Source organism: Ptychodera flava, chromosome 3 (assembly GCF_041260155.1).
Source record: "Ptychodera flava strain L36383 chromosome 3, AS_Pfla_20210202, whole genome shotgun sequence".
Classification (NCBI taxonomy): Eukaryota; Metazoa; Hemichordata; class Enteropneusta; family Ptychoderidae; genus Ptychodera; species Ptychodera flava.
Genome location: NC_091930.1, coordinates 44,680,165 through 44,752,253, shown reverse-complemented (window position 1 = coordinate 44,752,253; position 72,089 = coordinate 44,680,165). Strand labels below are relative to the sequence as shown.

Sequence of the window (72,089 nt, the reverse complement as noted above, 5' to 3'; positions counted from 1 at the left end):
TTGCCTTAGACAAATCCTTGTTTGCTCCTTCAGAACACATTGGTAAAGAACGGTGCATTCAAGGAAGATCATGGTAACTGTTTTAAGACTATCAACATTTTATAGGCTTTTATAAGCATTTTCTATATTGCACGATTTGAATCATATTGTCAAATGTAACATGTGGAAAGTGTTGGTAAACTGTGATCAATATGCCATTACGAAATATAGCTGGTACATACCCTTAAATTAAAACAGTTATTTTTAAAAGCAATCGATTACAGTCGTGTCTAAGAGAAGAGGAGCATCTCAAGCTTGATTATCTATTATAGTAACAAAAACTTCTGTTTGGCCCTATATCCATGAACACTTTGGGAACTGCTTGAAATATATACGCTCACTATATTAAGTACGTATATTGAGTATATGGAACATAAATTAGTGGTATACTTTACATCTTTCTACATGGAACATATCAATGCGGTGACATATGTAGCGGGAATCTATGCAAAACAAGAGTACACGTGATGCAGAACTTTGCAAACCAAGTATAAACATTACAAGATTCAACATGATATTTCTGAATGTAGCAACCTGAAATATTCGTGTTCCTTCACATTTTTGCGTCGGCGACATCGCTTTGCAGGCAGAGAGCGGCAGCCTTTTTTTTGTTTATATTTTTACCATAAAATTACAAAAACAGTTTGGGAACACATCAAAACCGATGACGTTAATCATGCATAGCTCAACGTTTACCGTTAAAATTTTACGGCTGATGTTTACGGTAAACATCACTAGGATGAAGCGATATGGGTATGGGTATATAATAAAGGCAATACCTTTTGGTAATAGTCGCGCTAGCGGCTTACTGACTTCGCATGCGCAGATTCATAATATACCATGCGAGTAACCGGAAGTGTTCCTACTTATTGGCGCCGCCATGTTTTTTGAGTACTAGAAAATAAACAAATATGAAACGTGCACATTATTATTTTATAACATGCCATTTATAATATGTATATTTTATTAGCCAGTTAGTTTTATTATCCACCTTGTCGCTGATATAAAATATCGTTAATATCACGGATAAAAAATAGAAAATGGGAGAAAACTGTCGTGCTTATGAACGGAGGCATACGCAAGTAATGCTGGGATTGAATTGTAGAAAAGCGCCCCCTGTGTCAATAACTAGATTCAAAAATAGCCAGTTTTTAGATGAAACGCTCTAGTTTTTAGCTTGCAAGTGGAAGGTTGGTAGAGCGGTTACCATTGCAATGGTTATGATGGCATAATACGTTCCTTGTTTAACACAATAGTCTGTTATCAGGGTAAAAATTGCCAATTTTGGTCAAACATTTTTAAACATTACAGAAAATCTACACCTGCACTGCCGCAGGGCTTGACGTCGTGTACGTACTTACGTGAACTGCTTTCATAAGAGGGAAATTTGGCATAGATGTCATACAAACGTATATGAAGTAACATTTAGTTCTATTTTATCATGAATCAATACAAATAACATTGCCAATCTTAACCCCTGGCGCGACATCAAGGGCTGAGCCCTTTATAATATTACAGTATGTATTATTTGGTTTTCATGTATGGTAAAGGTAGTTGAGCTCTCCTTTGTTGATCATAAGCCATCGGGTAAGTCTCTTTTCGTCAACCTTGCAGCCCTGTGTCAATTTACTATGATACTAGACAATGGTTGAGGTCTTCTGGGAGCCAGACTTTGGTCTGTTTCTCAAAGGCACAGTTGCCCTCATGAATTTTGAGAGTAGATGGTAGCCCAGTCTCTGTCAGGAAGACAGAAAGCTGAGTTTCGGCCAAGCAATTTCCTCGAAATACCACATAGTTCCCGCAAAAAGCATTTTTGGTTATTGCGCGGTCACCCAGGTTTCCATAATCCTTCTTAAGACTGCAAGTGAGACCATCATTGTCCCCGAGACTACTCGTTCGCCCAGTTTAAGCGATGTATTCATTGCTTCGCTTCGATAAAGTTTGTGTGTGCGATGTGTGATAGTGAGCTTACGTGCGTGAGTGCTTCACGAACTCTACAACGTGTGGAGCGGTCGCAGTCAGAAAAATGTAACAACTTAGCCGGCTATTGAACCACTCTTTTTGAGAGTGGGGATTTAGCCGAGCGGTTCTGTCTGTTGCCTCTCCGCTAGGCGACTAATGCCGTATGTTGTGAGTTCGAACCCGATTGAAAACTAGCCGTATTTTCTACCCTGGGTTGATAGTTCTGCTGGTGGACAGAATTGTCCCCGAGACTACTCGTTCGCCCAGTTATAGCGTTGTATTCATTGCTTCGCTTCGATAAAGTTTGTGTGTGCGATGTGTGATAGTGAGCATACGTGCGTGAGTGCTTCACGAACTCTACAACGTGTGGAGCGGTCGCAGTCAGAAAAATGTAACAACTTAGCCGGCTATTGAACCACTCTTTTTGAGAGTGGGGATTTAGCCGTGCGGTTCTGTCTGCTGCCTCTCCGCTAGGCGACTGATGCCGTATGTTGTGGGTTCGAACCCGATTGAAAACTAGCCGTATTGAGTATGAACTGGTCGACTTTAAATCATCTATTATCACAACCTCCGAATAGCCAGTCTGCTAACTGCTTACCCTGGGTAGCTTCTCAGATTGCATGTCACATTTCGCCTTCGTTGACGTTGACCTCTCTGCTTTGAGGAAAGTGCAGTTGTTTAGACCAGGCATGACCGTTGTGGTAGATGAGCTCTATCAGGCAATGGTTGCCATTTCCACCGTCACCATATTTCCAACTGTTGTAAATGTCCGCGCCAAAGATGTACCACAGAATGATCAGCCTCTTGAGGATATTTTTCCAGTCTAGTACTCTAGCTATGAGTGGTGCCAGTCATATCAACTCTCTCCTCAAATACTGTATGTTCCGGTACTGTCGGGATGTGTGCTCCTGGCCCCTCAGTGCGCCTTCAATGTGCCCCATAACTCACTGGGCCACACAGTGGAAGTCACTCTGTCTTAGTTGGGCAAGAACTGGCAGCATCTTGGTCTCCGAGGGGGTAGAGCCACTACATGACTGCAATGGCCAGATAGTCATGCTGATAGTACACTTTCTCGATCCAAGTCAATACACAGGTTTTGTAACCTTAGTCATAACAACGATAGTGTGCCCATTTCTCTTAACACAGACTGGGTCAAAATTGTCTTCGACAGACTATTTGCCCTGGTTTACCTCACGCCAGAACTTGATTTTCAGAATGACTTATCATCTGAATAAGTGGCAAGCACCTCTGCTGCCCTTTAGTCTGTCATGCTAACATTCAGTCCCACCATTGCATCAACATACCTTCCATCTTCACCATCCTGGTCCCTTTATCCAGCAACCAGATAGGGAAGACCACAGTGAAACCATTGACCTCAAACTCGGCTTTTGCATTGTCGAAGACCACAACCAATTCGTATTCAGCTTAGAGCCCCACTGGATTGGGGTCAGGCTATGCAGGTCGAATTGCCTGTCTTCAGCCATCTTGTCCGCTGGGGTCCTCACCTAGAGATGGATCTGCTCTACCAGAAGCAGCCAAGGGAGGCGTCTTTCAGTGCATCGGACGTAGTCCTTATTTGCAAATCCGCCTTCCGCACCAGAAGTACTTAGTCTTTCTGTTTCATAAGGAAGGACAGAAACATATATACTGGCCACAGTGATTGGTGATAGTGGTCCTATAAGGTCCGCTTAAAGCTCATTGATTGGCTGGACCCGTTCTCGTAGGTAGCATTATTATGGAGTGATCATCTCAAGGCTGAGTAATTGGTGCCTTGAGTCCTTGTGTAAGCCTCGTTTCGTAGTGTTAGCCTCGTAATGTAGTGGCCTATGTACTTCCTGGATATCATGTTAGAAACAAGTCATTCCCGGTGTCACCTCTGGTTCGGCAACGACGGGAAGAGAGAGACCAAACCTCGAATCATAAAAGACACATGAAGCCATTCAATTTGGTGGTTTTATTTTACACTGCACGTTTGATGTTAAGTTATTCCACCTTTTAATTGTAATATGTTGATGTGATCAATAGCAGGCATACTGCATGCGTTTCCTTGCTTAAATCTGGAAACGTATGTCCCTGTTATGAAATCTTGTACAATACATGCAATGTTGAAATATATCTGGTGCGAAACGCTTGCATAACTGTAATAATGCTTACAGTGTACAGACACCTTAATCATGACTTTAATGATCACCATTTCAAGATTATATAATATTTATATATACCAGTGGTCAATGCTACAAGCATAACATTGTAAATGATAACACAAATTACTTCAAAGATAAAAGTAAATTTAAAAATAGTTTCATGTGTCCTGAAATCATCAGACAGACAGTCAGAGCTTAGCGCCTGTCTAAAGATACAGGATACATTATATGTACGTAATAGATATGATTACCTTATTGAAACTTTGTATGTGCGCGAAAGTGTATTCAGAAGACCCCGGTGAACACGGTTAACATACGAACACGTATGAACGAGGCCTACAGCATACGGTTACTTTTTTCCCAACATTTATACATTTGTTTCCTATATGTGCACTGACCGGCTACAAATTTGTGACTCGTTTTCGTATCATTCCGTAATTCAAGGTCAAACAAAATAGTTAATACACAAAAGCATAGTGTTTCATAACAAAAGCTTGACATCTTCACATCTTTCTAGGCAAAATGGATACCATTGGCTTAATGTTCATTGTTCGAGCTTCGACACTACTGCACACGCTATGTGTGAGGAAGTCGGTACGTAAGAAAATATTTAATTTGCATTTTATCACGGTCTACGATTTCTGACAGGTTCCTATGTTTCATAAGCACCTTTAATTGCACGGATGCCGTAAGACCACCCTTTTATGATGCTATTTACTTACATTTTAGACTATTGTCAAATTTTGCACCTTTGCACCTTTGGTGAATTACTAAATACTTGCGAGTAGTTGGAATATCAACGTTTCCTAAATAACACTTATTTTATCCTGTTGTTTTGAGAATTGTTTTCTCGATATCATTTCCGTTTTAGAAACTAGAAAAAGGAATGGTATTTGAGGAAAATATCGCTGATCTAGTAATTGTTAATTTTGTTCTTGTATAGATATCACCAAGTGCGTCTTCGAAAAAATGACAGTCCGCTGTGATAAAATTTGTGAACATGACCTCGGTCACTTGATTTGTAAGTGCGATGGATTTAAAGCTTCGGATGCCTGTGCTTGTAAGTACTGTGCGTTACTTTCAAAAGGAATCAAACGAAATAAATCCCGTGTGGCTGCACCTAATTTAATTCCAGTATTTCCTTTCCATTGCAAATCATGAATCCGCGACTTGTGACGTCAAATGTATAATAAGACGTCTCGTTTCAATCACTGTACACGTTAAAGCAAAGCTGAATTTTGAGAGCGGTTTTGTTTTTACGATTTGCTAAATATTTAAAAAAATGGACCTATTAGACTTTTCCAGAGTGCCTTAAATTATCTGTCAGAAACTGTTGTATAATACATACGAGTATTGTATGTCATTTGTCTATATTTTGTAACAGATATTTCTGACTGTGCCTTTGAAGAAGTAAACTGTGACAAGATTTGTCTTAATGACTCACTGGTATTTGACTGCCAAAAGTGTGATCGAAAACCGGGTGATATAGGATGTGTTGGTAAGATGTTGTTTAGAGTTAAAATGCTTACATATTTCTGCTCACTGCAACATGTTAACGCGGATAAGCTAGCGTTTTTCCTAGTCCGAATATACATCTATGGCTAGTTCACTGCATTCGAATGGCTTAGGATCAATTTTTCTTCATACTCTTTAGGTCTGCCTGAGGATTATTTATTGTTTCAGAAATTAACCAACCCGTCAAACAAATTTTTATGTCGGTTACCTTACTTTGGTGCATAGTGTACGAAATAACGAGTCATAAATTAAGTTAAACGATTTTAACCATACTATCGTCACGTTCATGTTTCATTGCGAAAAGTTTGCTTGTACCTCTTATCTAAACCTCCTTATCATAGCAGATACCAACAGCGACAGTTTCATCTATGCTTGCGAAAAGTTTTCAGCAATGGTATTCTCGTGAATTGTAAGGCATTTATTTTTGTCTTCCTGAAATGTCATCAACATATTATGAAGACTCCGATTATGATATTGGCATATAATATGAATGACTGACCTAATAAATAGATATTCTTGCAAATGTTTGTATATTTCTAGTTTACTCAGATAATTGCCACTATGTTGCTATTGGCATGGTTCTTGATTCATCAGACATGGGTTTAATAACGTTAAATTCTAAAGCTACTGTACATATTGCTTGTTGGTGGACCGTCACAGTATCTCAAGGTATGTCAGCTTATTAGTGATTTACTTTTCTTTGAACAAACACATTTTTGAACCAATCCTTATGGAAGGAGGATGCGGCACGGTACGCTTACGCATTCCTGACACATGATACAATCACTAACAATTAATGCTTCATGATGGTCTTACTCACAACTTTGTAAATCACAAACTCCCATTGACCTAGTAATTTAGAACCTTGAATTCAATTGATTCATTTGGCAGGTTTAATGCTATATTGGAAAGACAATAGTGATACGTATTTATAAACGGAAACCAAAAACATCATTCTTTTCAACAAAATCAATTGTAATGGACTTCACAATCACAAAAATATAAAATTTGATGGTTGATTTGATAAAATTTGATATTTTATCGATAGTGTACCTACCTACTTACTTACCTCTCCACACAAATGCATACATACTCGTGCTGTATATTTCTACAAGTCTTGAATATTTGTACATTTTACTATGTTACAACCACAGGCTACACTGTTGATGTAATTATCCAATACTTCGTGTTAGTTGGGGACTGCGTCGGCCCTAACTGTGTCGTTGAGGCATTAAAAATCTATGATGTCACAAGAAATGTCAATGATCTACTTTTGGTTGTGTGTGGCGATGATGGAAGACCTCCGGAGGTAATTTTTGTATTTTATAGGAAATTTCGTTTAAAGTAATTGTAATGTGATAACAGATACGAACATCAGCAGTCAATTTTAGCCGACCTGTTAGATCCGTGACATCGTTCTTTTCCTGTGCACATCATTTCTCTTTGCCAATATGTGTGCTTTTCAGTACATCAAAAGGGTTGCAACGAATGTCCCTGACATTTCATATCGGAAACTTTTGCATAATTAATCGTTAGGGAACGACTGCGTTAACTTGCATGGTACCTGAAACGCGGGTCCTTGCCTGACCAACTCGGGTGACAAACAGAAGACTTTTAATCCCCTCAGGGTGCGAATGTTCCATTGTTATGTTTATCTTATCCAGCTGGTGCCATTGTAGAAAAGGTAGGTCTGTGAAATTGATCCTCTGATAACTAAGTAGGGAAGTAGGGTATTCCTAAGTTAATGGAGCTTTCCCGTTATGTAATTTTTATCAAATATAATACTTCAAACTAGGGGTGACATGATTTTAACAATATAGCGAATATTTTGCAAAAATAACACGATGGTTATTAGCTTATAATTAGGATGCATTTACTGATTTGGAAACTAGATACAAGCAGCAAAAAGACCTACTAGACAGTTTTCAGAAATTAAATACCAGAAGTGCAGTTCCACTTTATCGTTTTAAACAGCTCGATGAATGTGATATTCAATAATATTGTTTCGTATCTCTGGAAAAGTACATCGAAAATTTTAAATTTATTTCTCATCTTCTAGGTGAGATCACGCGACAACGAAAAGTCAGAAAGATCTGACTCTCTAGTTTTGCAAAAATCTTTTAGCTGCAGAGGCCGTTCCAATTGAAGATCAAAATATTTTGCTTCATCATCACCGTCCATAAGTTGCTGACAAATTTACTCAATTAACCTGATGAACCCATCAGTCTTGATGAGTACACCCATGCACTCAAGAACCTTTAAAGTGATGTGTGAAAAGCTTGGTGTTGATTGCATACCGTATGAATCATATAAACATTCTGGTTCATTCTACGGAATGATTTTCTCCATGTTTTTCAACAATCTGTTTCCGATGGCCATCTTCCAGCTTCCCGTCGCAGAGCAGTTATCATACTCCTTCTGACTATTCTTCAGAAAAAAACGGAGACCTGTCAATTTGCATTTGTCTGACTTTAAATCTTTATCTGTTTATTTAGAACGAGTTTTGAAGATATTATTCCTCTAGATAAAGGTTAAACCATTCCTTGTCGACCGATATTACATAATGTTCATGAAATCAGATATTCCATTCATTTATAATTTAATTGATCTTCCTCTTGGTATCTTCTCTTCATAAAGGGATTGACCGGCACAAACTAAGTATCTAGGTTGATCCCCTGAACGCGGAAAATTTCGGCGTTACCAAATTTATAGCTTGCAACGTACCAAGAGAGTAAAAAAATAAACTACGATCAAGTAGAACAAAAGATCACAATGTTTGTTAAACTGACACCACCCGACGTCTCTGACATGACTTACAGTTGAAGTTGAGGTCAAATCGAAGACATGATTGACATCTGATGCCTGATGAACATATGTCACTATTTCACTAGCCACTAGGCGTTTTAGGTCTATAAAAAACTAGTAAATGAATAATTTGATCTGTGTCTCCGATATTGTATCACTTCTTTTACTATGTGCTTCGCTCTCTGATTGTTTACTTCGGCTGGACATGCATATGTTCTCACCAAACTACCAGAAGTCGGAAGGATCTCAAGTCTACGGGCTTTGATACGCAATCACGCCAGCTACACGGTCGCACAAATCTTACTGTATTACAAAAATGCAGGCCCTTACTTTAGGTGATCCATGTTCCATTCCTACGGCCGGCATTACCGCTGCCGCTGAATCAGAGTGAACGCTTTGATGTAGCTGCATGCACCGACCATGTACCACCGACCATGTACCACCGGATGTGACTACTAATATGACGGGGCAAGCGTTCCTCATGCTCGGTGAAAATATTAAAGCTCGTTCAACCAAAGCGAGAACCACGGATCCAATATTTACGAAAGGAAAAGAAATATAAGATTTCATTTTACCAAAGCTAGTACTAAATACGTTTCTTAGGAGACGTAGCAGACTTAAGCCGTACTAGAATCTGAAATTTTGAACATAACTGTACATTATAGATATTCCATCGAACAAGTCTTATATTGGTCACCAATGCCATGGAGCTACCAAAAGACCGGTACGCTACTATGGCATGGGCTAGTCACACCTGTGGTTTTCACATATTTTTTTTTAATTTTAGAAGATTTTTTTAATTTGCAGTCTTTTCGAGTTGACATGTTCAGTATCCTGTAGTGTGTACGGAGCTGTAAAATGTCATGTCAACGGGCGGGCGGACGGACGCGACGTAGGGTTTGAGCACAGAGACTAGCTTTTAGCTAGCTATAGCTTAGAGGATATTTTAAATAAATAATAATGTCAACTTATTGACTACAACAAAGAATGGAATCAATGTCAATCTATAATGAGTCAAACATTTTAAAAGCCTTTTGTGCCCAACTTTCGGGAAATGCACTGCATGAAAACCCAATAATACGAACAGTATTTGCATGGCTTATTGACAATATTTTAGCTGAAGGGTGCATATACAGATGAATACAGTCTAGAATCCATTGCTTGTATTCAGCAAGCCTACATTCATTTGGATTCAAATGAATTCAATTGTATTATTCTATAACACAGTCAACTTATTAGTGTGAATTTTTCTGTATTATTGTGTTTTGATGTAGTGATGAACTTCGTCACATTGTCTTGTCAGGGATCGCTTTACCATTCATGCATAAAGTTGGAGGACTGAAACTTCTCCTCTCATTTGCCAATACGTATGGAACCCAAAAATTACCTCAAGAATAAACTGTGATTGACATGTCAGTTCACACCCAAAGTAAGGTATCTTTTCATAGGGAAATTATTTCGAAACTACAGCATTTGTGCCAGGGAATCTTGGCATGTTTGGCCAGGGAAATTATTTTGATCGTGTCTATCATCATTATCTTTTACAAATGTTCCATCCCGTAGGTTTGTTCAGAAAAAACGCAACATTTTATCAACCCCCTGTGTAAGCAGCTCGATTTTAGTATTTAAGATTCACTTGTAAAATCTTCGTCTTCTTCTGTCAATATTATTATCATGATCATTATCATGATTTTTCATTCGTTTCATTAACTGTAAGTCTTTTATTAACAATTGACTACGTAACTTCAACTACAATTTGCATGTTGTTTCTCCAGATTGTTTATGGACTTCGAAATATTATTAACATTGAATTCATTGATAGCAGTGAAGTCTTCCTCAACAATCGTTTCCAACTCGTATTGATGCCTAGAGGTATGTTCTGTGAAAAACTCATTCTTAAGGAAGTATATTTCGAATCAAGAGTAACCAATACTTCTAAAAGGTTATTCAATGTAATTGATAATTTTAAGGTACCATAAGGAGTTATCCATTGGATGACGTGGTCCCACTTTTACTTGCTATGATATGCTAACAGTACACAAATAATGGGCAACGCCCTGACCATTAAGGTTTTCTATTGGCAAGGGCGAAAGGAAAGCAAAAATTAACGGGCGATGTTTGCAGAGCCCGTTAATTTTTGCTTTCCACTCCCCACGCCCATGAATAAACGTTAATGGTCAGGGTGAAGTATTTTATTTCCATTATATTATTAAGGACCCCTGAAAACCGTCAAAATTTACGAAAATATAAAAGACAACGAAACCCAAGAAGTTGTTTTGCACAAAAACAGGTCGTACTTCTGCGCTGTATGCGAGTAGTGCTATACGCGACGAACTGTCACGCGCACTGTACAAAAATCCAGAGATTTGTTCGATTAAAAGAGTCTTTACTTGGCCCAAAGCTGCTTCATTTTATTTTGTGATTGATTATGATCTTTGTACGAAACACAACTAATATTGTGGCTGTAAAGATATGATGTTTACGATACTGTGCGTCGATAATATTTATTATTTATATTCCCAGGCATGTCAACAATCCATTATTGTGTATTATATTACAATGCCCTGCCCGTCGCATTTTGATAGGTCGAGCTGAACCACGTGACTGACCACAAATACACAGTATTGGTTTGTTTACATGCCCTTGAATATGAATAATAACATTTAACAACTAAAAGTATCGTAACTTTACCGCTCAAACGTAAATCATAAAAAATTACAAAATACAATGGAGCACTTGTAGGTCAAGTTGAGATACTTTTGTCTGAAAGCATCTCCTGATTTGCCAATTTTCTACAGCGCGCGTGACAGTGCGTCGCGTATTGCTCAGTTTCTGGGGCCCAGTTGTCGTTCGCTCCTGAAATTTTCGGAAATTTTGACGGTTTTCTTGGGTTCGCTGATAATATAATGGAAATAACACAGACTCTGTAACCTCCACAAATGTAATAATCTCCACAAATGTAATATCAACCACAATTGTAATAAAATGCACCCATAAATGTAATATCGCCCATAAATGTAACAAAAATCAACCATAAATGTAATAAAAACACCAACCACAAATGTAATAAATGGTAACCATAAATGTAATAACAAAATCACCCATAAATGTAATACTTGTCAACCATAAATGTAATAAATCTATTTTGTCGTCGCAATTGAGGAATTAGCCCTTAAATATTGATCTATGTAATAAGGAAAGCAACTCCACACATTATTCATTTCTTAATTGTTTGCGTTTAGTGGTGTTTGCATATTTGAAAGTGTGTTTTACGTTTCCCTGTTTTGTGTACAGAACTGATTGGCCATGGCTAGACACAGCTGTAATCTGAACGTCAGTGCAGTCTCTACTCCAGAGTGGGGAAGACTGTATAACACTACGATCCTTTAACGCCGTTTTTTCGAAAATTGCCATACTTTCTTAATCAATCGCCTCAAATTCGTCTTCAGTGGATAAATTGTGTGGAATAATCGATAGATTTTCTGTATTCCTATGTTGTCCCACTTGAAGTTTGTTCCTTCACTAGGGATGCCAGGATGTCTAATTTTGTTCTACTGTGTTCAAGGTAGTGTTCGTATTGTTTTTTTACTAGATTGAAATATATGTTCTCGTCAACATGTTTTGTGTTGTAAGTTTCTGTTATAAGTTTTATATTTCTCTGTTATTTGTTCTGAGTCATCTGTCATAAACTTTGTGTGGTATCACTGGTTGATGAGTTATTTTGACGCTTCCTTTTTATGTAATTATCAGTGTCTAGAGCTGCTTTTCCACTTCCATTATCTAACGGTTTGATCAGTACCTCGCCGTTTTCTATTCTGTGTTTCGAAAAGGAAACCTAGTTTCAGGAAAGTATGTAATAACATTACACTAGTCTTATTAAAGTTATTATTTACTCAGGGCATTGATAAACAAATGATCACATATGCAAGTTCAAGTTTATTACATTTATGGTGAGTTTTATTACATTTATGGTTAATTTGTTTATTACATTTGTGGTTGCGGGTTGTTACATTAATGGTTGACTATTTTATTACATTTGTGGTTGATTTTATTACAATTGTGGTTGATATTACATTTGTGGAGATTATTACATTTGTGGAGGTTACACTCCGCTCTGACGATTAACGTTTATTTGTAGGCGCTGGCTCGAGGAAAGCCAAATTAACGAGCTCGGCAAGCCTCGCCCGTTAATTTTTGGCTTTCCTCTCGCCCTTGCCCACAAATAAACGTTAATGGTCAGCGCGTCGCTCGTTATTTCTATATTTGCAGTTAGCCATAGGCCATGTGGTCCAACTCGACCAATTGAAATGAGACAGTTAGGGCATGGTGATATACTGCATGTATGGTTGCTCCTTTGTCTCAATGAATTTAATATCCTAGACTCAATGTTTTTCCACAGATATATTTAAGTGTCCGAAAAGAATTGGAGCGCGCAACTCTTATGATGGTAGGTCCGTAGAGCGTGCTGGCCCTGTTATTTACATCGACACTTTTTTAAGGCTTCCCTGTACTGGTTACATCAAGGAATGGCAACTTTACCTGGAACAAACAGAGGGAGATTTGCATTTAAGTCCTGGAGTTTACCGCCGCCAACCTTCTTGGCCACACAAGTTTTTATTAGTTGGACAAAATACGTTTACACTCATAAATGCTACAGCCGGAAACAAGAGCTTTCTTGTGCCTGACGAAGAAAGAATTGCTTTTCGGCCGGGCGATTTCATCGGTAAGATATCAAGTTAACAATTTCAAAGAACAATCCTGGAATCAAAATTCGTCACTCTTCTTGCACTTGGAAAATGGTTAAAAGCCTTATGTAACATGAACAGGTTGTGTCGATAAAAGGGTAAATACACAACTGCTATCTCCTTATCTAAAAACACAGTTTTTGTATACCAACATCATGTAATAGTGCACATGTAACTTTGCGATTTTATGTTAATTGTGACTTTATCGAAATGTCAACGAGTTTTGCACTTCACCTATGAAGGCATACGTATGTACTTTGACAACAGGCCCATTGGAAATTAATAACTTAAAAAACGATATTTTTTCATAATTATTAAAAATAATAAATCATAATTATGAAATATTGATATGTCTTAAATATATTTTTTCAAAATTATTACAGGTAATTAATCGTAATTATGAAATATTGATATCACATAACCGAGTTCGTATTTCAGCCGGGTTGACAATAGCGCTTCCTTTATGAAGAGAACTCGTTAAAAATGCTGTGGAGTGTGTTGAGTTGTCTACGACATCAGCGGCCGGCCAGCGCGCATGCCCGGCAAGGCCGTTCTATATACTAGGAGTACATAAAAAGGGAAGGTGGCCAGCTTTTACAGCAAATCCTCTCTACACGGCTTGTTTCTCAAAGGCAAGGTCCCTTTTCATAGCAACGTCAGTCAAACATACTCACAGACCTCCCGACCAATTAGCGCTTACCAACCGCTGACTGATGACCTTAACGGCTGTATACTGAGGTCAACCTGCAAGCGGACTCAATAGGTCTGTTGCGCTTTCAATCTCAGGGAGTATTTCCAAACTACTGGTTTATGCTTAAACTGTGAAATTCCTGAGGACACACGTTTGTTTACACCGGATCTATCGAGTCCGTTTGCAGGTTGACCTCAGCATACAGCCTTATAGGTCATCAGTCAGAGCCGGGTTGGTAAGCGCTCATTGGTGAGGAGGTTTGTGATGGCAGCCTTTATGATTTATGCTGATAAGTCAACCGCTACCGACTCCAGGTGAGTTTTACTGATGTTGCCGTGAACAGGGAACAGAGAAACTCCATTTTCGGACTTTTCACAACACTTAGGGAGCAATAGTTTCACAAAGCGACAATTACGAATGGCCAAACAAGGCGGATTTTATGGCCAGCTTATCAACCATTGGCAATGCAGAGTAGATACAGCGATTTAAACGGCAGGAGCGAGTAAAATGGACAATTTTCAAAGCCGTGTAGAGAAGAATTGCAGCTGGCCACCTTCCCTTTTTATATACTCCTTGTATATAGGACGGCCTGGCTGGGCATGCGCGGGGCATGTTCAGAACAGTAGTAGTATTCTTTGAAGCAAAACGTGTTATGATGATTGATTTAAGCGACAGTTTATGATAAAATTAACATTGATATTATTCGGATCTAGCCTTGCGTATGATATGCTCGGAATTACGCGCAACATCAACGTAACTGAAGTAGAATCATCAATACAGATTATTTTTTTTATAAATCAGGAACGTAGTTCTCATCCATTTCTCGTACCTATTTCAGGGTTGTTTTGCAATTCGTATTGCTATTTGCTAAGCGTTGAAGACAATTGCTCCAACTGTTCTAAATGTTCTACACGCAATATTTTGAAAAACTCAAGAACTGGCTACCCGCATGTTAGCAGTGTAATCAGTTTTGAATTTGAAGCAGTTGCTATGAAGTTGCCAATTAGTGCAGTATTACAAGAGGGTGAGTCGCAATTAATTCGACATTTGTCTGTATGAAGCCTGTATCCACAAGTTAATTACACCCACTTGTCATTTTTAAACACAGCTTGTATTAGTTATCAAAGGTTTCAAAAGATTCAAACTGTGAAATGGTTGTTGCTTTAAGTAAAATTGACGATAATAACTCCCTAAATGTTCTTCGGATCGTGCGTTGCACAGGACGATACCCGCCTAGTCACGTTTAAATCACAAACCACATACATTTAACTAAATCAACGGGTGATGTCACCGCATCCTAATAAATGAAACCATCCATGGCCATACAGTCTACAAAACAGTGGATACTGAATATTGCTGCTTTCTATTTTAAGGAAAAGATGTATCCTTCAGCTTGTCAACTTTCATACATGAGCAGTGCATGTGATCATTTGAAAGAAAGTAGCGTCAATACCAATGAAAGGGTCTATCATTATCCAAAATTCAACTTGATATTTATTTTGTTTAACAGTGCGTGACGGTGAAGAATGCGTTGGAGTTTCCAAGAACCGTGATCTAAGTGCACGCTATGGCTCTTTTCAAATTGTGAACTACGGAGGATTTCAAGATCACACGTATGCTTACTGTAAATGGACTATCATTGCTGCAGAGCACGAGTATATTCAGCTCAAATTTACGGATTTTGATGTGCCGAAGCACCCGAAAGACAACATTTGTTCAAATTTTGTCGCTTTGTATATCAGTTCTGTCATCGATGAAAGTTACCTTTACAAAAAGATTTGCGGATCGAATGAAAAATATGCTCTTTTTTCACCATTATCAAATAAGCTGACAATCGTATTCAAGGAAACTACTGACATTGATTGGGGAGGTTTCAGTGCTTCGTACGAAATGGTGGGTAAGTGTTAAAGTATAAATCAGTATGACTTACTTTGTTTGTCAAAACGTGTTCAAATACTAATTCGATTTTTACAATCTACCTAGGTAGCAAATGACCATCCAAGAGTTATTTTTTGCCAGGTTTGTTTGTAATAATATGTCAAATTATATAGTGACATATGATTTGTTTTTGCCAAAAGTCATATCATCATGTAGGTTTCGAATAATAGATGTATGGTGCGTGGCATTGGCGCACGGAAATAGTTTTCACACTTAAATACACTTTACAGGTGTATAGTGAAAAAGACAAGGGTTTAGTATGCAAACATCCAAAGAACAAAACGGGTGTACACGTATCATGCACGTAGCCATTTCAAATAAATGTGCTTTACATGGAAACTTGCATATACGTTCATACACATATACAAGAGGGCGCTACGGATTAGTGAACACGCGTTTTAAATACTCTCTTGCTGCTCAGGGTTTTTTCACAGTATTATTCTTTATAATTTTTCGAGCTTTGAAGTGTAACTTCTACGGTCAAACAGAGAAACTGTTAAGAGGACTGGAAAATTATTTGCATGAGTGCACGTCAGCAAGAAATACTAGCTCGACATCGTTCCGACGACAACGGGGCCAGCATGGACGACATTCGATGCGTAGAATCTTGGAAAGTAAAATTGATGTATTGAAGAGGGACCTGTTATCAACTTTTTAATCCAAACTGAATGACGTAAAAGATGACTACCCCTTTGCACCCTGACCCCTTGGTACTCTATGCCGTCATCGGACATTTATGTCCGAGTCGGGTTCAGAGGGCTTGACTTGGAAAGAGCCCGACTTGAAAGGAAAGTGAACGAGGTAGAAATCCGCCTACATAACATGGACGTAATAAATCACAGAGGAAAATGAATTTTATTTGTAACAAGGAAGTCGGCCGATGAGTGTAATAAATATATTACTTTTCATTAATTATCTCTTTTCTGACAATATCGAAGATTTGCATTAGCCTGGTTGAGGAAGTTCGGCCTCAGTTTACTTTAGTCATATAGGGACGCATGTTCCTTTCGATACATCATAGTAGTCTTAAGTAAAGTGATTAAGTGATAATAACACGATTGGAACTAATTTGGGATAATTGGATTTTCATATTTTTCAAATTTCTCAAAAGTGTTAGCTGCCGTACAGCTGAATGTTGTAATATTGCAAATTACTTATAAAAACAAGTGTGTAATATAAAAAAAACCCAGATGAGATTACATTTATAGACTAAATCGACATTACTTCAGCATCCAATTATCCCAAATTAGTTCCAATCGTGTTTCATGTAAAAAAATGCATCGAGATTTACCCTTCTCCCGACGCTTTTGCTTTGTTTATACCATATGTCGATACTATGCCAAGCCGGCTTCAAGAGGTCATCAAGCGAAGGGGTGGACATACCCATTATTGACAGATTGTATGAACGTTCGATTGACCTCATTAATATTCACGAATGATTTGGCGTTGGAATCAAACGATTTCAAACTCTGCGATACGACTCTTTTCATGCCGTGATTTTCTTGCCTGGAGTTATGCTAAGATCGAAGATTTTAATGTTTTTGTCTTTTGTTTGTCACCTATTTACAAACTATAGTTTATTTTTTCCTGAAAACCTTGCAGTGTGTGCTATTTATTACTTTTGAAACATTTTCACTGCTGATGCTATGTGCGTAATCGTCGAATTTCTCGAATATCTGGTTGTTTACGATAACGTCAAACAGAGAAAAGTTCATAGGATTATATAGTCCGTGGGCTGGAGGGGTCCACCGTGCATCCCCCCCCCCCATAAACCTACTACATGGGTATTTTTTGTTCTTTGGGATCTGCTCAACTAGAAAAAAGATGTTTACATTGGATATTTTGGGATGCACTACCTGTCTGCACTGGTTTTTGATTTGTATGTACCGCAAAAAATGGCGAAAAATGAGTAGGGGTAGGGGGTACTATATCCTCCCCTAAATTGAGTAAACTAGCATGAAATAGCACAAACCTTACATTTTTGGAAAGCTAAGATACTGCTCTTTCTGAGGAATACCAACTTTAGCAAAATTGATTTGTGTATATAGAATAGGACGACTTTAAAATGGATTTTTTTGACAATTTTGAAATTTTTTACCCAAAATACCATGTAACAATTGTGATTTACTTTTTATTAAGCAAAATTTTCACAAATTTTTGTGTTTAAATTATTTATTCCAACATATTAAACAAGAAAAAAAGTGTTAACATCAGATATTTAACTCTACACTACTTCTCTGGAGTCAATTTTGAATTGCGTGTATCTGTATGGGATGTGCAAAAGCTAGGGGTAGGGGTACAACATTCTTTCCTTGATGAAGTAAACTGGCTTGAAATGCCATATACCTTATAGTTTTAGAAAGCTGAGATACTGGTCTTTCAAAAATGCATAAGCTTTTAGTAAAAAATATGACGTCATAGAATTGGATAACTTTAAATCGATTTTTTCTGTTAATTAAGTATTTTTAACCGGAAGAAAATACGATAACTATTATTTCCTCCCAATGAAGCAAATCAGATTTGTGGATGTTATTTACTAATTGCAATGTGATGAAGAAGAAAATAATTGTCAAAATTGGGTATTTACAATGCATTATTGTCTCTACTCACTAAAATTGCAAGTTTTGCTACATTGGTATATCGTGAATGGGCATTTTATTGTTATGCTATGAACTAATGCACAGCCTTAAAAAGAAGACTTTAAAACAAGCACACATAGTCATATTGCCATTTTCTCCTTAAAGTAAATAGGTTGTTGATGACTATCTATTTTTATAATTTACTTTTTAAATATTTTTTTATAAAATAATTGTGATAAGACGTATTTGGAAAATTGTCTATGCCTCCTTGTCTTACTTATACAGCAAGCATTACCAACAATCTATTAGGCCGTGAGCTAGAGGGGGCATCTACGTGCACCTCCCCCAACCCCACAGGAAAACAAACCTTTATTTTTCAGAAGCCTTGGGATCCCTAAAATAAGAAATATGATTTGAACAGACAAAATATTGGGACTGAATAGCTGTCACGGTCATGTTTTGAAGGGTACCGCAAAATCACGATTTTTGTGACCCACATGGATTTCTGTCGAACCTGTCTTCATGTACGTCATCTGCTGAGCTTACTGTTTAACATGACTTGGCTTATGGGGTATCATTAGAAATGTGATATATTCCTCTTGAAATTGGTATATAGTAATATGCAATATCTTCTATAGTTTTCATGAAATAGGGCCATAATTTACCCAATACCCCAAAGTTTATGTCGCAAATTACTGTCAAAACTAATCTAAATGCTACCAATTATTTACCTAGACATAATACAAAGGGTAATGCTGTGTATTAATTTTCTGTTATTTGCTACAAGTACATGTTAGAAACCTGAAACAAACTTTTGACAGAAAAAATATTGGGATCCTGTAGCTGTAACAGTCATATTTTTAAGGGTCCCGCAAAATCACAGTATTACTGAATCACATTCGTTTTTGTTATACCTGTCTTCTTGTAAGTCTTCTGCTGAGCTTATTTTGAACATAACGAGGCATATGCGGTATCATTAGAAAGTTAATTTACTTTTCTTTAAAATGATATATTGCAATATGCAATATCTTCTATAGTTGTCATGAAATGAGACCAAAACTTACCCCATACCCCAAAGTTTATGTCGCAAGTTACAGTCAAAACCAATCCCAAATTCTACCAATTATTTTCCTAGACACTTTACAAAAGGTATGCTTTGTATAAAATATATTTGATTTGGTACAGGGACATGTCAAAAATATGAGTTAGACTTTTAACAGACAAAATATTGGGATTGAATGACTGTTACTTGCATTTTTGAAGGGTACCGTGAAGTCAGAGTATTACCGACTCGATATGTTTTTGTTTAATGTGGTGTCTTTGTATTATGTCTAGGTAAATAATTGGTAGAATTTAGATTAGTTTTGACAGTAATTTGCGACATAAACTTTGGGGTATGGGGTAAATTATGGCCCTATTTCATGAAAACTATAGAAGATATTGCATATTACTATATACCAATTTCAAGAAGAATATATCACTTTTCTAATGATACCCCATAAGCCAGGTCATGTTTAACAGTAAGCTCAGCAGATGACGTACATGAAGACAGGTTCGACAGAAATCCATGTGGGTCACAAAAATCGTGATTTTGCGGTAGCCTTCAAAACATGACCGTGACAGCTATTCAGTCCCTATATTTTGTCTGTTCAAATCATATTTCTTATTCTAGGGATCCCAGGGCTTCTGAAAAATAAAGGTTTGTTATCCTGTGGGGGTCGGGGGGGAGGTGCACGTAGATGCCCCTCTAGCCCACGGCCTAATAGATTGTTAGTAATGCTTGCTGTATAAGTAAGACAAGGAGGCATAGACAATTTTCCAAATACGTCTTATCAAATTATTTTATAAAAAAATATTTAAAAAGTAAATTATAAAAATAGATAGTCATCAACAGTCTATTTACTTAAGGAGAAAATGGCAATGCTTGTTTTAAAGTCTTCTGTTTAAGGCTGTGCATTAGTTCATAGCATAACAATAAAATGCCCATTCACGATATACCAATGTAGAAAAACTTGCAATTTTAGTGAGTAGAGACAATAATGCATTGTAAATACCCAATTTTGACAATTATTTTCTTCTTCAGCACATTGCAATTCGTAAATAACATCCACAAATCTGTTTGATTTGCTTCATTGGGAGGAAATAATAGTTATCGTATTTTCTTCCGGTTAAAAATACTGAATTCCCAGAAAAAATCGATTTAAAGTTATCCAATTCTATGACGTCATATTTTTTTTACTAAAAGCTTATGCATTTTTGAAAGACCATTATCTCAGCTTTCTAAAACTATAAGGTATATGGCATTTCAAGCCAGTTTACTTCATCAAGGAAAGAATGATGTACCCCTACCCCTAGCTTTTGCACATTCCATTCAGATACACGCAATTCAAAATTGACTCCAGAGAAGTAGTGTAGAGTTAAATATCTGATGTTAACACTTTTTTTCTTGTTTAATATGTTAGAATAAATAATTTAAACACAAAAAGTTGTGAAAATTTTGCTTAATAAAAAGTAAATCACAATTGTTACATGGTATTTTGGGTAAAAAAATTCAAAATTGTCAAAAAAATTCATTTTAAAGTCGTCCTATTCTATGTACACAAATCAATTTTGCTAAAGTTGGTATTCCTCAGAAAGACCAGTATCTTAGCTTTTCAAAAATGTAAGGTTTGTGCTATTTCATGCTAGTTTACTCAATTTAGGGGAGGATATAGTACCCCCTACCCCTACTCATTTTTCGCCATTTTTTGCGGTACATACAAATCAAAAACCAGTGCAGACAGGTAGTGCATCCCAAAATATCCAATGTTAACATCTTTTTTCTAGTTGAGCAGATCCCAAAGAACAAAAAAATACCCATGTAGTAGGTTTAGGGGGGGGGGGTGCACGGTGGACCCCTCCAGCCCACGGACTAATATATTTATTACATGAACAGTTTTCTTATTTTTCTTTTGATGTTGATGGATCAAAATTATTGTAACAAATTGCATGATTTTTGTCGTGATTTTGTGTTTTATTACAGCCGGCTCCGACTGTGACCATAGCTCAGTTTCCGACCGTGGCCCTAAGTTCGCGATACGTCGAATTTTCTGAAAGCGAAAAACAACATCTCGTCGAGGAACAACGCAAGAAAAACTTAAGTTAAAGATGTATAATGTTCTTAAAAAATTACATCCGTAAAGTCGAATTCTGTTGTTAGGATTGTGATATCAAACCATACTTCTTACACATTTACAATCGTGGCAACAGTACGTAGCTGTTGACTTTACTTGATCATTTTGCGATCGGGTACCCATCTTAAGCTTCTTTTGAGTCAAGTCTCGCTCAGTACCGGCAAATTCTACGGAGGAGGAGCGCTGCAGTATGAAGCAAAACTGAAGAATAAATGTCAAAGATTAATGAAAATAAAAGAAGCAATTTCTTACCCTGTTGTTTACATTGTGATAAAAAACTGTATTTGAAAGTTATTTACGATCACGGCAACTACCACCGTTACCGTACCGAGCCATATTTGAAAAAGAAGGACAATGACAAGAAGAACTAAGCATACATCGGCAAAATCTTTGTTGCAGCGTGTATGTAAAAAAGCGAATTGAAAGCAAAGACATTAGAAACTAATAAATATCACACCAAAGAAGTCGAACTCTAGCTTTTTTCAGGTTGAGATCATCGGTATTTGTAACATTTGTAAGAAATCTGCGATCGCGGCGACTATATCTGTAGCTCTCCGTCATCCACGGGCGCCATCTTTAAAATTAGGTGGCTACCAAAAACAAATAGCGAGGGCAAATTCTATGCCACACTGTGGTCACGAAACATAATATTTGAGATCAAAATGTCAAAAACAAATGCTTACAACATCTTATAATCTAACAACCCTGTTCAATTTGTTGTTACAGTAGTAAATTACGCTTTTGAACGATTTTCGATTACGGCAACCGGCTATGTGCTTGCATTGATTATGCACACGAACTGCCCGCTCCCCGGTGAATGGCGTGAGTATGGTGAAATCAATTTTGAAGCATCACAGTAAGGTCTGCAAATAAATGTTTTCATCTCGCTGACCACGGGTACGTGTAGCCGTGTTCAACAGGAGACGTGACACAATGTACCGGTTAGCTAGCCGGCTTACCGTATGCTAACAGATTTTCGGCCAAGAATTTTAAAACGTGCAAGTATGTTTTTTACGGTGTGTTATACAAGAGTACATATTTCTTATGCCATAAAATGGTAAATAGTAAGCTTATATTTTCAATAATATATTAACATAACTTTGCCTTGTCTCAAAGTTTGATGAGCCTCGTGCATTGTCTATGGGCTGAAAAAGCAGCCATACCGGAGGTTTGACTGTTAGTTTGTATTTCGTTCCTTCAATGATTTACCACTCCGCAACACATGTGGGCCACGATACCAAAAATCATCAGTTCCTGTAGCTCCCAATTCCTCCTTTAGACGAAACAGCTCGCGAATTTCTTCGTCGAGTTCTTTTGAACGTACTTGGGCCATTTTGCCATGTATAAGGTTTTGTAGCAGCGAACGTTAGACGAACCTTACCGACGGGAAAAATACTGAGAAAGGCGCAGACAACAAAAAAATTGTCCTCATGGTCCCGCTATTTTTCGGCCCCTTCGTTCGTCGCTTACAGTTCCTGCCTGCAGCCCATCAGGTTTATAGGATATAGTATCAAGTATAGTATATAGTATAGGATATAGTACAGTTCAACATCTTGATATTTAACCATATATTTCTATCGATTTTGTAAGATTGCCATTCAAAACCAGTTTTATTTGAAGAAAACGACATTCCTTCGCCACACCCATTAGTCGAAACAACAGTAGTCTACTTTAGAAATCAAAATTCGAAAGTTTTGCCTTTAATTGAACTTGTTACAATTTTGATAAAATGACCTCAAGATACATTTATACCTGATATATTTCTCCTTTCCACTTTAAGATTGTCAAGGTTTCTGTATGACATTTGAAAGGTGTGACGAAGTCATCGCCACCTCAGACTGCGGATATATAATGTCCGTCGGACATCCCTACCCATATCCTTCACCAATATCGATGAACTGGACCATAACAGTGGATAAAGATAAAGCAATTGAGTTAGAATTCCTATCCTTTGATGTTGGGGATTGGAACTGTTTGTGCAATTCCGTGAAGATTTTCAATCCACAGACAGCTGGCAAATATTTACTCCATGGCGAATTTTGCGGCACAACCATTCCAAGAAAAGTGGTATCAGCTACGTCCACACTTCTTGTACAATTTGACGGAGTACAAAGAATAGATGAAGAGAAGACCGGATTTCTAGCAAAGTATACTGCTGTTCCGTATGATTTAAAACAAGACTTAAACCAAAACATTTCAAGTAAGTAGAGAACATTTTTACTGTTTATCATCCTTTAATGAATCGATGATTTGCCCTCTCAGTGTCTTATTCTGTTATTCTGGATTTTCTTTTAATTTCAGAAGAAGAACAATAAATCGCCAAATTTTACATGCCTGTTATCTCTGCTACAGACACGCAAAATATGGCCTATAGATTTTGTAGTAGAATGTTAATTTCTGTACTGTTTTTCACATTTCACAGTTTTTAAAAGGCATAATAACTACAAGGCCATGTCTTTATTTCCTAGAGTATGCTAACAATACATTGCTGACACGGTTATAATTTTAATCCGTTGTATTAACCGTTATATTCGTACAATTAGACGATCACTATGGACCATTTCAACAAATTTTCAGATATAAACTATGGCTAATGGAATCAAGTATGATATACTGCAACTTTTGATTTTTTGACTGTCCCAGAAAGTATTGAAGTAGAACCTGTTTTATCAAAATGCTGTAAACATTAGAACGCGTTGAAAAGAAATGAGAAGCGTTTTGTTTTGTTAATTGTTTTGTTTTGTTTTGGCAAATATTTCAGCTGGCGGACCAGCCATCAGAAGTAGAGTTTTGCTTTATAATATAAGAATTAGCCTCTAAAAGCCGATTTTGAATATTTCATCAAAATTTGAACAAATCAGATTGGAGTCATCCGTTAGGACCTCTACACTAATTATTAAAGGAACGGGACTAGTCTTGCCGTTGGAAGAACAACCTTGGAAAACAAACGTTATTGACGCCTGACACCAGACGACAGACATCACCATACACCGTCCTATCAGATTAGCTTCACATCGTTGATAGCGATGCTAAAAATCATGGATCTATTGACCAGGTTGTTCCTGAGGATAACCTAAATCAGATTTGTTCAAATTGTGATGAAATATGCAAATGTGTATTTTCAAGGCACCTTTTGTCATTTGCCATATCCATCAGAAGATGATCCCTGCCATATCGCGTGATAGAAGGGGCCAAAATTAACGCTTTTCTCATGATTCGTTACGGTATTGCTTAAGTTGATAAAGCCCTAAACAACTGCTCAAGCCACTGTTTTGTCTGTTTCTGTAAACGGCGATAATTGATTTCTGCGGAATTAGTGATCCAAATCCAGTGAACTTCCCCTTTAATTTTTTGTCTGCAACACATAACATTGAATGTTTTAGATACATGTTCTGTTGGCAAGGCTGATAATTTGTATTTCAAACACACTGTAGGCAGGAGACGTACATGTAAAATTTGTGGGCAAAAGCATTGGCACATCACACATAATACCTAATTAGACTATGTGAAACTTTGTTTCGCATTAAAAAATTAGTGCCAAATAAAATTACTTGGAAAAACGAAGAAGAGGAAGCATCGTTGCCACCCCAGTGATATCCTTTACCACGGCGACATTAGCGGATAATATATTGGAAGAAACCTTTGGACCTGCTGCAGAATACATAGCCCTCCTATGGTTCAAGTGACAGTATTCCTTGAACTGTTTGTAATCAACAAACTGTTCACTTGATTTGTGCTGTTTTGCGAATCGCCAGATCACTAAAATGGTGTGTTTTTGTAAACATCATAACCTACGCGATCAACCCGGGCCTCGCCAAGTTGAGAGTGATTGACATACTCGGCATCGCATCCATTGTGTTCGGCCGAGACTCACATAATTATGTGAGTCTCGGCCGAATACAATGGAAGGGAGAATGTTGTCTCTTTCCCGGTGAAGTAATTCTTAGAGGTAATTACTCAATATCGCCTGTTCCTTCGTCGTATCAGCATGAGTGCGATTCGTGCTGCGTCACACTGCGTCTCGTGTCTGACGCAGCACAAATGACCCGAATGCTGATACGACTCAAGGAACAGGCGATATTGGATAATAACCGATTAGTCATATACCTATGCCCAGGATTTTAATTTTGAGGCTTTACTTTATTACGCTTTGCGCACAAATATCGAATATTTGTGTGAACAGGTTTCGTTCATATATACGGAGAAGTCAACATCAGGCGCGACATTGCGGCACGTCCTCAATATCTTAAAACAAACAATAGGAAAGACACCGGGATCCAAAACTCGTCATAGAGGCGGGACCTTTTAAGGAGCAATGTGCTATATGGCAATTGCAACGGATAAACATTTGTCAGCTGGTTTTCATCGCTCCTGATTTTGATCGTGCTTGATCGTCGTACGTATGGCACGGAGATGGGCCTTTTTTGTTTAAACTGAGAGTTGCCATGTCGACAGCCGTCGCGCGCGACACTGCTGTCACGCCACGCCCTCACTACCTGTTCGGAGGTAGACCGTGCTGTGCGAACAGCTGATAGTATGCTAACGCTTGTCTAAAAATGATACAGGAACTTTAATAGAAAAACCAAAGGTAAACATCACAAGACTAACGATTTTCCCATAAGTCCTTCAAATTTTAACGTCGGCAACTTCGCTTTGCAGGCGGAAAATGGCAGTCATTTGGTTTGTTTACGTTATTTACCATCAAATTGCAAATGAAATTCTGAAAAACTCAGAAACCAATGTCGTTTATTGTATAGATCTCGACATTACCGTGAAATATCATGTCTTATATTTTACGGTAAATGTCATTACGATGAAGAGATGTGGGCATGGGTATATGATAATCATCTTGTTAGATTTCTGACAAGTTCACGTTGTGTAGCTACCTTTCATGCGTAGATGATATGATCAGGTGGTCAAACGGAAAACAGAGTGAAATATTCCATTACAGTGAAGAAAGCATGTGTTTCTCATCTCAGATGGCAAGAAAACCCCTCATACTAGTTTATTTTCAAAAAGCAGAGAATGTAAATTTTATGGGAGCAATAATTTACTCAGAAGATGAAGGGATTATATATTTAGGGTAAAAAATCTTAATTTTGCTATTAAAGATAATAATTAATTTAAGCCAAAAACGTGATACTAGTTTTTTAAAGTGTAATATTTCATTTTAAACAAGTGTTTATGAAAAAAACCGACTAGTTCATTTTCGATTATCTATCCTCATTCTAAAATGCCACGGGTTGAAAGACTGACACTTAAAAGTGATTAAAACACATGATTGATAAAATTAAAATACCTCTTATTCAAAAGTAAGAATTTTATTGCTTAACAAAATAGTCGCTTTTTGCACAGTTGAAAATTGGAAGAAAACAGAAGCCAGGAAATGTGTTGATTAGCATACGTGTGCATAAATTAACATGTCTTTATCACGCAAATTATGAGTGCTTGAAAAACTTAAAGGTTAACCCTACCAATATTTATACCCTGGGTTACGAAATTAATTAAAATGAAATAAATATTTGCAAAAAGTGTGGATTTGAGCAAAATACGCTTCACATTTCCCTGAATCCACTAATATCCAAATAGCTCAGTGTTCTTCGCTTAGTCCTAATTTTCCTGTACAACGACATATTAATACCGTATATAATGGATTGAACTTGTTTCTTTAGAAGTATAATATATTGCTATTTGTTTGTAACACACACAAAGAATACGTTCTAACATAGCGTTGGATTAATACCACTTCAATCCAACATACCAAAGACTTTCTAGTCCAAATACACTAATCCGCACAACAAAGCATTATTCTCTTTTTTGTCGATCGCCATCATACTATAGCACTGCCAAGTGTACGAAAAAGTGAAGACGTTTTTCAGGTGTGCATCGATGTGATGATAAAAACTTTATCGTGTGGCTGTTTCCTGTTGTTGAAGAGCACTTTGATGATTGACTACAAATATGCTCAACAACATTTCTGCGTTCATTCTTTTTAAGATTACAAATGTGAGAATAGTAGTTGGGAACAATTTGGCAAAAATTGCTACAGAATGTTTCAAGATGATACAGATATAACATGGATCCAAGCTGAACTTAAATGCTTCCATGTAGGCGCCCACCTTGTCAGCATTCTAGATTCGGAAGAGTCTATATTTATCACGAACTACATAAGGGAATATCCTGATTCAACTATGTACATTGGTAAGTTGGATTTTTACAATGATTTTTTCAAGATTTTTATACATATTCATCGTCGTAATAACACATGTTGTATTTACAATTATTTTTACTGGATTATTTATTTATAGGATTAACTAAATCAGATTCAAATGGTACTTATCGATGGACAGATGGTAATCCAATGAGCTATTCGGATTGGTATGTATATTTTACAATTACTTAATTTGATTTAAAGTTATGTACTTTTCAAGTACAGAATGACGTGTAGATAGGGACGTTCGGCCACCTGTTTAACTGAAAAAGTAACCTATACAATTCAATTCTGCCATATTTGCCCCCCCCCCCGAATGAAAACTAAAAGTCGATAAAAAATACTGATATTCTTGCAATCCATTCAATCCGTACCTACCAGTTACAAGCTAATGGTTTAATCCGATTTTTGAAATTTAACTTATGCGACAAAAATCCACCTTGTTCCAGTTGGCCCTTGTTGAAGTATGTGGCCAGGAAACAATATCGTCAGTGATTGTCGCTTACAAAATACATGCTTACGTTGACATACGCATTTCCTATGTAGCCTGCTACCTCGAATTGCAGCATTGTTATTTCCTTTATAAAAGATCCTTTCAACGCCTTCATTCTAAAAACATTGTATTCAAAATCTGTGTTGTTTCAATATGGAAATGCCAAATATAAACAAGGCAATTGTATACATATGGTATTTCCACATTGACGATTCTAGAAAACAAAACACAAAACATTGAAAAGTAATTGATTTTTATTTCCAGGGCGATTAGTCTATTTCATCAAGAAGGTAATCAGCCTGATGGTGGGAGCTTTGAAAGATGTACCCTGATACAAATTACAGATTTTCATCGTACAAATCATTGGAATGATATCAGGTGTACTACAAATATTGCCCGACAATATTCTTGCAAAAAATCTGCCAAAATGGTCGTTGACGCTGAAGAAAATGTAACCTACAATACCATCGACAGAGAAGGTAAAGCCCTTTAAGCAAACACCCTGAGTAATGACAGATTACTGAGAGGTAAAACTATCAGTAGCAGCGGCAGCAGTAGTATTGGTGGTGGTGGGAGTAGTAGTAGTAGTAGTAGTAGTAGTAGTAGTAGTAGTAGTAGTAGTAGTAGTAGTAGTAGTAGTAGTAGTAGTAGTAGTAGTAGTAGTAGTAGTAGTAGTAGTAGTAGTAGTAGTAGTTTTCAAACCATCGTATATTCACCATATAAACAAAATTGCACACAGAATATATAAATAGAAAACTGATACCGATTTCAAAAAAGGCACAGGGCAAAATGCTTGGTATACAACAATACATACACATACAGATTATGTACATGTGTCAAATACATTGAGTATACAGGTACGTATACTAATAACATACAAAACTACAGTCTATTTGCAAAGATCTGCATTATGTATGCTAATGATCTGCATAGATATACGCTACGCATATCAACGTAAAGGAATGTTCCATATACAAAGGTATACGTTACATATGCAATTAATATTGTGTTCCATATACGTCAATGTACGTAAATATACTAAACGTATATCAAGCATTTTGTCCAGTGAGAAGAACAATAAAAGGGAAAACCTGCGAAATACAAAGAATTTACAAATATTTACAATATATGTACAGAAAAATTCAAAACGCCGCGAGATCAAAATGACCAAATCCCGATGACGAAAGATGCTTGAGGTACAGTTACTTGGACAAATATCGATGATAAATGAGTGAAAAAGTCGGTATATAAGCTTAATTCGACACGACCTATAAGTAAAACAAAACGTATGTTGTTAAGTGAATGTATGACCCTCCATCAGACTTTTAACCTATCCGAAGATACCATTGAGGGCGACAGCAACCAGGAAACAGGAAACTGTTTTAAAATAATGTGCGGAGAATAAAGGCAGGAAACACGAAAGGAAACAAGGTTGAATTTAATCATTAACGAAAAGGACTCCTTTATCTTAAACTCTACAAAGGGCGTCATTAGTCGTCTAAGTGTTCTTGAAATGGCAAGTTGATTTTCAAGTTTGTGATGCAAAAATTGTATTTGAATCCGTGCTTTTTGACACTGCATGAAAACCCAATAATTCAGATAAATTCACATTAATGAGTTGCCTGTATTATAGTATAATACACGTGAATTCACATGAATCCACATGAATACAGGCTTGCTGAATACAAAAAATGGACTCTTGACTGTATTCATCTGTATATGCACTCTTCAGCTAAAATACAGGCAATAATCCGTGTTAATACAGTAAGTATTATTGGGTTTTCATGCAGTGTGACGAGTTGTACAAATTTGTAGAGGGTCAGTAGGGAGATTATTCATCAGTCTTTTATCTCTACGAAAAAGAAAAATTGACATGCGAAAGCCTTGACAAAGACAAAGAGACGATTTGCTTGTTTCGCGATAAATTTTCCCTGACTTGTACGACTGGCAAAGATAAGGTCTTTATTCTAATTTAACGTAAAAAGTAAGAAGGGGATCGTAGGTTTTTCCACAAAATAAGCAATGTACTGAACCCGTTTTGAACAATCTGTCTCAGTGGAAATCGCGCTATGTATTATCCGCCAAAGATAATCACCTTCTCTCGATGATAACGGAGGACTATAACACGGTTTAAAATTGGGAACGATTGAATCCGAAAGAATAACAATGGAGCGCCAAACAGTAACAACAGTATTTGGTAGGCGCTCTTTTTGCAGAAAACTGACCAAATATTTGTACAGCGCCACCCTTTTCGATGTTGTATTAAGGAAGCTGATGTAATTAGATTAATGCAATTCAAACGAATAGTGAAAAGCAGCGGCATCATTTGAAATTTCACCTCTAATATAGGAATTAATAGTTTCTGCCCACTTCATACGGATTGCTTTGAGAATATCAGTGTGGATGACGTTTAGACATGGTAAGAATGAATACTTAATTTTGGAGAGCCTTCTAAATAAGTAAGTCATTTTTCCTTTGAAAGTCAATGAAGTCATTGATTTTGGTTTTGGTGAAACCTGCGTCTATAAAACAGTAGATCTTTAACCGATCTTTTTTACTTGATGAAGAATTCCCCTGTTATAAAAAGGGTTCAGTAAGAAGTTCATGAATATTGGAACTAGTTTTTGCGAAGTTTGGAGATATATTGCCAGCATACAGCAGACAATTATGGAATTTTGACGAACAGATACAGGAGTGTCAATTTTGACAGTGAGTAATTTATTGGATTATTAACTTGTTTAAAGTAATAATGAACACAGCTGAAAACTGGACGTTTATTGTGCAGAATAACGATATGTCTGCATAAATCGCATACGGAAAGATTGATACGAGAAAGTTTTTAGTGGCCAAGTCCTTGACCACCTTTGTGTACTGGCAAGGATAATTTTTCTGCCGTAATGAAGCGCCTGTCTTCCAAAAGGAAATCTATGATGAGTGACTGAGCAAACATTATTTTACTAGTTGGGGGCACAAAGAAGTAAAGTGAATCAAAATTTTCTGGTACGCCGGTATGATGTATTGGGAGCATACAATTCCAAAGTTCAAGTTTGTTTGAAAGAGTATCGACCAAGTATGTCCAGTTTTTAATAACAAAATTTGCCGAGATAAACGCCAAGGCTTTTTATACCGATGCTATTTAATTTTATGTTGAGTGTTTCACACCTACGACCAAGCCAGCCCAAAGACCTTTAGTGTTAGCAAAATTCGTCTTTGCATTAGACGCTGCATTGCAGATGTTCAGCAAGTGGGGTAATTTGTTGAAATGCTCGTCTTTTGCAATGAGAAAATCCACATCATCAGCACAGGCGGAAAGATTACGGTGGGTTTTATTGGTGTGTGGAATAGCTAGGGCCATGAAATAACTTTTTTGCGCATTATATGAAGCAAAGGCTCAATTGCAATGACGTACAGCTGAACTGATAAATAACATCCTTCACTAATAACTGTCCTATAGGAAACTTTCAATTGGTAGTGAGAGTGCCATTTACACAAATTAAGCTTTGGACATCCGAATACAGAAAGTGATGGAATTCGTGCAACTTTGACCAAAACCAAAAGCTTGTAAAGTATTTAACAAGTAACCGAAATGAAATCTGTCGAAAGCTTTCTCTTGACCGAGAGTAACGATATCATGCGGAATGTTTTTTGAATTTGCCAAATGAAGACTGTCTCTCAGAAAACCGATATTATCATGAATCTATCAACCAGGAATGTTACAGGTGAATAATAGAGCTCAGAATAATCCGATGAAGATCTTTGGTGGAAATTTTATAATCACTACAAAGAAGACTTACTGTTCGCAAGTTTCTTAACTGAGAAGGGTCACCTGACTTTGGTGAACGGACAACGGCAGTGCACCGTCACTGATAGGTTTGAGAAGCACTTCATAGAGATAATTGCCAATGATCGACCACAAAGTAGTGTAATTTTTAACGGTCTTCATAGAGATAATTGCCAATGATCGACCACAAAGTAGTGTAATTTTTAACGGTGAAAGAAATTTCTTCAAAAGAAAGAACGCTTTCTATAAATTCTTTGTCAGTGTCTTTAAGTTACGGTAAATTTTCATGAAGACCTATTTCAGCATTGTTGTCAATAGGGTCAGGAGAAAAGAGATTTTGATAGAACGAATGAGCCAGATTACGAATTTCTTTTTAGCTTCCGTGAGGGAGCCGTCCATTTTTTCAAGATGGATGATAGGCTTTCTTTTTTCATTTTGAGATTCAATATTTTTTAAGATATTATTCGGCGCATCGTCTGTGTTGAAAATTTTGTCTTTTGCACAAATGACAGCTCCTTTCGATTCATGATCGATTATTTCTTTTAGAAGGAGATTTTTAGTGTTATAACTCTCAATGAGAGACTGATTTTTATGAAGAGAATTTCCAAGCTAAGGAAGGTGAAGGAAGGGTTAGTAAACTCTCTTTGGCAAATTTACCTGAGGAAAAAAGCTTTTTGAGACTTTTTGAGACAGCTAATTTCCATTTTTTAAATGTTGTCGCTATTTCAAGGCTCTATGTATGTGTCTACGTGGTGTGAGTGAACATTGTCATTATAATTAGTTGAAATCGATACATTGACATCTTGACCATTTTTTCAGACTTGCGTGACATTGATTTCCTCTTCTGGAATGTTGCTGGCATTTTTGTCGGTTGTCGACGTTGCATTAGATTCTGGACTCGTTTATCACATCGTGATCGTTTTGGTTGATCATCGACATCATTGGGCAAGGCCAGGTTATCAACAGGTGTTGTTTGGTTATCGGCCTTGGTCTGAATTCCTTCCCCTTCTGCATCAATATTTTCAATAAACTCGTCGCCATTTCCAACGTTTTCGTTTATATCAGTTGTGTCCATTTCATTATCGTTAGTATTTTCATTTTGAGAATCTTGCATTACATCAGGCTAACTTCATCAAAAGACAAATAAATGCGATGTTTTGTTTTCAAAGACAACGTGAAAACAACCGAGTAATTCGGCATCAGTAACCGTTGGTAAAATATACATTTGTCGCCTGAACGTTTTGACGTGTTTCAGGTCTTCTGGTTTACAACCAAAAGGAATATTTCTCACGCCACCAACAACCTTGCCACATTTCCTCAATTCACCAATTAAAACTTCGTTAGGAATGAAAGGAGGAAATCCAGATAAAATTACCTTCGTAGCTCGTTTGACAAGTGGCTCCGGTGTAATCCAACACCCTTCGACCTCAATATCTTCAAAACAAACCGCTTCAACCCAACTTGTCGAACAAAACAACACAATCACACCGCCATTCACTAGAGAAGCAGCTAAAACATCTTGCAGACCAGTAACTGTAACAATGCCCTTAACATAAGATTCAACAGTTACTCCTCTGAGGGACAAACATTTCAACGCATGCTTCTTGTCAAACGACTGAATTGAGGCCGCCATCTCAAGTAGTGGTAGTAGTAGTAGTAGTAGTAGTAGTAGTAGTAGTAGTAGTAGTAGTAGTAGTAGTAATCGTTGAGGAAGAAAGTCTTAAAAGCGTTGTTCAAAACATTGCAACTAACAGGACTCACATGCATACGAGCCGCATGTCCTGATACGGAAATCTGGTAATGTTTGCAAAGTAATCTGTTACATGATAGGCCTTAAAACGTTGACCAGATATGGACAGTTTTGATGAAATGACCATGCTTATGGTGTGTACGTGTCTCAACTTCTCAGGTATTGTAGGGCTTGTGATTTCTACGCTGATTTTAAACTGAGACACGGCTCATTGGCATAAAGATTACTGAGACAAGGATACACAACAAAAAGACTCTTTAGGACTTTCAAGAAGTTCTACGGTCGAAATGACGACATTGTGGCCAAATATGACACCTCGGTCACTCAAATGATTAACGACAGCATTCCCGGCTTTGACTTATTACAGTGATTCATATCCTATATTATTTCATAAAATATTTAGACAATTTTGGGACCAATCCTGACGGGTGTAGCATGCTAGCAGGGTACGCTTACCGATTCCGGACACCTGGTACCCCCACTACTATCAGTGGTTCAGGATGGTCCTACTTAAATTTGTAAATCACAAATGTCAAATGGACCTACCTGGTAATGTATTATCTTTAATGGAAATGATTATTGGACCAGTTTAATGTCATATGCAATATATTCACATGCATACATACATAAGTACGCAAGCACGTACGCACGCACACACAGACACACAGACACAGAACATACATACATACATTTGGATTGTTTATGAAGCAGGATCTTTTGAGTTCAAGTGATGGAGACAGAGGCGTCGGCTCTATTTCTTCAAATTTTATTACTAGAGCTACGATGAACTACTGCTACAATAACATATGTATCAGTGGGTGGATAAGTTACGCCCAGATCCAGTGATGAGCGATTCGCTCTGAGTATACGCATACACATTCACTATACTGTACATAAACATATACTAAAGTAAAGTGGCTAATCCAGGCTGTGATGTAGCCGGTTTTGGCGGGAATGCAAGAAGTGTCTTTCACTTTGATTGGTCAGAGATGAGCCACACGTCAGAAAAAATTAAAACTATGTGTAAACACAGATTATCGGAAGGAACTGAAAAGATGTCGTCGAGTGTAACGAAATCGATCGAGTACTTTCTTTATCACGTTTTTAGTCAGTCCGATATGCATTCCAAGAAACCTCCAAATCAAGGGGCGCGTTTAGGTATTGTTGCCGAGACCAGGATATTTTGAGTTCAAGTGATGGAGACAGGTGGCGGCTCTATTTAGTCCCCACGGACACCGTCCGGGGGAACTTATAGGTTTGGTCATGTCCGTGCGCCCGTCCGTCCGTCCGTCCGTCCGTCCGTTCACGCAGATATCTCAGACATGCCCTTGTCAATTTCTTTCAAACTTTGCACAAGGATAGTACCCTACTCCATACAGATGCACGTTGATTTGTTTTACAATGCGATCAAATTTGGCCGCGTTAGAGGACATTTTAGTTTACACCTCCATAGACTCCCATGTGTAAGGCAGTTCTCCATAGACTCCCTTGTATAAGGCAGTTCTCCATAGACTCCCTTGTATAAGGCAGTTCTCCATAGACTCCCTTGTATAAGGCAGTTCTCCATAGACTCCCATGTATAAGTCAGTTCTCCATAGAATCCCATGTATAAGGCAAAGAAAAATAAAAAATTAGTTTCTCATCCTATTCATATTGCAAAAAGGATGCAGTGACACAGTTTTTAGTCCGCACGGATGAAGTCCAGGGGGCTTATAGATTTGGTAATGTCCATCCGTTCACGCAGATATCTCAGATATTTTGACAAAGTGTCACGTGACCTTGGTGACCTTTGACCTCAAATATACATATATGTCCATAACTCCGTAACCACAAGTGCTACACCCTTCATATATGGTATGATGGGACACCTTATGACGCCACATATTGTTTAATTATGAGCGAGCCAATAGAGCTAGAGGTCTGATTTTTGGTATATAGGGATAACTATAGAACTATAGGATAGAAATTTTTTGACCAAATGTCATGTGACCTCGATGACCTTTAACCCAAAATATACGTTAATGTCAATAAATAAGTAACCACAAGTACTATGTCCTTTATATTTAGTAGGATCGGAGACCTTATAGCAACACACGCTTTACCTCATTAATTATGCAGATATCTAATCCTGGGCAAGCAAAAAGAGCTAGAGGTCTGATTTTTGACATATAGGGATTAATTAGGAATACAATTTCTTTTTCAAAATGTCACGTGGCCTCGATGACCTTTGACCTTGATTATTCATATATATGCATAACTCAGTAACCACAAGTTCTATACCCTCCATTTTTGATAGGATTTTAGACCTTAAGATGTTACATCTTGTACCTCATTTATTAAGTGCATATGGGTCACCAGCAAGTAGAAATCAGATATTAGGTTGAAAAATCACATTTTCAGTTTTATGAATTTTTTTGAAGGGGGACATGCGAATTTTATCCTTGTGAAATTTCACAACTGAATTCCAGCTGGAAATTGGAGAAAAGTGTTCACAAACTTACATACGCATGTATTGCCTAGCAGGCTGCCCTGAAAATACAGGCAATTCTTATTGAGAATTACCATCACTTTAGCATTGACAAAATGAACACTAAATTGGGTGCACATTGATTCTTTTTTATTCAAATATATTTAAAATACTCTTGACACAATATTTAAAAATAAAAAGACTATCAAAATGCATAAATTTAATTAACTGCTCCTGTAACATCGAGAGATTTCCACTTTGTCTTGAAAGACAACTTTGAAACACAGCAAAAAGTGAGTTGTAGCTTTGTCACTTTGTCAGTATTCATTTAATAAATTATTACAAAAATATCACTTTGGAGTACATATAATGAGTAAAAATCTCATATCAGTCTCCCATCTAATGCAAGATGTGAAGGAGATTAGTATTTATTTATGCAAATGATATTAATGAGCATTGTTAAAATATTAAAATCTGATAATAATGAGTCATTATCAATGGTGAATATTCATTTACCTCAGATCTTGCACTGTATACAGTCTCCATTCCCTTAACAAACCTTTTTAAATCTGAATCAAAGTATATTTTGGACATCAAATCTTACCACAGATGTTGAAAATGATACTTTGTGAAGTGAAGTGCTCATTTTGTAGACCAGCATTCAAGTATTGTTCAAACGTTTGTAAGACCAATAGGACAAATGAAGATGAATGTAAAATATATGGGAGAGATAAACACCATACTAATTACATCTCCATATCATTATGTAAATTTTCATTAGCTGTACAAAATTGTACAAATTCTGACACTTTTTCAATGACCTTTGCCCTTTAAAATTCTTATGAAAATTGGTGGTTCACTGGGGTTATTTTTTGTGGAAAGATACATTACAGAAAGTATTACGTATATTTGGATTTGTTAGCTAATAAATAACAATGAACAGGAAATTTGCTTAGTTGCTGAAAATGTCACTAGTATGAAAAACAATACCTGCATAATTCCTAAAGATTTCGAAACATGAAAAGCCACAAAACATTCACCAGCAATCTTATTTACCTTGTGATATTTGTCCATACAAGCACTATGAACCAAAGAAGGTACATATTACACTAGCTCAAATATGAAAACACCAACTTAACTTTTTGCTTTTGGACAACACACTTGTAAAGTCCAAAAAATAAAGCGAAAATATTTGTCTGGTAAAAAAACAGTATAATTTTTCAAATTTAAAGCTTGTACATATTTCACAGATATACATGTATTTTTCTGTTCGTCAAACAAGAGTCCAGATTAATGTCTCCGAGATTTTTCAGTGACTTCATGTGTTGCTTCCCAATGGCAGCAGATGATGATCCATGCTGATCAGTAATGGCTGGTGAAATATCACACTCTGTATTCTCTGGTAAGGTTGGAAGAAAGTCAATGCAGTGTTCATTTGGTACAAACCGATCACACATTTCTCTGAGCTGCTTCACCTTTTCTGCACTGATCAGTCTTGGAGTGATGTTCTGAATAGCTGCTCGCTCAAACACTACCTACATATTGATAAAAACAAAATATTTCTTTTAAAAATACAAACTTAGACAAAACATTATGTGCACAATGTCCTACAGATATTGGCAACTGGTTTGATGACACTTTGTGTATTAAAACTATTGAAATATATTACAGTGTTCTCCCCAGGATTTTTTTTTTTTGGTAGAGCAGTTGCTAATTTGCATAACAATAGACATAACTGTTATGGTAATGAGTTTCTATTGTTTACCAAAAATTACAGAGCGATGGGCTGCCACTATGCTAATGCTCTGGGGAGAACACTGTAACATGAACAATTATTACTTCTGATCACTTTCCAGCCTACACAAGTCATACCGTGGTTGTCACGTTAGCAAGTTTGTGACCTGCTATCATGATAATAAAAGACAGAGCAGTAACACTGATACGACATAACACAATGTACAACTTATGAATCATACACCTATTTGTCGGACGTTTTTCTGTCTAACCCAAGCAGCAAAGGCAATAACAAACCTCGACAAATTAGTTTATGTTTGATATTATTTCGGTTATTTTAGTTTCTTATGAAATATTCACACTTACTGAAAAGGGATCAATCTCTGTACATGGCTATAAAGCATGCATGTTTACATCAATCATTTAAATTTTGATATGTACCAAAAGACCGTATAATGGTAGCGTTCACATGCTATGGCCATGTGTAGAGCGAGAGTTGAATTTATAATATACCTCATGCTCATGCTCTGTTTACAAGAATCAGTCACATGATAGGAAAATAGAATGACTATTTCCCTAGGGAAATAGTCACATCAACTAATAATACCTTGTCATGTGACCAACGTGAGTTCACAGCAGGTCATGTTGTGCAGTGTCGTCTGACAAAATGGCAGCTTCTGTCATTGTCATTTCCCAACCGCAAGAGAAGTTCTAGTAGAGTTGGTTAGACAATCCAGGCGAGAGGAGTTGGTTAGACAAGGCGAGAGAAATGAGCCGTACACTTTCCAGGGAGTTCATCAACAAATGAACAGATACCAAGCCACAGTCATTGCTAGCCTCAATAATGCCGTCGCCAATGCAATGGATGTCAACTTCGCATGAACTGAATATGGAACTTTTTCAACACTGCAACAGCATAAGCATGAGGTTTATCATAATACACATATTACCTGGCCAATATTTTGGCTAAAGAACCCATTCATTACTCCTTCATGCTCTTGAGTTACCAAAATCACATTCTATTTCCCTTGGCCTACGGCCTCCGGAAATAGCATGTGATTAAGGTAACTCACAAAAATTGGGGCTATAGCCCTCATGACCAGGCAATATATGTTGAGTAAAAACTGGTGATTTAGAGTATTTCAATGAGCACACCATACATAATCTATAAAACATCTAAAATGACTCAAATATTGTAATAAGTGAGTGACTTTGTTCCTTTAAAACTGCACTACCTGTAACTTTTGTCTATTTGTTCAATAGTTTTGTTCTGCACCTTCATAAAATTTTCTTGTTCAACTTTCAAAAGTTACAGACAGTGTCTAATGAAAGGCAGAGTTACTGTGACATCGTAAGAGAAATTAAGATGCACAAACTTTGATACCTCTGGTGTAATATCCTGCCATGTGCCACTGTCTAACTCCTCCCTTGCCATGACAACTATTTGGCCATGCTGTCTCTCTCCTCTGATGTCATGGTATGTACCAATACCATGTACAACCACATTTCCATACTTGTCACGCAGGAACTTTCTCCAATCATTAAAATCAGTATCACACAGAATCTATTATTGAAATAAAATAAACAAACAATCTGTTGTCATTAAAATGAAAGAACTTGATGACCTGATACAAGGTGAGTGATATCATTTTATTACAACTCGCGAATAATTCTGAACTTGTGATTGGCTGAGATTGTGCCAAACAGTATAGTGGAAATACTGACATTGAAAGTAATATTGCCTGCTGGGGACTGATTTGAGGAAGTGCTCATCTTTCCTGCATACAATAAATCATCATGCACCAGTTGTGTGTGTCAGACAATGGCTTCATAATATGTTGAGTTATCGCAAGCTCATTTAGATGCATCTTACAAATTTATAGTAAAGCACACTAGAACAGCTATGAAGACCATTTATTTTGGAATTTAATCAGTATTTGACTTTTGATGCTCTTTGACTTGGAGGTATGGGAGCAGAAAGGAAAAGTAGACCAAAATGGTCAATGTAGTTACTCTGCCATGAATTAAGATTAAGTTGTAATTTGTATATTTGTCAAGTAAGATTAAATCATTAGTGACCAGGCTTCTCATAGTAGATATGCATGTATGCAGTAATACGACAAAGTTACCTTAGCTTCACTATATGGTGAAGATATATCTTGCACATCTCTGACGGTGAACATGTCTTGTTTCTTCATTGTTGATGATATGCTGGCAAACACCCAATCTGGCATTGATTTAGAATGTCCAGCTTGCAGGAAACAAATCCGAAGATACTGAAGTGTTTCATGTCTGAAACCAAAAGTCCATGGGTTAATTGATTATACTGATGATTAAACTTAACTATCTTGAGGTAAAGCTTTAACATGACTGTAAACTTTATCAGCAAGACATTTCCTAATAATTTGTATCCAAGGTAGATTTCATGTACAAGAAAAGTTTGGTGCAATTTCGCAATTGCAATTTACATATTCAGTCTAATGAACAAAACTTCAAGTTTCAAAAAAATATTGGCGTATTTTTTATCATTCAGCAAAACATTCTGTATTTTATTATCCTTTACTTTGTGAGTATGATCACCGTCATCTGCATTATCTAGATTATTAAATGTGGGTGTTTTCGCACAAATGTCATCTAACTTTTTTGTCAATCTCTCCTGTAAAATGAGTTTTACCAATGAACAGTGAATTCAATATGTGTACATGTAACTTACTTGAGCATCATTTCTTTAATCCAACACACAAGCCATGTGTTCTTGTTGGTACTTGGAGCATTGTCCATGAATACCATGACTTTGGTAATCCAGGAAGTGTCTAGGTTGTTGATGTGGTGACTTAAAATTGACAGAGTATGACTGCTGTTCTTTGGTCCAAATCTTTCATCAAAGATGTATGTGTAGGCCTTGCCAGAGTTATGCTGGATGACAGCAGCTTCATCTACACACAATTTCATTTTATAGTATGACATGGCTGGTTGGGGTGTTAAATGCCACTGTGGAAGTGTGATCACCATTTTGTAATCAAAGCTATAGCAAGCAATATAGTCTGTCTTCATCTCTAACAGCTGAATTTCTTCTTCATGCGTTCCCATTGTCTCTTCACATTCTTGTATTTTCTTTTGGTGATCAAAGGCATGCTGACATGATTTCTTGTAGAAGTGCTGTGCTGCTGATGCTTCTTTTTTGTGTTCTGCCAAATGTTTCTTTAGACTTTCCACAACTAGTTTCACTCTTTCCAGTTCACTGTCTTCCGCACCTCCAGATTCTCTCATTCTTTGTACTGTTGTGGATTTTGTTAATATTTCTTTACTGACCTCTTTGCAGGTGTTACAATAGTCAGACTTGTGTGGTTGAATTGAATGGCGTGGTCTGTGTTGTGATAACCAGCCCTCTGCTGCTTTGCTGCTCACTGTCTCTCTTCCTAAGTGTTGTTGAGTTTGGTTAAATACACTCACAACAGACTGCATCAATTTTGTGTTGTAATTATTTTCTGACACTTTGGGGATAGACACACGTGTAAAAACAGGAAGAAAATAATATAACGGTCCATCGCTGGCACTGTATTCTGAACGTCCTGTTTGGTAGGTATTTGCATCAACAAATTCAAGGAACTGTTCCTTTACATCGTTTTTGCTATTGTTGGAGACTTTTCCTTCCAGACCATGACGAGCTGCAAATTGCCTCACTTCCACTTCATCATCACTGGAAAGACTGGCCCACCATTCATCCCACTGCAGGGAATTGTCTGGAATGAGGACATATTTTTCCAGTTTCTCGTTTGTCACATGTCTTTTGGTTAACAGTACTACAGGATTCAGGAATTCTTGTCGTTTGATGTCTCTCTGACTGGCCAGCCGCTGACGAGACACATCCAAAACAGCAATGATACACTGCTGGCAAAATAAATAATTACCCGCTGGGTCAAACAGGTTTCCCCGGATCCATCTATTTTCTTCGACAATGTTCCTCCACTGCCTATTCGAACACTTTACAGGTTCCTGATGAGCACTCTGTCGTTTCTTTAACACATTACCCCAGTGTTGGATGGTAAAAAAACTGACAGCTGCCTGTGTTAGAACAGGTTCACATATGGAACACACATCAGAGGTTGACGCTTTACTCTTACGATTATCTGTAAAAGAGAACACAAGGAAAAAAAAATAGATATTATTCTGTACCAGTAATCTTATCAATCTGGGGCCATTTATTGAGTTAAAAGTGCCTCAATCCCTGGTCCTGGATGTGTGAACTGCCCATTAACAGTTTGTCATTCTATTGTTTTCCATTTAAATTCATATCGAATAAATATTTTGATTACATAAATCTGACAATTGACTGGGGCTTCAAGTTAATACTGAACAATGCCACCGGTTCAGGAAATTCATGATTTGTATTATCAAGTGTTAATATATTTTATAGAGTACTACACGAGAGAAAGAGGAAAGGGAGACGGAGCAAGAATTCAACGTAAAACACCCACATACAAAGGTGATTGTTCAAAACACTGTAACGCGGAAGTAATGCTTGTCCGCGCTTGATAAACATAATCATGCAAAACCTACCACCAAAAGTACAATTTAAGCAAAATTGAATCATGCATAAAACTCTAATAATAAATAAATGCAATTTTGTTCGCAATATATGTGACTCAATAATGAAATAATGGCCAATGCCGTGTGATACCTTGACAAACTCACTACTCACCATCGAACTCGCAGTCACGTCGGGTCAACTGACGGGTAAGGTCAGGACGAAGGGTGTAACTCGAACGAGAAACTCCTTGGAAATAGGTACCAACGCGATCAGGGGAGTCACACTCCTCAGGAACATACTCTGGATCTTGACTGGATGTCTGTGACGACGCCAGACTAGTTGAAGGGTCCAGATTTTCCATTTCTGTAGGCAATGAACGTGAACAAGATCCATTGTGATCGACGCCATATTGAGGTCATGAGTTGAGGTCATTGTACTGACCCGTAAACAAACAACAGGTCAAATCATTCAGGAATCGCAGTGCCGTCAAAACTTCCGGGGAAAACCTTGGTTAATTTCGGTGTTATAAAGTGCTTAATTATCAGATAGGTTTGCTTTGCTCCCGACATAATCTTTGAGAAGGTCGGGGTTGACAATCCGCCGAACATGATCCCTCTAGCCTCTCGCCATAAAGCCACCATGTCAATAACGAAACCCATTTACTTTTCAATCAGAAGACGGCAGAAAACCTCCCAATGGTGATACAATTCGTTTGTTGAAGAATGTATTAAAAGTTTAATTAACGTTTGAGTAAAAAATCGCGGTCCTTCTGAAGTTCTGCATAATGACCGCAATAAAATGCGAGCGGCGGGAAATCATAGCGCGTATGCAATCGTACTATGTGGATTTTTCGTTGAAATTAGTAAAAGTTCGATCATAAAACTATTAAAATAAAGCCGAAGTCAAAATTTAGTTACTTACCTGGAATATTCTTCTATGATTCTAGTTGTTTCAGCGGAAATAACGTTGTTTATTGAGCTATGGAAATGGCAGTCCTCGGGTCAGTCACCGATAAAACATTCTAATTTCGCGCGTACTCTGTTCGTGTACGTTTTTGCATAACAATAGTTATCGATTATATCTGATTTCTACTTGCGTGCGACCCATATGTATTTCTTGGCTGGCCAAAGCAGCTAGAGGTCTCATCTTTATTCCCGATTTAGAACCATAACTTAGACATGCCTCATGTGTTTCAAATTGGGAACAATGACATAGACCTATTTGCCCATAGATCTCAACATATACACTCCAGTGATACTTCTTAATGACCACATTTCCCTGCCCCATTAAGACTAATACTCCTATTACAAGTGGGGACTATGTCATTGTCAATGACTTGTTCTTAAAACTTTACTAGTACAGCTACGATGAACTACTGCTACAATAACATATGTATCAGTGGGTGGATAAATTACGACCATCTCCAGTGGTGAACGATGTGCTCCGAGTGTACGCATACACATACACTATACTGTATATAAACACATACTAAAGTAAAGAGGCTAATTCAGGCTGTGATATAGCCGGTTTTGGCTGGAAAGCAGGAAGTGTCTTTCACTTTGATTGATCAGAGATGAGCCACACGTCAGAAAAAATTAAAACTATTGTGTAAACACAGGATATTGTAAGTAACTGAAAAGATGACAATCTGTCTTCATTGTCAAGGAATTGTCAAGAAGTAGCTATCTTTGTATAACTATTCTCAACATTCTGCAATTTTTAAAAAAAGCATTTATTTATTGACTTACTGATTTATTCATGTATTTATTTATCTATTAATTTATTCCCTGAGATATTTTCCGCTGTTTTTATTTTTGTGAGTTAATACACTGTGAGAGTTTATAACGTGAGGTTTTTTTACCTCACGAGAATAGCAGCCTTTGTAACTTGCAATCATAGATTGTGCTGCAATTACGGTTCTTGTAATTGTCGAAATTAAATGAATTAATTAATGAATATATTATACAAAAAATTGTGAGTTAGTGTTTCATGACAAGTGCATTGCTATTAATCATTTTCTGCTTGAGCATTCTTCTGCCTGAGGGTCAAAGCTGCAGCATATAACTTGTTTGTATTTTCGGACCGAAGACCCTGTTTTGTGTGGTAAAGGCGACTTTAAGTGTAGTGATGGAGTGTGCATTCATAAAACATATTTTTGTGATGGAAACAGTGACTGTTCCGATAACTCAGACGAGAGTGACTGCCGTAAGTACATTAAAACTCATAATAAAACATTGTCAAGGCATCAAATTTAAGAAATCACTGAATGCTACATATTGAACGCAGTGTATCAATATTACTCTTCAGTTGACACAATAAAGCACTTTTCCGTGATTTAAATAATTGCGTTACCTTTAAGAAAGCATCACAAGATATCCAACTGGTCATGTGGCAAACATTTTGATAATGGAAAATAATCCATCTAGACAATCATTACATAAAAATGCATAATTTGAAATCTTTCTAACCAAACAGAATGAATAACATTGAGCCATATTTTCCTTTCAGTCATGCATGATCATTGTCCAATTAATTCTTTTCACTGCAAGAATGGCAAATGCATATCGATGACATTTTACTGCGATTTTGTCGACCACTGCGGGGATAATAGTGATGAAGAGAGGTGTGGTGAGTTGTTAACTATGGTAGTGATTTTTTAGTTTTATCTATTTGAATAAAATGCTCAATTAACGAAGAGTTACCATGGGAATGCAGTCATATTTCTTTGCCCTTTTGATTGTGACAGTTGTTAATAGGTCCTTCGACCAACTAAGAGAGTTTTTAGCAAGGCAAAGAGTATCATATTAAAGACAATTTGCCTCAAAATATCCAAATTATCAAAAACATAACAATACCAACGACTATTGTAAACCTTAGCGATCTCAATTTTAAAACTGTCTATACCGATTTCAGTCCTGACAAATTCAAGAAAATAAGTACAAATGTCAAGAACATAAATAATGATAATATACTTCATGGTAGCATCATAATATTGAAACTGTATAAAACTACATACGGGAGCCAGATACTCTACAAAGACAATGCATAGTCATGCGTCACGGACGATAAGTCAGCGGATGTCATTGCTTTAACTGGTTCAACATGTTTATGCTTTATTGCGATCAAGTTCACCAAGACTGCACAACAGGTCAATTTAAATGTGGTAACTACCAGTGCATAGACATATCAAAACGATGCGATCTTATTCCGGACTGTTGGAACGGACATGATGAAATATGCGGTAAATAGTTCCTTAGCAAAATCCAAATTGTTGTATTGAAGTCTTTCTAGCTCTTCGATAACTCACTAAAAACGCAAGATATATTTCTTCTTCACCTGTTTTCAGGTTGAAACATTTCATGAAAACTTATGTTGTACTTTCTTGATCTATTCTAAGGCACTTAATGACTATTTCTCATCTTTCTACAACCGTTTGTACAATGTCCAGATCAAAAACGTTAAACCTTTTCGACACCATGTCAAATAAAGCTAAGATTCTAATTCGTTCGAAGATGAGTATTGATTACTCTAAATCTATAATTATGTTTCCCAATCGAATGTTTAGACGTGTGTGGTGAATTTGAATGCAAATTCGGCCATTGTATCCCATCGAGTGCAAGGTTTGATGGAGAGGTTGACTGTGGCGGAGGAGACGAAGAAGATGAGAAAACCAATGCCAAATTCAACAATATCAACACACAAACGTGTCCATTGGAGAAAATTAAATGCAACAACGGCCATTGCACTGATCGAAAGTGGGAGTGTGTCTATGATATTGATGAATATGGCTATCCACAAGGATGTCGAGATGTTACCCATCTCAGGAATTGCTGTAAGGTGTATTTTTATTGTTGAAAACATCTAGTATGTTGGCTCCTATTTTGACTAACATTATTGTGACACTATGAATTATTTACATTTTATCCCAGGCCTGCAATAATTTAAAGTATCTAATAGTTTGCTATATTTAACAACTAACATGTTTGAAAAACAAAAGTAGGTGGATGGCTGATCATAAATATAACAGTATCTTTTCACCAGCGATCTATCACTATTGGCAATAATTCATGAATCTTAACTTTTTCCTTAAATAACATAATGTTTTATTTCTCTTTCTTTGCCAGCGGTTTTTGATTGTCCAGAAAACAAGTACAAATGCAGTGACGCTTACTGCATACCACTGCATCGTCGATGCGATGGGATTTTTGATTGCCCATATGGATTAGATGAAAAAGAATGCGGTAAGCATTTTGGACAGACATTCAACATATCCGAAACTGCAGTCTAATAGACATGCAGATATCGTATACACAGAATAATGTGGGAACATTTACCCTAAAAGAAACAAACAACACCAGTTCAATCGCCTGTAGCTATCAACATAGATGCCAAAAGTTTTATGTATTGAGGCTCCATACATAAATACTATAAAATTATGGCTTCAATTGTACGAGCAAGCAATGAATTAAGTGTCATATACAATGCAAGATCCGAGGTACATGAATATTCCATATTGATTAAGGGTCATTAGCATAGAATTTTAATACCGAAACAATGCTCATTAGTGTAATCTGCATATTTGAATATCATTATACCTCGCATCTTGCACTAATAGAAGTGTCAAACAAAGCCATTAACCACTATGGTCCCTGAATCAATGATTGTGTGCTGGCATGAACATATTTCTCCAAATACGACCTTTTCCATTCTAGAAATCTACAGTTGCCCAGGAAGCTACCGATGTCATGGGATGAAAAACTGCATAACATTGTCACAACGCTGTGATAACATTAAGCATTGCCCCTTAGGAGATGATGAACTCTTGTGCGGTAAGTTAATTAATTTCGTGCGATAAAAAGTCAGTTACAATTGAAAAATCAACACAGAAAACAATGGGTTTTTCATGGAGTTCGTACAGATTTAGTGATTTCCTAAATCGTTTTGAATGCCTTTGTTTAATTAAGATGAACTTAGTCACAAATCGATTGCTATGCGAATTATTACAATTTGTATACCTATTGTATAACCCTTTTATTAGAGTCTGCGGCTTATTAACCTTCATTCCCCTCTAAATCGGTTTGTTGAAAAACTGAGTGACAGCCATCAAAATTTAATTACAATAACTTCATTTTATTTAAGATCTTCAGTGTCCATCTACCTGTGAGTGTTTTGGAGCCATCGTTGACTGTTCGCATCGACATATGAAGGGTTTGCCTGGAAATGGTACCGAAACAGAAATAAGAAAATTGTTAGTATGGAATAACAGCCCCCTTTTTAGAAAATTTTACGATTTGACAGAAAGAAATAGTTCATTCTTGTGTCAAGACTCATGTTATTATTTACAAATTAACATAAAGTAACTTAAGAGATGTAATGCAATTTTTGGAGCAGCAAGTGTATAAATTTAAAACATTAAAAATATCAAAGAATAGACACGGCTAAATGTTGAAATATCAATCTAAAAGTATGGCCAGAAGGAGATATTATAACGTCGAATTTTCACAGATTTCGCTTATTAACTGCTTGTGTTGGTCAGTTTTGTAACTTAGGAGATAATGAAGTTACATAGTTTCATTTGAATTTGATAATTTTTGCTATTACCATACAGTTGTATGACATTGCCATTTGTCTATTTCAGGTATCTGATACTTTTAATCTAGTACCAAAACGTACACGACAAAATAAAATGGAAGTGTTTGAAATTTTTATGAAGAAATGTTTAACAATATCAGCTAGGTCACCTCCCTTTCTGTCTATTTCAGGAACATGACTGGAAATGATGTCACACTCCTTGGCGACCAGTTGCAATATTATCCATTTCTTGGAGAACTGTAAGTAAACTAGGGAGAACAATATAATGTTCTTAAAGTCCTTCAGGCGTTCCTGAAAATTGAACGGTCTTTGCAGTACTCACGCACATTTTTCCTGACCTCGTGCGTACGTGATGTAACATCGTCATTCTTGCTCGTTATATTATGATTAACAAACAATTGATCTTGCGTAGGAAAGTCAAAATTAGATAATATCACTAGCATCGATATCGTGTGATAACACAACCAGTATGGTTCACATGTGAATTATAGCTTTATTGATAGACGTAAAACTTTATTTTTATGTAAATACGTAAAGAAATTTCAGTAACTTTACAAACTTTGCAAAGTATATTGAACAGACTTAATTGATTATCTCACCAGGTAAGAATAAGAGTCTCTTATCTTCACAAAATAAACCTCAAAAGTGGATTTCTTTTAGGTATTGATATTTTAAGTTCGAATTATAAGGAAACTAAAGATAAGCACAAAAGCATACGTTGCGTTGTTCGACGCTTAGAATAACTAATTACCTTGCCAATATAGTCATGATATTTACGCGCTAGGTAACTCTGTTTTTCTTAGGGACTTGATGAATAACTCGATTTCAGAAATACACCCTCGGAAATTCTACTCTCTAGTGAATTTGTACTTCTTGTAAGTATAAAATATCACTTTGCGGTATTCATATTACCATTTCAAAAGTGACTTGTCAAAGAAAGCAGAATTTTGACCCTTCTTCTACTAAGTTGACTGATACCCCAACCTACAGACGGCACAACAAGGAGTGCATCAATACTAACAGTAATATATGATTGACGCCATCTGACCTTAGAAAGGCCTGGCGGCGACAGATCAAAGTGCCAGATAGTTAAACATCTAAGCGGGCAACCTAATGTAGATATTCGTTACTTATTTGAAGTAAACTTTAAATGTGAGGTCAAAATTCCGCTTTGATAAGTCACTTTTCAACATTTCATTAGTCAATACGATGATTGTTTCAAGATGTGGAGTGTAAACGGGCTAAGTGAATGACAGGAAATCGCACATGTTGTCAATCATTACTAAGATTTGATGATAAGCTGATTACTCTAGGCCTGGCAGGTAATTTTTGCAACAAGAAAATCAAAAATGTGAAACATGTAATAATGTTTTTGTACTCCCCGACTATTGAGATTTTCAACGTTTTTGATGATATTTAATAAAAAACTAAGTCTTGTTAAAATATGTAACAACGGAATGTTCTCCACTGTCAAATTAAGATACCAACTTCACATATACGCGAAATTGTGCAAGAATGGAATTCAACGTTGCTCAAAAGGGTAGACTCCCAAGCATGATTAGAGACTGAAAATTTATACCAAAATACAATAACCTAATATGCATGTCTTAAAGAAATTAGGACTTTCATGCCGATGAAAAGTATATAGGAAAGGACAACATATAGATAACGTGTACGCGCATGCACGAGAATCATTAATTTCTTGAAATAAGCTTTTTAAACTTCGAAGGCCAGCGTGCCAGTTATAAAAAAAAACATAAAAGGAAGAATTTGTTTTTTATGTTTAAATCATCTGAACGTACGTTTGATGTCACCGACTCTGAAGACTGTTTGCCTATATAGCGATTGCAACAGTGAAAATCGCGTTATGCTTCGGGCGATATATTTGATATTTCTGTGCAACACTGTCTGTTAGTCTACTTGTATCTTCCTCTTTGTACAACTTGTTGGTGAAGCATAACACTGTTATTTTTTCCCTTGCAGGCGCCTCAGCTTCAATAAAATTTTTAAATTATTAAACCACACGTTTTACGGAATGGGAAACTTGGAAACGCTGTGAGTAGATAATGTAAAAATAATAGCAATTCTCGGTCAGAGTTTCTAGTAAGATTTTGCACTTTTACAAGTTAGATTACAACTTTTTTCTGTTTACTTTTTAGTATAATATAATACTCGGTTAAGCATGGTATTAAAATACGAGGACTTCAAACATATTGACATTGAAAATTAAAGAGGCTACCTTATTCCTTTAATTTAATGAACAAACGTAATAAACTTTTATACAATCCATTCTTCTTGGCTTACTCGGGGAATGTCATATACAAACCGTGCGTCTTTTGCATAGTCACTTTCACTCTTTGGAATCATACATCAACTGGAACATATACGAATATTCTTTTGCTTTAGGGATGCATCGAACCAATTTAGCGATCACTTTACACATTGCGTATTTATGTTAGCGCCTTGCTGATGGCAATATACATATCTGATAGCCCAGTAGAGTTGAAAATTTGCCATACATGTTTAGCAAGCGAGATTTTCCTTTATCTATGTAAAGTTTTCTTGACCAACTTGAAGTTTTAGCACAAAGTAAATCGTGAGTATGAGCAGTAACATTAAATATGCTTGTATAAAGCTGTCTCACTAAGTTATATTTGTTCAAGGTTAGAAATGTACATCATTAAGCATCTCAGAAAGACACACATTTTCTCATTTTGTCAATCATCGTGTGTTTTGAAAAGTGAATGCCCAACGCCTTCGCATTTCAGTGATCTTGCGGATAACATGATAAGTCTGATAATGGATGGGGCATTCGAAGGCCTTGATCATCTTCGATTTTTGTGAGTATAGAACAGTCCTTTATTTTTTCCCAATTCTCTAAATACAAGGATTATACATAGAGTTGCTGAGAATAGAAGTTAGTACTTGTGTCATAGCAATGTTCTATTAGAATATATATTAAAGTATATCGCCAATCGGGGTTTCCGTATTTACTTTACATTCTTATTCCCAAAAAGCCGTCACGTTTCCACCAACAACGTAAATTAAAAACAACGGTAGTATAAAACTACAGGTTCTATATCATTTACTTCAGAAAACGCCCCGCCACTGGTTTCAAGGAGCCCAGCCTTGACATCCAGGTTTTGCTACGGCATAAGAAATAATATCTTGTCGGTTTGAAGTCGTAAACTTGGCACATTAAACACCCATTCTTGAAAAGATTGCAAGTGTCATCATTGCTACACTTTTGATCGCAATCTCAAAAATCCAAAGTTTTTCCTCAAACAATAACTTTTTATTTCCATTTTCAAAAGTGGCAAGATTAAATTGGTCATAAAATATTTCAAGTAAATTTTGGCAATGTAAAAACAGTCCAGATTCCAGAGAAGGCATCTTGATGGAAAACTTTGACTGCTATTGCTGTAGTGAGAGCCATGGTGCCAGTAAATATTCTCTTTAATATTATAAATGATTATTTTGGCTGACTTTTTAGTGCTGCCTCACAAATTGTTGAAACTGTACAGATAAAAGCGGCCTTAAAAATAATAAATGATGACAAAAATTTAGCCATTCTGCTGGTTGTAAGGAACAAATGTCCCTCAAAAACAAGTGATGTGGATCTTTGATGACTGTGTACCCGAGAAAATTGAAAATTGTCTGTGAACTATTTGAAAATCGTTTGTTTTTTCTGGTCAGTTTGGGCCGCATGATCTTTTTGATTAACTTGTATCTTTGTTCGAACCGGATAGATAAAGTTGCCATAAAATTAATCTCTTTTCAGATATCTACTTTACGTCTTTGGATTTGAGTGAGTGGCGCAGTATAGGGCTGTTGTGAAGACCCATCGAGAACTCTCGGGAAAAAAAACCCCAAAACATTTGCTAACTTTTTAGGAATCGGACATTTGTCTTCCCAGGCACCTTCCTATGAAGCCACACTCTCTGGAAACGCCACTCACTCGTTATGTGCAGTCTGGAAAAGACGATCGTTCAATATTTTCTTATTTGCAGAAATGTCTCAGGGTAACGTGTACATCCCCCACACTTAGTGTGCAAAGATCTGCATTACGTATGCTTTTGATCTGCATAGATATACGCTAGGTTTATCAATGTATTGAAATGTTTCATATACAAAGATATACGTTACGTATACAATAATTAATATTGTATATAGTATATAACATAATATACATATACTAAACGTATATCATGCATTTTGTCCTTGTGTTGGAACCTCAAATATCGGAAAATTTTGAGTTGTTTGTTTCTCTAGTTCAACACTTTGCACAGTTAATCCCAATTTTTATCGTTGATTCGTTAAAAGAATGATAAACATTTTCATTCAGGAAAGTTTGATCAAAAGCTTAAATCGTTCACTTTCGAGGCGCATAGGTTTTTAAACGTTCCTTAAAAACTATCTACTGTTGATTGACCAATCATAGTGCTCAATTCAGGGTGTTTTATCTACTCATAAAGCCTTGGTCACCAAATTCCAGAAACGAATGACAGCGCCGTAGTAAAGTACTGTCCAATCAAAAGTAAACATGTCATATTCTGTAGACATCTGGTACGTTTTAATATTCAAATTTGGTAACACAGCGGAAACCAGCTGCAACACAAAATCTGCTGTGCCCTAGGGCATTTATATAATGTGCCCCAGGGCATTTATAGGATGTTCCATTACATTGGAAGGCTATTTCTCAAATAAAAGTTTTAATTCATATCCTAAACATGTTACATTGACAAAGGGGACGGTTGACGTAAACACATTGAAAACGAAAATATATCAGTTAGGGGCGATAGTTTTTAAGTCGGATAAAACCCTCGTACTCGGGCTCTTCTGGTATATAAAGTCCAACCCAACGATAAAATGTCTCGGCCTGCGGCCTCGACATTTTATCGTTGGGTTGGACTTTATATACCAGAAGAACCCTCGTACTCGGGCTTTATCCTATACTTAATTTAACGTCTAACAAGTCTCTTATCAACTCTGAAGTAAGGGGTCACCGTACAAACGTTTGTTCTACACAAACAATTAACGTGAAAGTTCCTGATGTTCGAAATTCAGAATGGCCGCATTCCTAGAAAAAAAACTCGTTTGTCAAAAAATTAAGACAGCGGATTTTTTTAAATCCGAGTGATTTATAGTGAGCCTAAAAGGGGTAGATAAGAAACATGATGATAACTTTAAAAGCTTGAATGTGTTTCTACCTCTGACCAAAGAAAAAAATGAACACATTTCTATATGTACATTTGGTGACAGTTGGACATCTTCTTATAATAGTCAAAAAGTCATTGACGTCGCGATAACATGATGATAGGAACTGCATTTTACTGTAAAAACATGCTGAAAAACAGTTTGTCCTGAACACGGCTGCAGTACAGCAGCATTAGCATCCGCTGGGTGATTTGAAAGATCTTGCAGATGACCTCTAGTTTATTAACTATAGTACATCACACATTAGGGAAAGACTGCATTAGCTTGCATGGTACCTGAAACCTGGGTCCTCGCCCTGACCAACTCGGGTGACAAACAGAAGACTTATAATCCCCAAAAGTGTTAAAGCGGCACTCCCACTTCGTTACATTTTAAAACACAATTTTTTAATGCCAACGGTCGATATTTTACATGGCGACTGCGCGTGGATCGCGAGATATCGATAAAAACATGTGCTCAAAAAAGTAAAAGTTTGAATTCCGGTGGCCCACCTAAATTCAGCTTCCGAACATCGAACGTTCGGCACTCAGTGGGGCCATTGTCAACTAAGCTACGGAGTACGAGCCTACGCTGGGCGCTGCTGTACGCCACAGTACCACTCGCGTCGGTGATCGGTCATGCCCCGTGGGAGAAAGCCGAGCCGTACTGACTCGGCAAAAAAACGAAAACACAAAGTTTGCTGATTCCACCAGAATTCTCATAGGTGACTGGCACACTTACGTTTGGTTTATACATAGCGGCCGCCGCGTGGTATGAATAGACGCATACCGCGTGGCGGCAGCTATATATCGAACCATGCGTAACTTCGTGGCAGACGACAAAATGTAGTCATCAGAGGTGGCTAGTATTTTACACATAAAAAACTGACACATATGTGATATTGGCTTAAAATATAATACAACTGATTGAGAATAATGATAACAAAAAAAACTAAGGAGAAGTTTTAAAAAAATCTTACCCCAGGTGAAGGCATAATGCTGTATATAAAGTATTCGCATGGGAGGTAAATTAATTTCGTCATTCAAACTTATTATGAACTCCCTAGAATATCGTCCATCAGCACAACAATAAAGCTTCGGGGGATTTCGGGTTATAATCAGAATTGATCGTAAACCTTCGGGATGTGAAAAATACGCTCGGGAAATGACATTTTTTTATCGATATCTCTTGCTCCGTGCGCAGTCGCAACGTCAAATATCGAACAATGGCATTAAAAAGACATGTTTGAAAAATTTTACCAAGTCGGAGTGCCTCTTTAATGTTCCATTGTTACGTTTATCTTACTCAGCTAGGGTCATGATAGGTAAGGCAGGTCTATGAAATTAATCCTCTGATAACAAAGTAGGGAAGTGGGGTATTCCAAAAATAATGGAGCTTTCCCGTAATGAATAGTGTTGAACTTATCTTTTTTAGTTTAACAATGAAATTAGACCAATTTAAGCTTGATTATCTTTTATTTCGTGTGGGCAAGTTCATGATGGGATGTTTTAAATTTTGATATGAGTTTCTAATGCTCTTGAATTCTGTCCATATTGCCCCAGATTGCGTCAATAGGTTTTACTATATGCAAATAGTATAAGTGAGGAAAGATACAATTAGATATTTTGCACTCGTGGGTATCTTAAAGATTGGCCACAGACTAATCTGCCATATACATTGCTCTTGTGTATTCTTTACATTTTCCAAACTCGGGTACAACTGGGCATATATAAATCGATTACATTTTCGGCTATGACTTAAAACATTCCACATGCATTGATAACACTTGATGTTCATCAAATTGCCTGTCAGTGTTTGTTCGAAACATTGATTCATTTACTTAGAGTTATAATGTTGGTACCAAGGGGGTGTTATGTAATATGTAGATTTAAACAATATACCATAAATTCTTTAAATTTCACAATGAACTACTACAGCCTAAAGAGACTTAAAAGTCTCACAGTTAATTTTAAGAGGCCATTGCTTAACATCAATGTAGTAAATATGACACTTTTATTTTTTGTAGGTATCTAACGGGCAATAAATTTGATGTTGATAGTCTACAGGTGTTCTCTCCTCTGTCAAGTCTAAAGGAAATGTAAGTTAACTTGTTATTCTTGTAAAAAACTAGAGTGTAAAGACTATTTACAAAATGATGTGATGTACGTACGATTCGTTAAATTATACTTAAAATCAGACAATTTAAAGTACACTTCATGACATTACTGGAATGAAATAGTTGGCCTTGCAATGGTTTCGATAATTTTATATTTGCACCGCCGAAAATACGGCTAGTTTTCAATCGGGTTCGAACCCACAAAATACGGCATCAGTCGCCTAGCGGAGAGGCAGCAGTCGGAAAAATACTACATATTCACTCGTTTAAACAAGTTAATGGAACGATGATAACAATTACAGATCACCGCTGTTAAACAAAAAGGCGTATGAATTGGCAATGCAATACAGCTTCGGATTCTTGTTGAAGCCTTTTGAGCAAACTTCATTTGTTGTTGTTGTTGTTGTTGTTGTTGTTGTTGTTGTTGTTGTTGTTGCTGTTGTTGTTGTTGTTGTTGTGTTGTTTATTTCCCAAAGTACTAAAACTGATGTATCCACGTCGTACATAATCCTTGAAAATCTTTTTTTCATAATTAATGAATCATTATTTGTTTCTGTCATCTCATTCTGGATATCGTAATAATATTTTGTCTTTCGCGTTTATTCTAGCGGAGTAGTAAGTAACGAAGCATTGAACTTCTGCCTTTTCAATCAAGTCAATTGTTAAAAGACTTTCTTATACAACGTGATCTCTTCTCCTGCAATTTCAGATTTACCGATGCTTATAGGTATTGTTGTATGGTCCGACAGCTTGACAAAGTCCAAAAATGTACGCCCGAGGCAGACGCCTTTTCATCTTGCGAAGATCTTATGGCAAATCAAGTTTTGAGGTTTTTCGTTTGGATCATAGGCTTGTCCGCATTGATCGGCAACTTAATTGTAATCATCAGGCGTATATGGAACAGGGAACTAGTAAAAGTTGACCCTTTCTTCATTTGGAATTTGGCTGTTGCAGATTTCACCATGGGTATATACATGTTGATTATTGCATCAGCTGATGTTTATTATCGTGGAGAGTATGTCCAGCATGACGAATTTTGGAGGAAAAATCATTTGTGCGCATTCGCTGGATTTCTGGCAGCACTATCAAGTGAAATGTCTGTCTTCATGTTGACTATTATCACAATGGATCGTTTTCTGGTCATTGCATTTCCTTATAAATTTCGAAACTTAAACATCAAATCAGCGGTTTTGGCAACGACTGCAGCCTGGGCTGTTGTCACTTTCATCAGCTTGCTGCCTCTTACTGGAATATCTTATTTTGGTGATAATTACTATGGTCGTTCCCCGGTCTGTCTGTCTCTGCATCTGACAAATGAAACCTCTCCCGGATGGGAATACTCTGTCTCGATCTTCCTCTTCCTGAATCTCCTGTCTTTTACCGTGATCTTTGCTTGTTATGCGGTCATGTATGTGCGTATACGTATGATATCGAAAGAATCGTCAATCAAATCAAGGGAGAGAGAGAAAGAATCAGCCAGAATTGCAAGGAAGATGGCTCTCATCGTACTGACTGATTTCTGTTGCTGGGTTCCAATATCTGTGATGGGCATTCTTGCTTTGACTAACACAGTCACAATACCGAATTCCGTGTATGCTTGGAGTGCTGTCTTTATTTTACCTTTCAACTCTGCTGTGAACCCTTACCTGTACACAATATCGCATATCAAAAGGAGTACATCGTATCGACGTCCAATGCCACCTGAACCTGGACCTGAAGCAAAGTCACCTCAAGGCAGGTCATACATTTTGTCGAACATTTCGCATTGTAGGGCAATAATGCAAACATTTTATTGTTCGGTTTATTTTCCCAAACATAAATGTATAATTATTCATTTACGTCGCCTCTCATGATGGCATTGTTTAAATTTGAAAAGTATTGTATTTATAACGTCCAGAAACAATAGTTATCAAGAGTTTGGGTTTCTCATCGCAGGAAACCAGATAGAGAATATAATTATGTTTTATTTCATTGTAGATGCTGTGCAGAGAAAGAAATTTCGAAAGAACCCGTGCAAATCAGATGCACTGAAGGGAACTGAAGAAGCTGATAATATTCAAAGTACAGCTATAACTATGGAGACCGAATTTTAAGCCTCCGTATAAAGTAAGCAAAATCTTTATTTTTAATTTACAATGTGACATTCCAGTATGCAATGCCAGTCAATCAAAATACGTCACCAGAATAAAAGTAAACTTTCTTCGGGAGGCCAACGGAATTCAAATAATATTGAGGCTAAAGGTGACAGAAAACATAAAAATCAAGTGTTTACAAAACAATTCTCATGAAAGGTACTCAAGAACGCTCTGAAAAGGTACTTTCGATCTTCAAATACATATTTTTAAGTGAATTCATTGAAACGTATGAGATCGTAGCATCAACACTACAGTGCTTCGCAGAATAGCGAGGCATGCATATACCTTTCAGAAGCAGCAGAGATAACACAGTTTACGCATGATATAAGACATTTTCGCACGATAAGCAATCAACAACCTTTCAATACATGTTATTGGGTTTAATATCATACAATTGTTTGAAAAGCATAGTTATAATTACGCAATTCTGATGATCGCCCCATTGAATCACTGTTGTAATGTGAGTACCAAACAAAGCGATTGCGATGGGTAAGGATTGAACTGACGGTCAGAAATGTAGTCAAGGGTGAAGGTTTTGTATAGTAAGATAGACGAATTAATTCAAGATAGATCAACCAGTAGTGATGCTTGACAAAACATACCATATGTGTGGCCTTTCCACTGACCATGTTAATACGACAGACGATAGAAAGTTTGGAGTCAATAATAACACATTAATCGTTCGTGTGAGAAACGTCTCTAGTACAAAATTATCAACATTATTATTTACTTTACCAATTACATTTACAGTAATTAGAGTAAGTAACTTGCATTTGTTTGGATTTACGTACAAGTCTTTTTACCACTTTATAAGTGTATCAATCAAATATTGCTCTGAAAACAAACAAGAAAGATTGATAAGGGGCATTTAGAGGCATATCGTCAATGTTGAGTATTAACAGGAGTGGTGCAACATTAGTCTATATGGTAGATCTTAGTCAATAAATTATCTAACGTCAAAATTAAGTTATGTGACATAAAGATTTCCTAAAATTTCGATGTCTAGAGTGTATAATATGTTTCTGATATGTTTAAACGAGTTATTGCATTTTAAACATTCAATATACTGCGTTCATTCATTAATAACCTGTACTGCAGTTTCTCATTTGTTCTTGATATTTCTAAGTTGGTTTGGGAAACCTAAAGGCGATGTTTCAAGAACCAGTCAGTTGGGACTAACATTTTTACTGATCTGTTTAGGTTTATTCAAAATTCTTCGCTTGTCTTGTAAAGTAAATCCTTTCGGCAGAGCAAAAAGTTGCAACGTTTTCGGGTTCTCGCCGTACTATCTACGTAACAAATATGAAATCAGCCGAAGATTGTTCTTCCAACTATTCCATTCCATATTTAATTATGTAATGCAACACGGCAATGAAATGCTAAAATTGTGCAAGATATCCTAATGAGATTTAATGAAGATAGTGATCTTTACAGTTTAGCTGTATAAGATGTACATCTTTTATATTAGATTATTTTACTTAATTGAAATCGTTTTCTGTTTTTGTTTTGTATTTATCAGCTTCAGTCGATGATGACGATGATGATGATGATGATGAGTTGAAGATTATGATTTTGACGATGGTCTTAAAGATGACACTGATGAAGGTGATCATAATGATATGACGATATAATTTAGTAGAAGTAGTAGTAGGTTATGTAAAGCTGTTACAATCACTATTTAAGTGTTTAAGCGGTTGAAAGTTAGATTATGCCATTTCTGGATAATTACTGAAGTAAGTTCATGCATCAGTCGGTATTTCAATCAGACATTGAAAATATGCGTTTGATTAAGTGTTTCATTGTAAACGTCAACTTTCAAACTAAAACTGTTTTAAACCACCGATAAATTCACGAGAGAGAGAGAGAGAGAGAGAGAGAGAGAGAGAGAGAGAGAGAGAGAGAGAGAGAGAGTGAGAGAGAGAGATGACTCAGATGTATACATTTATTTCAAGTTCTCCATAGTCTAAAGAGTTCAAAGTTATTCCAATCTTTACCGTTAAAATCGTGTTATTATTTAGACTAGTTCAGGGTCGGTGTTTGCAAACATTCGAATGTATCCGCATCGGCTCTAAATGTGCAACAAAATTAGTGTTTCCTCTAACACACTTTATTATAAAAGATATAGAAGGCTTTGCTTTGAGTTTGAATCACATTAAAAGTAATATCATAGGCGTACACAATAGAAAACGCTGTCCAGCCTGCCGGTTAGAATGATTGATGTTTACTGAAAATAAGTCTCCGTCGTTTCATGTCAATCAATTATTTATGAGTGCGCTCTGCAAAGTGATTCAAAATTTTTAATAAATATGCAATACCATACTAATGTTGACCGGTATAATGAACAAAAGTAAAGGTATGATATAATATTTTAACTTGCACACACCATTGTACATTATTTCTTCCTGTTTTGTTAACGATATGGAAGTAATCACACTGACATAAATGAACATTTGTTGCCCTGATGATTGATCTAGTTTTATCAATTTAACAATAATGGCACGGATGTTTTCAACTTTCCCCTTATTTGTTCAGACTGTTACAAAAAGGGTAGGACAGTGGAAACTTACAATGCATGGAACGTTCTAATACTTTAACTACTTACGACTGTACTTTGCACAAAGAGTTTAAAAAGCAAACAACGATGTCTTGATGCGTTAAATTGAGTAAAGTATCACTACGAATTTAAAAATAACGAACTTATTTTTCTATAGAGGAGATGTACTCTTCTTTTGTGTCAGCATAGCAGAAATAGAGCAGCTTTATTAATACGTATGGAATTTCAAAAGGTGCAGCCAGAAAGAGATCAGAACACTACAATTGCTTAGGATTATTTAAGTAAATTTCATGTTTTAATATATCTATACTATTCAAAGAAGTATATGTTGTATGTATATATTGTACGTATTGTGTGTATTCATAAGAAACGTATACAATTTAGTTTTACAGTTTTGAAGAAAGTAAGACAATCAATTAACTTTGTTGCAGAGGAGTGTACATTCTGTAATGTGTAAGTTTTGTAGAAAGATTTCAGACTCGATGCACAGTGTTCATTTGTCATTGAGGATGGAATGAATTACAAAAGAGGGCTTTTGTCGAGATGATGATTGTTAAATTCGTGTTAATAGGATAATTGATACCATAATTAATTAAGATTATACATTTTCTCAATCAGTAGTGTTGGATTATTAATTGTGTGATGATGATGATGATGATGATGATGATGATGATGAATTTATTATTTATTAGCTATTTATTACTCTCGATAACTCCATAACCTCTTTTCATGGAGGTCGAGGATTTCTTACATTGCTGAAATGATAGTGATAACTGACGGATACGGTATTGTTCAGATGATTTCCATTAAGTATAAAATAACTATTCAATTGTGCATATAAAATTCCATTCAATTTAATCAAGTTTGTTATTCCTTTGGATTATTGACCATGAAAACGTGTTCATATTGAGTCACACATGTTACATTAGTTGTTTACTTATCAATTACATTTGTCTATCTCACGTTATCTGTAACAGTTGGGATATTTTGAACTTTAATTATTGATAAGCCTTTTCAATTAAGATATATCCGGTGACATTTTAAACGTACGCATTATCGAGCGTTTGATATTTTGACGACGTGTAGCTAAACTTTTCACAAACTAATAATACATATAGTTATTTAAAGATGTATGCTATTACATACAAATGTTCGAAGAAGACGTAAGGCTAGGAAGAAACATTGCCATGGGTGACGGAATAGATAACATAAGAGAATTGTTCAGAGATGATAATTTTTAAAATTCTACTTGTGGAATAATTGATAACACAATTACAATGACCGCTTTTATTCAGTGTAAACTATTTAGGAAAGTATATTGAATTTTTTCTCAATGCTCTAAATAATAATAGATAAGAATTGTATAAGAGACGTAGAGCAAAGAAGTACAGAAACCTTGCTGTAGAACTCTGCATTGGTCTCAGCACTGCATTGCAGAAGTAGGGCAGAATCAGAAAACGAAGTTAAATTGCAAAAGTAAAGGAATAGATAAACACAAGAGTGTTTCTCGAGATGATCAATCTTAAAATCGAATTTTACCATATTTTTTATCACAATTACGATTTAAAATCAAGATATTTCATTACCAATTATTTACTAATAATATGTGCTTGTACTTTTAAGTGTATTTATTGAATATACTCCTATCCATATTGAATTTGTTTTCAAGTTAACCACCTGAAACTACTATTTGTCTTTTAATACACTAATAACAATATGGTGCCTATGCAAAACCCCTGTTGCCGAACTGTGCATTTAATGTTGACCTGTTTGTCAGTCATACTCGTTACGATTTAAAGAGCATTGTGTGAATGATGCATTACCGATGCTGAATCGCAATTATTTGTGTACACTGCCTACACCAACATGTATGAAGCGGTTATTCATACCATGATATGAAGCTATGACAATAGTTTCACTGCGTTATTCCATAATTAACCAGGACGATCAATCACTGGAAGGTATCATGTCCATGCTTACTTCATGCGTCTGGACGAGCTATGCCATATCACACAGAGAGGTCAAATAAGAGAATAGATGAAGCCCAAAGCAAATCAGCAAGTTTATTGTACATGCCAATATTGTTAACCTTCTCAACAATAAGTACAATATTTAAGATCTACTCCTGTAAGGTATGATCATTAACTTTGTTCTGGCCGAGGGTTGTTCTCTGAATTAAAAAGGAGTAAAAAATCTGTATTTACAAACAGTTGTGACTCTTGACTTTCGGATTCATAGCAGCCCACGTCTAGATCTAGGTTGGGGAAAGCTTGCATGACGCAAAGACTTCCATTGACAACTTGGCTTATAATGTTTTTGTGTTCTATTATCCTGACCGGCATTATCATTCAGAAAATGGATGCATTTGTTGTTCTATTTAATTTGGATGTAATTGCTCAGAATGTTAGTGTAAAGTCACAATATAAACACCTGTATCAATTTTCGATGACTAGCTTACTACTCTGAACTAAACGATGTCAAACTTGAAGTACGAACTTTCACAAATGAAAATTACTATTTCAGTAACTCGGCCGCTCAGTAAAAGTGTAAATAAATAAATAAAATAAATAAATAAAATATTTCAGAGCGACTGACACGCAAGATGAAGGATAGATTTTTTGCGGAGTGGTATGTCTATTTCATTGAATGCCTTTTTTGAGAACTCTGAACTTGTAATAGTGAGCACAAATTGCCAAAATTGATTCATTGGACAACACCTAAGTTTTGTTGTTGAATACAATTCAGTCAGAGAACATCCAGTCATTCGATAAGGCAAGGAAAAGCGTGCCTTTAAGTAAAACACCTTACAGGCTTGCTTCAAGCAAGCATTATATAATATAACCGCATTAGATATTGTTGTAACCGGCTTGGGGATTTGCATTTCCACTACAAATAACTTTAAAATGAATTGTACAATTTCATATATACAGTGTCATTCTTCGTTCACCAAAGGAAAATACAAGTGACGTTATGTCTTGGTGATCGCGAGTTGGAGACGGACGTAACTTCTTTGATGGGAGAAAATCAGCCATCAAGTTATCTGTTTATATTAAGAAGAACATCAAAAGGGGACGCACAAACAGTTTGGCCGCACCAAAATTGAAGAAATAGACGTGAAAAGAGTATAAATTCCCTATTATTGTCGACCAAGACAAACTTTACTAGAGCATGTTATAACCTATTTTAATCAAGGTGATATAAGTCTAAGACTACATTGAATTGTACAATTCATTTTGTCAGATTGAATAAAAGTGTAATAGTTGCTTTAGAATCTGTATTACTCGTTTGCAATTTCATTGAAATATCAAGTTCAAATCAATCAATCTGTCTCTACATCTGCCTAAAACACACCCTCACACACGTCAAATATTTTACCACATGACAATGCGACATCATTATATTTAGTAAAATGAAATGAGGTATTACATCGAATGAAAAAAATAGAGTCATAGAACGACTTTTCTTCTTTAGAAGAGTTAAAGCTGGAATATTAGTCTCGGAGTGAAAATTTTTAACATATCTGTGTTTACGATTATGTATCGACTTATAATAAAACGACATGCAAGACTTCTAATAAGGTATCAACATTCAATCCAGATTTGTTAACCCGTTGTCGTGTATCTAATTTAAATCAATCATAGACATCCCAGTTCAGCATCAATTCATTGCGACTCTTAATTCCGTTCTGGTATTTCCTATAATTTGTCACAAAGTATAATTTACATTGTGCTTGTGTTGGTGCCTGGCTGAATCCTTTATTTCGATATCACGCCAACTTTACTTGGCAATTTTAGTGTGATTGTCTCCAGACTTTGTGGGCCTAGCCAGATCAAAGCACTGAATTGTAGTCTGGTTAACCTAGTCAGTTCTGCACTAAATTTCAGGCTTTTTGTGCGCAGCCTTAGTTTGGATGAACCGTTCAACTTTGACGATGTGCGTAAATTTCTACTAGATTTCTTTAACAGACGAGGTCAAGTGGATATCAAGATCGACTAAATAAAGAGCACAGGGCTTCATGCACGCCAAAAGACATTCAACCTTGTTTTTGCCAACTGAAAAATTCTATATTAATTCAAATTTTCTGGGAAGAAATCAGATGTGATGTATACTGCCTGGGCACTCACTTCTGCCATGAGGCATGTGTCGATATTGTTGTTCATTTTACTCGCAAGCCGGTCGTAAACCAAGGTCAGTTGTCACTGGGCAAAGAAGGGTACAGATGTTTGGTGTTTCTGTGGCTATTTTGTCGAAAGAATATCGTACTGCATTTTTAAATCAAAAACTTTATTTTTGAATGCATAGTGATCAAACAACATGAGGACACGTTGGAATTTCTACACAGCCTGTCTTCGTGCAATAATGGTCTGCACCCAGGTCTTCACACTTGCCATCACGATCACTATGAATGAAGAGATAGTGTATGGCAGTGAATGATATCTAGCGGACTATAAAATCGCCATTCAGGAACGACTGCTGGATCACTACAGTCAATAAGGGAGTACATATTGTGGCAATGGTGTAAACTTTAAGACATGCAGAACTATTTCAAATATGTACCTGTGAAACAAGCATTCAAAGTTGAAATGTTTCATATCCGATTCAAGTTAATACCGGGCGCAGCTGTTTTCTATTCTTTATACCGTCTGATTAGAAAATAATTTCTTGTAATGAGAACCGGTGAATCCCATCAATTCTCTATTATTCTGGTAGAACGGGAAACTTAATTAAAAAAAAAATAATATAATAGCGTTTTAGATATAGACAGACAGAGATAATTTGTACAATTTTGAGGTACAGAAAAGAAACTCTCACAGAGGCGGATAACATAAATACACAAAATACGTATTCGGGAATTTTTATTACTATCGACGTCAAACGCATTATATTGAAAACAGTATAGTTCTCGACCAATTATTAAAAAAAATTGGTGATGATAGGCAGCTGATCACGGGAGGGCTTTTCCCTGTCAAATGATGATGTTCTTCACTTTTATCCCTTGGAGTACCAAGATACATGGTAGTAGAAAGTAAACAAATTCAAAACTCAAAACTAAACATAAACAACATTAAATAACTTTTGCATTCTTCAGGGTCCCTGGAAAGCATAATATGAGAGAGCGACATTTAACACTGATTCCGTTCAATCGCGTGATATCTGCAGTGAAGCTCTTGCTTTGCCCTATGTCGCTAGAGGTTATATATACAGTGAAGACCTACGTTACCTTTAGGGTGGCTACCTGAGGTCTTCGATGTATAGCTCACCATAAGCGACTGCGGTATCTCCCAAACAATACACTTGAAAATGGAAGTAAAGTGGGGACGATCATTTTATCAGTGTCCTTATTTTCCCCGTCATTTTTGGGCATTGCAGTGGAGAGCACACTTTTGGGACGTTAGGTACTATGAAGGAGGTAGCCAAAAATATTGATATTGCCAAATTAGATATTAGCTGATTCAAGTGTATCCATGAGGTTGGTAGATGACTCAAGCGGATTGTCATTCCTAAAATTTCCTACAGATCATTCCTCACAGCTAACTGCAAAAGCTGAATTTGGCCGATGAGTGCAGAGTGAAAAAACCACGCTTCTGCTCTTTCAACACAATTTGCAAATAAGGGAGTGAGCGTGCTCAGTACTAAGCTTAGCAAACCTCCAGATTGTAAGGCAAAATATATCTTTTTGAAACCTGCAACGCTATCGCACTGCTGTCCATCAAGACTGATGTAACGTCTCACCTACGAGATGCAAACTTTCAAACTGCAGGTTGTCATCTTTTTTTATAATTGAATGTCCCGCAACACAGGGGAAGATGCGCTCAATGTTACAAAACCATGGCGCGAAATTCAGTATTCGAGCGAAATGCTTACTGCAAATCCGACTGTACTTCCTCCCGCCGAACTCTGAGAAAATATATAACATTCGGTTAAAGAAAGTACAGGCTGAAGAGAGAACTTTGATGTAAAAAGACTTTCTCCATTAAATGTTCTGTTGTAGGGGTTAGCCAATTGTTTTCATATAACTTTTATTGACCTGAGAACGACACTTTCCCCGTATGCAGAATTCAGAAGACATACGCAAATCGAATTTTTTGCCCTTAACATAGATGAACTGAGAGGGCACATTTTATGTAGTACACATCTACTAATTCATTGGCATGAGCAGAACAAAATTAATCGATATCTGCCGTCTGTTACTTGAATGGTAACGTTAAAGCGTATGTTTCACGGGCAAATAAGGCAGTTGAGACGATTTTGATAAAAACTTACACGCTTAGAATAAGAATCTCTGAATCAGAGAATAAGAAAGTTGACAATTTTTTTTCAGTTTTCAAAATAATACACTTTTATTTCACACGGCAGAATCTAGTGACAAAATTAGCAGCAAACATTACTGAAAAGAAATTTCAAATACAATAATTACTATTACATCATACCAGTTCATACCGGTATCAGTTCATACCGTTCATTGTGCTCATACCATTAGTTAGTGAAAGAAATTGCATCAAGCCCCAATTGGGGTACAGGTGTAGGCCTACCCTTGACAGACAAACTACAAAGCACAAACTCTTAAGTTTTTGTGAAAACGGGCGACAAATGTAAATAGTTTTCCCAGGTCGTCAATACAGCACTGACATTCTAGGGCAACTTTATATTACTATTACGAGCGCCGACAGAAAAGGTGATGTTGGGATTTGTGTCCACAGATAACGATAAAGACACATTCTACAGGGTTTATCTAATGGAATACAGACATTACGAAAGCAATGCTGCCACTGTTTATGTGCCGTTTATCAATCCGACGACAAAGAAAGGGGTCCTAAACCCTGCAAATTTAAATAAAATAATTTGTTTTGGCTGTTGTCGACTGATTCCGTGGTAATTTTGAAAATAACCCTAATTTGTTTTGGAAAATTTCTGCAGCACATGCCTTAATTTTTTTGGAAAACCCACACAACTTCAGGCCACATGAATTATTCAGCGCTAACAGTACCGACTACCATTACTCGCATTATAACTCTGTTTTGGAAGATTTTCTTAATACAGCCCTGAATAGTCACTGTGACTTAAAACATGCTAATTTTCGTCTCTGACTCTTTTGCGAAAAAAGAACAAAGTCGTTCGGTGGCATTCGTAAACAAGTGATAGTACTTTCCTCTCTAGAGGGCGCCGTCAATGATCTTCGACTTATTAATCAGAGACGCGATCGAGCAATCTCCATGCAGAGAATATAGCAGGTTAGGCTGGTCCCAAGCCCCATTTCTACCGCAGGCTGCGCTGCTAACTAAAACAGGGTCAGGTATAGGCTAACGTTTCAGTCGGAATTTTGACAGCATATTAATGAGCACAGTAACATGGCAAGATCATGTGATCAGCACATCTTTACAGTGGCAATCTCAGAAACATCGAACGTTAAAATTGTTTGCACGGCTTCACTTTTAAGTCTCCAACTCTGTTATTCCATGATGATATCTAATGGTGGAATGACGATTATCGTCTATGATTTTTAGTCTCAGATATGACCTGGTGACAATGATGACCTTTGGCATGTCCGGCAATGACACATAAATTTAAAAACAATTATCATTTTTCATTTAATGTCAACATAGGGTGCTTGGTTTGGAAAACTATGGAGGTAAAATCACTCTATGGGCATACGAAATCGAAACTCATAGGTAGCTGACAATTGGAAATAAGTTCAACGCAATGACTGCACTTGTATTATTGACCAATGGTAGCCATATTTACGATAGCCTATACCTTACTCTATTTTCGTTAGCAGCGCAGCCAGCGGTAGAAATGGGCAGGGGGCCAGACTAGTAGCGAGGCTGCAGCAGCGCGGCGTGAAAAATTCTAACCTATCCAGAGAATCTCTGAGTCGTTGACAGCGCGTCCAACCAACGTTAAATTTGCTGCAGGCAATATATTCCGGACCTTGACTGGATCTTCTTTTAGTCTAGCGTGTGCCCTGTTGGCTCAATAAACTTGGTGGTCATCTCAGATTAGAAAGTACTTGTCCAGCTAGAGGAAGCACTTTCAGTACACCAGTACTAATAATTAATAATCTGCCCCCAAAAAATTGACAATCGCGTTTGCAATGCCCACAGCCGTACGGGCAGCCATGTTGAATCGCCGATTAACATCTTGTATGTAACCTCGAGCAAGTTCTATGGTTTGCAAGCGTTCATGGATTCGAGGATCGATATTGAAGCTCATGCAGTTTTTATTTATTCAAAATATTTGTTTTGAAGTATTAAATACTAAAAACAGAAAATATATATTTTGAAAACACGCAACATCCAAAAATGGGTGTGAAGTGTCGACTGTAGCCGAGATTGGTGTGGCTATTGGTCAGACTCCCTACCTTGGTTATAATTGTCCATGCTGTGCTCCAATGTCTGTGCGGAAATTTGCGATCGAGGTCCCGACATTTCTCAAATTCACTTCAACTCACGACTTGAGTGGCTATCACCATGGAGGCATCGACATTCGTGATCGGCTGATACGACAAGCAGAATTGAAGCAAGTTCGATAAAACATGCCGTGGGTTCTCAAGACTATATACATGGGACGTCCTTAATGACAATTTGTATCCTGTCTCCCATTTGGAAAACCTTCGCTGTATACTGTATGTTCGATGAAAAACGTCACACACTTGTATCGAGAGGAAAATAATTTTGTGATTTTGTTGATAGTTACCATCGCCCTTCGACTGCAAGAATGAAGCTGTGTCAAAGATGCTCGTCTGCTTTGGACGATCCATATAGCGATATCTAAGATGTTAAAGAACGCATGGAAAGTGAAAAAACAATACTAATACTCAAGTTCAGGAAGAATTTTCCTACAACTCGAGTATTATATATATATATATATATATATATATATATATATATATATATATATATATATATATATATATTTCATACCTAGACTTGTTTGTATCTTCTCAGAGGGGTAAAGTGCTCGGTGCAGGGATGCAGAGCAATATTACAATAAATATGAAAACACATCAAGTATGTTTTGTTCCTATTACTTGAGTTTAACGCATTCCCGCGATCGTCTGGCAGGTAGATTTTATTGTATGAAATTTGCTTCAGGTGCTTATATATGAGTATCAGGTTGGGTCAAACCATTTGTTGTGGTGGGATGGATTGAAATTTGACAAGTAAAATTTGTTTTCGTGTCGGCACTTGGAGACCAACTCAGAACACGGGTATTCTGTTGTTCTTAAATGATGGTGTATAACCGTGTAGCCTAAACAGGATTTCGTATTTTAGTTTCCGTTTGGCGCTGGAGAACTTCCATCGTGATTAAAAAAAATAAAAGCCTCAACAAAAATGAGATATTATTAATACAAAAGAAACAGTCGCATTCTGCTGGTTCACCCTACTGATTATTCTTTCTCTCACACCCGGTCACTCTGCACCGCGGCATGCACGGCAGAGTTCTTACCAGCGCGTATTTACCGCAATCATCAAGCGCGTAGAATGACGATGGTACGTTGCTATGACTTCCGTGTACATGAGCGCGGTGGCTGGAATAGCGATCTTTCACTGAACGAACGTGAAAAACGGACGAGAACGTCGTGTTTCCAATCATGCCATTGGTCAGCTTTCGTCACATTTGCATGTCTCGTCGCAAATTCTGCAACCCCGTTGGACAGTAGCCTAATTAATTAGTAGCCGACGAGGACTCGTCCGTTCCTTTCGTCGTCTCTCGTCTCATTATAATATTCAGACGCTGCTCTGTGTTGCCGCCACGGTATAGCGCTTGATTCATGCCTTCCAATCAGAGAATAGCTTAGCGTATGACAGGTGGATGGCAGGACCGTGAGTGAGTGTCGATATAAATGCACACCTGTGCATCGTGTTCCTGTAATTCTAGGGATTTGTCATTATGAAAGCATGTGGTTGTTACAAAGATTGTAGGCTGCGCAACCTGTTTAACTCGAGTCGTCCCTTGATACATTCACGGCACCTTTAGTCTCGGAAAATTACGTTGCATATCTATCACTTGTTTTAAATGAAATTTTAAAAAAATAAGATTTTTTTCCTCATTGCTATAATGGAGAGATTTTAAAATCTATTTGTTGTTCAATGGTCAATCGGTCGGACGAAATAGAAAAAGAAAATCCACTGAATAGCCCAATTTTTTAATCAAATGATTTTACATTATGGAAACGTTACAGTCGCGTTGCTTAGCCGTTCTGAATCGCATGACGCTGTGAATATTCAGTCTCTGGGACAAGTTTCGGCGATTGTGTATCCAACTGCCACAAGCAGTATGTCACCGCTTTCTCTTTTGCGGCCAAATTCCACTTATATTTTTCTTATCTAGTTTTGTTTTTGCCATATAAAAGAAGAAAACTACATACAATTGTTGAATTGTTCGACTAAGTGAATATTTATTTAAACAAAGTTAGTATGTATTATCCTTCTTACAGTAACTGTTGGTTTGAAATCGCTTCTTGTGATTTCTTTAAAACTTAAATAAAAAACAAAAACTAACTTACAACCCATAATTTTAGTCCGAAAAGCCATTGTTTCCATGACTTCCATAAAAAATTCGCAAACATAATTATTATATAAATATATATTCAGTTGATAAAACATTGACTTTCCTAAATTATTCAAATATTAAAATCAAATGTGATTTAAACGTTCGTCTAAGTGTTGCAGCATCTGGTCAACCAAATCCAGGGTATGTGGCAATCTGTCCATGATGTTCAAATATCGTTCGTAACACTCCCTGATTAGAGTGTGGAGAGGACGACGATTCCCCTCATAACCCTCATTGTTGGGAATAGGAATGTGTCCACCAATCACGCCATTTCCGTCGCCATGGTTCAACTCTTGACCAGCAATATGTTGTTGTTGTTGTTGTTGTTGTGGTTGCTGTTGCTGTTGTTCTTGCTGCTGTTGTTCTTGTTCTTGTTCTTGTTGTTGTTGGTGCTGCTGCTGCTGTTGCTGTAGTTGCTGTTCAGGGGAGGAGGTCATGGGGTTGGAGGAGGTGAGTGTGGTGTCATTCGCTGTCTTCTAGTTCCCCTTTCCTCCGGTGTACCCCTTTGAGCGTACCGCATTTCCCGCTCTCTCACAGTCCGCTCACTTTGGAAACAAAATGAAAGAAAGAAATTAGAAATGAAAACATGTTTTTCAAGTGATGATAAAAATAAACAAGGAAACTCTACAGAGAAGTGGACTCACTTTTCCACTCGAGTGCGTATAATATCTCGCACTCTCCACCGTAGACGGGCCTCAGTGCTTCCCCTGTACAACTCTGTAGCGATATTGTTGAGCCTCCCCGTGTTTCTTCTAAGGAATGTTACAATTCTGCTGTAGTTGTTGTTATACATTCTATATGCCTCGAAAATCAAATTTCGTTTATCTTCGAGAACACGGACACCCGCAGCTCGCGTGCGTTGTTGTTGTCCAGCCATCGTGATAAATGAAGTAATGTTTTTATTAATTTTGCGGCGATACGCTTTTCATGATAATTATGTGTTGCTAAACCCGATGATTGGTTAAGCTGATTACAGATTAACATACAAGTGCGACTTTAATGAAAATGGAACTCTGAATAACCAAACAATTTGAAAGATGTAAATTGATGAAACAACGTTTGATAAAGCCACAGAGAAATAATTGTAAAGCTAAAATGCCTGACGTCCCTACCATGCTGCAGCAATTTTTACGTTTGTTGTGCATCACCGTGCGTGTAATGCACTTTATCACGCTACCAGTACCACCAGGAACACTTACTAGCATTTATGTACGTTCCATGATACGCGTCATGCTGATGTTATTGAAGACAGCTCTCCCGTTGTTAACTGTAACCGCACTGCCGCTGCCTCCACCAAACCCGACATTTTACACTTTAATGTTCCCATTAAGTGTAATCGGTGAGCATCGGGGAAGCCGCGATGTATGGAGTGACTTAGTACGGT

At 36.8% G+C, this 72,089-nt stretch overlaps 2 protein-coding genes across 3 annotated transcripts; one reads left to right on the top strand and one right to left on the bottom strand.

The window, feature by feature from the left end:
* Window positions 1-36,421: 36,421 nt before the first annotated feature.
* LOC139130114 (uncharacterized) lies at window positions 36,422-43,590 on the bottom strand. Of its 2 annotated transcripts, XM_070695832.1 has the most exons (6): window positions 43,480-43,590; window positions 42,730-42,921; window positions 40,741-42,157; window positions 40,157-40,319; window positions 39,412-39,591; window positions 36,422-37,828 (listed from the first exon to the last, which is right to left on the bottom strand). In XM_070695832.1, exons 2-6 carry the CDS (start codon window positions 42,917-42,919, stop codon window positions 37,538-37,540), a joined length of 2,241 nt encoding a protein of 746 aa, XP_070551933.1. In that variant the 5' UTR covers window positions 42,920-42,921; window positions 43,480-43,590; the 3' UTR covers window positions 36,422-37,537. The 2 variants fall into 2 exon arrangements, 1 of the variants encoding a protein (XP_070551933.1); XR_011551786.1 differs by lacking the exon at window positions 43,480-43,590 and having other exon boundaries at window positions 37,552-37,828; window positions 38,635-39,591; window positions 42,730-43,051.
* A 4,138-nt stretch (window positions 43,591-47,728) lies between these two features.
* LOC139129338 (leucine-rich repeat and immunoglobulin-like domain-containing nogo receptor-interacting protein 1) lies at window positions 47,729-59,220 on the top strand. Its single transcript, XM_070694972.1, has 8 exons — window positions 47,729-47,806; window positions 48,321-48,389; window positions 48,954-49,025; window positions 50,134-50,205; window positions 50,919-50,990; window positions 55,373-55,444; window positions 57,360-57,523; window positions 59,117-59,220. Exons 1-8 carry the CDS (start codon window positions 47,760-47,762, stop codon window positions 59,218-59,220), a joined length of 672 nt encoding a protein of 223 aa, XP_070551073.1. The 5' UTR covers window positions 47,729-47,759.
* The last annotated feature ends 12,869 nt before the right edge of the window (window positions 59,221-72,089 follow it).

Coding starts and splice junctions, on each gene's coding strand:
- LOC139129338 (XM_070694972.1), top strand. CDS start 47,760: ATGAAGGGTTTGCCTGGAAATGGTACCGAAACAGAAATAAGAAAATT. Junction 47,807..48,320: donor GAAACAGAAATAAGAAAATT/GTTAGTATGGAA, acceptor TGTCTATTTCAG/GAACATGACTGGAAATGATG. Junction 48,390..48,953: donor TATCCATTTCTTGGAGAACT/GTAAGTAAACTA, acceptor TGTTTTTCTTAG/GGACTTGATGAATAACTCGA.
- LOC139130114 (XM_070695832.1), bottom strand. CDS start 42,919: ATGGAAAATCTGGACCCTTCAACTAGTCTGGCGTCGTCACAGACATCC. Junction 42,158..42,729: donor ACGTGACTGCGAGTTCGATG/GTGAGTAGTGAG, acceptor TCTCTTTTACAG/ATAATCGTAAGAGTAAAGCG. Junction 37,829..39,411: donor GGCAGGATATTACACCAGAG/GTATCAAAGTTT, acceptor ATCAATATGTAG/GTAGTGTTTGAGCGAGCAGC.